Here is a 72,089-nt window from a genome sequence, read left to right on the forward strand (position 1 = left end):
CAATTCTTGATCTGCCTCTCCATGGCACACATTTAGAGGTCAGATGACAGCTTTCGGTAGTCATTTCTTTCACTATGTGTTTTAGAATCTAACTCAGGCTATTAGACTTGCTTAACAAGTACTTTTACCCACTGAGATATCTCATTGGCCTTATATCATTTTATAAACTATCACTGAATTTCACTTGGCTGCTATGGGGTTTAGTGCTGTGAACTTATAGAATTTTGTAGCACTTAAGAGACAAATATCTAGGGAAATCTGTGAGGGAGTATCTAAATTAGGTAAATTACAGTGGTAAGGCTGATCTTCATTTTATGGGCTGGATTCATAACTTAAAGAAAATGGAGAAAGAGCCTGGCAGTGGTGGTACATGCTTCTAATTCCCAGTACTTGGAAGGCTGAGGTAGGTGAATCTCTGTGAGTTCGAGGTCTGCCTAGGCTACAGAGTGAGTTCCAGGAAAGGCACAAAGCTACACAGAGAAACCCTGTCTCAAAAAAAAAAATAAGAAAAGAAAAAGAAATAAAGAAAATGGAAAAAAGTAAACAGTGGACTAGAATTCATTTCTCTGCCTCTTGAATGCAGATACAATGAGACCAGTGGCCTCCTGCTCCTGATGCCATGTTGTCCCCAGTATGATGTACTGAATCTTCAAACTGTAGGCCAAAATTAACCCCTACTTCCTGCCTTTTTTGTTCCTTAAGTCAGGGATTTTGTTCCCAGTAATAAGAAAGTAACAGATACAGAAAAGGGGTACTTAGAAATGTGACCATTGGCCATTGTTGTGATGAACCTGTGATTCTTAAGAATTTGGAAATACTTTGTCAAAGGAATGTGGAAGTCTTTGAAATTTGGGTTTTGAAATTACCTGGAGTCCTCCAAGAAGAATTTAATGGGCTACTCTGATGGGAGTCTGGTAGTTCAAATGGTGTGAGAAATGCAGACAGTGGAAGCTTGATTCACGAGATTTGAGAAAGAATCAAGATGATACTTATTCTGAGAATGAATCTGGTTGCATTGGGAGAGCCAATATTTAGTACATATTTATTTGTAATTATAACATCTCATTCCTAGATTAGTCCTTTATTAATATGTATTGTCTATCTTTATCTATTATAACTAAATTTTGTTTGAGTTCTAGTCCAGCAGTTAATCAAAATGATTAAGTTTGCTTATTTCAGGCTTCTGTTTGTTTAGTAAATTTACTATTCTTTTTATTCTTAGTTCAAATTCCCTTGTCAGCAATGTGTGTTCCTTGGAGACAGCAGATAGATCATATTTCTAATCAAACAGCTTGTCCTTCTGTGCCTTATAATTGTTACATTTAGGATTGATAATGGGTTTTGTTCCTTCTTGATATTTGGTTTGGTTTAGTGTGGTTTGGGACATTGATTTTTCTTTTCTTTATCCTTTATTAATAATGGAGATTTCTGGATTGTTATGGGGGAGAGTGTAGTCCTCCATATATCTCTTTTGTTAATCTCTTCTTATAGTGACTATTCTTTTATTTTTTTTTTCTTTTGGTTTTTGGAGACAGGGTTTCTCTGTGTAGTTTTGGTGCTTGACCTGGATCTTGCTCTGTAGGCCGGGCTGGCCTCAAACTCACAGAAATCTGTGTAGCTCTGCTTCCCAAGTGCTGAGATTGAAGGCATGGACCACTGCTACCTGGCCAGTGTTTATTCTTTTATGTGCCCTCTTAATAGAGACTTTCTTCCTCATCATTATATAATTTTAATGCTGAAGAAGGGTAACTAACTGATCTCTTAAATTTATCTGTCTCCTAATTAAATTTATGTATATTAAGTTACATTATACTCAATTCTTGATTATTTTAAACCAGGGAAGAATGTTTTGTAATGGGAATTTAATAGGTATATAATTATGGAACCAAATATTCTGGTATTGTTATGAGAAGAGATTATTAAATACCTCATTTATAAAGATCACACAATTAATTGGCTAGAATGAGGTCACTGTTCATGCATTTCTCCGGCAAACACTTTGGCTGATAACAAGGCCAAATGGCAGTAAGTTATTAGGCTATGAGGTGGTAGTGGGGGGATCAAATAGTACAAAAGAAATTCCTTAAGAGATGAGAAATTCCTAGGGGAGCAGGAGATCCCAGCTGGATCAAGAACAGAAAGGGAGAACAAGGAATAACAGACCATGATAAATGATGACCACATGAGAACAGGAATAGGCAGAGTGCTGGAGAGGCCCCCAGAAATCCACAATAATACATCCTCTGTAGACTGCTGGCAATGGTCGAGAGAAAGCCTGATCTGACCTAGGCTGGTGATCAGATGGCCATACACCCTAATGGTCGTGCTGGAACTCTCATCCAATAACTGATGGAAGTGGAGGCAGAGATCCTCAGCCAGGCCCCAGGTGGAGCTCCAGGAGTCCAATTGTCGAGAAAGAGGAGGGACTGTAAGAGTATGAATTATTGAGACCAAGATTGGAGAAGCACAAGGACAAATAGCCAAATGAATGGAAGCACATGAATTATGAACCAAAGGCTGTGGAGTCCCCAGCTGGATCAGGCCCTCTGGATAAGTGAGACAATTGAATAGCTTGAACTATTTGGGAGGCATCCAGGCTGAGGGACCAGGACCTGTCCTTAGTGCATAAGCTGGCTTTTGGAACCTTGGGCTTACACAGGGAGACTTAGCTCAGCCTGGAAAGAGGGGACTGGACCTGCCTGTACTGAATCCATCAGGTTTAAATGAATCCCCAGGGGAGTGTTGGCCCTGGAGAAGATGGGAATGGAGGGGAGGGGATGGGGGGAAGGTGGGGGGGGGGGTGAGAGGGAGGAGGACAGGGGAACCCATGGCTGATGTGTAAAATTAAAACACAAATATAATAAAAAAATATATTAAATAAATCAAAAAATTTCACCTAAAAAAAAAAAAGATGAGAAATTGTGGTATACCTTTTTTCATCCCTTCATTTTTGTATCTATTTGTAGTTTTTTTGTTTGTTTTTAACTCTTTGGGGACCTGCCACCCAGCTCCCAAATAAGTACATGGCAACTTATTCTTAGATATAAATTCCCTGCTTATTTATTTACTTACTGATTCTTACTTACTCAGCTTAGCTTGTGTCTATCCAGATTTCTAACTTAAATTACCCCATTTCTCTTTAACTATGTTTTGCCTCTGGGTTTTTACATTTCTTTATTCTGTATATCTTTCTTTCCTTCTTACTCCATGACTGACTGGGTGGCTGACCCCTGGCATCCTACTTTCTTCTTCGTTTCTCTCTCCTTGTTTTCTTCCCTAGATTTCTCCTCCTATTTATTCTTGCTGCATGCCAGCCCTGTCTATTTATCTTTTGTGCCTAGCTATTGACCATTCAGGTTTTTATTAGACCAATCAGGTGTTCTAGACAGACAAAGTAACACAGCTTCACAGAATTAAACAAATGCAACATAAAAGAAGGCAACACATCTTTTCATCATTAAACAAATGTTCCACAGCATAAACAAATGTAGCACATCTGAAAATAATATTCCACAACATCTGTGTCTGTTCTCTGCGACATTAAAACAATGGAACAAGGGTGGAATGAGACTTGTTTTCTTTTAAAGACCCTGGTTTTGATTTACTGAGGAAGAAATTTATGCATATAATTTTAATGGTGTTTCTTACAGTATACACTAAAATAATAATGAAACAAATGAAGTATTTCTCTAAAATAGCAATCTCTGATCACAAACACCTGAGTTCACATCTTGGTTCTTCCCTTAGAAGCTGTGTGAAAATAGAAACCATATCTCCCTCTTTGCTCTTCCATATTTCATCTGTGAACATGTTGATATAATTGTCACAATTTAGAGTTTTGAGAGTTAGATATGTATAAAGCATACATATATATATATATATATATATACACACACACATAGCTTATTGTTACCACTTACCATTCTATATCATTTTTATCTTGTTGCAAGACTAATCCAAGGTAAACTGTGCTTTATATATTTTATGTACGGTTTTGTGCATTGCTCAATATCTCAGATTCATAGTGAAAATGCCATTATCTGGAATAAATGTCAAGAGTCCCAGACATCTTTGTTTGTGAGCACTCCTAGTTCTATTCTAGGACTTTAAGTATAATCTACTTTCCATGGATAATTTGCATAAGTGAACTTCAGAAGAATCCCTGATAAGAAATGAAAGGGCCCTAATAATGATCACAAGGACAACTTTTAAGTGAGTATAACACAGCACAGGTGTAATACTTTGAAAATTTTTTTTATTTGTTTCTATATTTTGTTTTCTACACATAGAATATACTTCTGATGGCATTCTTAAGAAATTGATTATCCATCCTGCTTCAATTTTGCAATTTTTCCCAGTATTTGAATTAAAAAAAAGACAAATAAACAAACAAACACTCCTTTTTCCTTCATTAATCAAGTAGGTGCCATATGTATGATGGAGAGCAGAGTCTTTCTTGTATATATTCAGTTAGTTAGTATTTCTTTGTCAGCAGTTATTTTGAAGTTGTTTCAAGTGTGACTAATTATATTCTAAAATTCTTTGACAGATTGGAAATAAGATGTGGAAGTCAAAATGTTATAACATTTATCAACAGTTCCAGTTAATAGTCTATGCATATCAGTAAAATCAAAGTATGGAAAACTTCAGTTTGGAAAACTTTGATGTTATAGGCTGAAATTTACCTATTTGAAAAAAAGATAAAATGTCTTATACAACTTCATTTCACTGATAATATTTATCTGCACAGGCAAAGTGTCATCCAGTTTAAAAATAGTCATGTATATAATAAAATTATAACACAGATAATTCCATTAAAATTGGGCATGCCATGTATTCTTCATTTCAAAACTCACATGGTTTTCTTTATCAGTTAGAAAAAAAAAAGACAAAGTCCTTACTTAAAGTCCTTATATGACTATAAAGAGTTTCTAAGGAATCCTACAATTGAAGTTATCTGTTTGCTGATAGATAACATCTATTTTGTGTTTAAGGTTTTTTTTTTTTTTCCAAGATGTGAAATCTCAGTATGTAATTAAGGCTGGCCTTGAACTCAGCTTCCTGGGCTCTACAATTCCATCCTTGCATCACAATTCTCTGCATCTCTTTAGTAGCATCTCAGAATATCCTCCCCAGGATTTTTCCTTTCAGTTATACTTCCTTCCTTCTTATTCATTCAACATTTCTAAAAACTACTGCTCTTGTGCCTACTCTACTGCTAGAAATCTCTCAATAAATACATGACTCATTTCCCTCCCCTTACTGAGCTTGAACTTCTTTTCCCTGTGATTTGTTTATAAGAAGTGTATGGTAAGCCCTTACAATCATCAACCCTCTTTGGGGGCTTGATTACATTTTCTGTGTTTATCCCTCCCCAACATTATAATCTCTTGGATCTAAGGGGGATTGCTCTAGGAATCTCATGGTCTCCAAAGTATATGAAAGTTCTAATTATTTGCATAAAATAATGTCTATTTAACCATTAAAAGACATTTGAAAATATATCAATATTCTCCTTAACACTAATAACATTAGAGTAGGCTAAAAGAAAATTAAGGAATGTCTGTACAAGTAAAGAGACATCTTTATCTGAGAAACACATTTTATTTGATACAGTAATACCCATTCACATTCAGGTTTTTTAGAAAGATCTGTATTTTCTTCAAGTATTTTATTAGATTTCACTATTTAACTATAAACTTTTAGTGAAATAAATATATAAATGAATTTTTGTATTGTTCCTAATTGCAGTTGTTTACTAGTTTTTGTCAGTAAAAATATTTGAGAAATATAATTCAGTGCCTTTATTCACTTTAGAATTCATTGTTATTTGAGCCTGTATCAATATTTGATTTCAGTAATGTCAGAATCTAATCTGGGAGGAAATGATACAAACAAAATAAAATCAAAACATAAATAAGAGATGATTCCTATCATGTTATAATTCAAATTTGGCATTTTAACAATGCATGTCAAATTAAAATATTTTCCAAATTTGTCTCTAAGGATTATGTTTATAAGAGAGGTGAATAAATTGACTCAAGTATATATAAATTTCAACTATATAATTTGTTATTTTTCTGCTATTGTAGTTTTGGCTTTTTGGGTTTCTTTTTTGTTGTTGTTTGTTTGTTTATTGTTTTTTATTTCTTAGAGTTTCCTGTAGACCAGGCTGGTCTCAAACTTACTATGTAGCTGAGGTTGTTCTCAAATTCCTGACTTTCTTGCACCACCTAATTTATAGTATTATAGGCCTGCCTACACAAGTATTGTAACTGTTTTACAAATCTGAGATCATTGCCTTGTCCTTTTGACTTTAAAGGTTCATTACCATTTTCTGAAAGAATGGCCTGAAAACATTCTATGTTTCAAAGTCATGATGAATGAGCTTTGATTAAAAGTAGTTTAAAAGAATAAAAGCCCCTAATGTGCTTTATACAGTCACTGATCAGTTACTGACATGCAATATTTCATTTTCATTAGAACATTAAGAGATGTATATACATAAGAACAACAGTCTGACTGATAATACAGCTATCATTATATGCACCATAAAAGCAAGGAGGACAGAAATTTGTTTATACCTTTTAAAGTCTAATTATTTGTAAAATCATCACTTGGCACTTTAATAGATTGATATGATATACTTAATTATTGACACTCAACACTTTAAAAACTGCCATTGTATTTTTGTTTCCTGGGTTCCTAATCCTTAGCTAAAGTTTAGTGATATTGGTGACTTCATATGGAAGACACTAGCTTTTATTTTCTACGTGAAATGTTAGTACTATCACTACTAATATTCATGGCATGTGTTTGTGCAACTCAGTAAAAATTAAAAACAATATTTAAAGTTCATGCTTAATGCATTATGAAACTTCATAATAATGCAGTTTTATGAAAATGACTTATGAACAATGATCTAGGATGTTATTATGGAATATAAAATGCTCAAGGAAGAGAGCTCACTATGAAATATTAGGAAATGGATATTTTCATACATTGAGTTCATTTTGAGAAAAGAATATTTTTTATATATGATAATAGTGACTCTAAAATCAAAATAGGCAAAGCATCTGCAAATAATTGGTTTATATGAAGAAGGGATCTCATCTTGCCACATTAATTTACTGGGTTGGGGAGTTCCAAACTTCTTTGAAAATTTAGTGTTGGTACAATTGATCAAAAAATACAAAATCATGGTTGGGGATTTAGCTCATTGGTAGAGCACTTGCCTAACAAGCACAAGGTCCTGGGTTCAGTCCTCAGCTCTGGCAAAAAAAAAAAAAAAAAAAAAAAAAAAAAGAAAAAGAAATTCATGCAAATAACCTTTAACTTAAGTCTACTTAATTACATATAGGAGACAAATTTCCTGAAATTTACCATGTCTTAGCAGAAATCAAGTGTATTATCACTATTTACAAATAGTAGACGATCTCAGAACTTTAGGTTTCTCTCAATAGACTAAGGGGTTTAGTTTCAAGTGTGAGAGAGGTTTATGTTTTCCCAGATTAAGATTTACCTAGAATGATAGTCATATAAAGAATAATGGAATTGTTCTCATAATCAATATGCTTAATGGTAGTAGCCACAAATTGAGTTCATGATAACATTCAAGTTTCTTGCTTACTAGTTGTGAGCTTATGATCATGGTACTCACTGTTTATATATCTTTCTTTATGTATAAAATTATAGTGGAAGTACTAGCTTTATACAATTATTGAATGGATTATGTGTTACTACAGTTAAGGAACACAATAAATGTTAGCCCCTTTTTTGTGTTCTAAGGCCAATGCCAATTTGCTAATAGTACTTCCTCATAAAACTATTAGAAAAAGATAAAAAAAAGTAGGAAAATTTATGAAATTAAAGAAAAGTATATATTGTTGCATGAAAGGTTAATTTTGGTAAAAAAAACAGTAGAAAATATCACTCCTTTTTAAGATTTAGAAAGGTATTCAATTACTGGTGATTTTAGTTTGCCTTCATAAAAATGGGTATTGATTTTCTGCCTATTGAGTGATATGGTATAGGTATCTTGCAAACAGAACTGCTGCTGGAAAGTAGTTTGGAAAATTCACTTTCAAGTCTTTTAAGTATCTCCTAATTCTTTCTTACAAAGGTTTTATTTAAAAAGTAATAGTACAACTAGAAATTTCCATCAGTCAATTCACAACAGTCAAGTAATAATATACTTATTTCACTTTGTACTGACTGACACTTTACGCTAATATTTCAGTTCTTCAAAATTTGGTTAGCTTTTAAATTTAATCTCCTCCAGGTATGTATTAAAACTTAGTGTTTTTGCTACCTGCTCAGATTAAAATGTACAATTATAGTTAGAAGGACTTGCCTTAGGCTGTGGATATCTATACATTACTGGAGAGCAAGGTCAATGAAGGTTTTGGAAGTATCATCTCTGGACTGTACAAAGATCAAGGTCAGGAGCATTCATTATATCTGCTCCAGGTGTGTAGATCAGGACTTCTAGTCTGTAAGTTTAATGTATGATTCTAAGAACTTGATGCCTATACTAGCTGGCTAGATCCTGACCATTGCTATTCTTCTTTCACACTTACTTGACTTATATCTCTTCTATTTAGAGGATCTCAAGTGAAAATTATAGCTCTTACAGCTCAATCCTATGAAATAATTAATGGCTAGCTGGACTTAAAAACCATGTTGCATCTTTGCTGCAAACTAACTTAAAGATAACTACAGACAGAAGACAGAAGACACTATATTGTTTCTCAATAGGTTTTTAAAATATTTTCTTTTTTATAGAACCATTCATAAAAAAGCTATTAATTATGCATCATTATAAACAAACTCTTAAACATCTACTATTATAGATATGGGCCAAGATTAAATAAACAAAGGCCATTTACTTTCCTAACTGCTATCATGCCAAGTGTCTCTCATCAGTCACCAATAATCTCTTATCAGTCAGCTGATGACCTCAGTGTCATAGGAACACCTTCGAAATCACATTGAATTACTGTCAAATAATCCATTGGGAACAAGAATTTCTCATAGTATATTCCTTCACATTGATATGACAAAATTTCTTGCCAAATGTTTTCTGATGGTGGAACAGCTCTGAGGTGGAGGAATTGTGCAGCCAGGACACAGGCATCAAAGTATTCAAATAGGGAAACAGGCTATGAACCTCTAAATGTTAGGCACTAGTGATCTATTACTCTAAGATAGTTCCTATTTGGGGAAGAACCCACAATCTTCCTTAATATTACCACCAGTGTAGCACTAAGTGTCCAAACACTGAGTCTGTTGGGGACATTTCAGACTTTAGCCATAACACATGAATTGAAAAAAAAAAAAAAATCACAACAGAGTGGTTCAAAGAATTACTTTTTTCCCTGCTTATTTAGAGCAGCTGAGAATTTAAAAACCACTTTAGATGAAAGGACTTGGATTATATGCTCAAAGAGTAACAAGTATCCAGAAAATTAGTGGATGACTAGGAAAATGTTAGAAAACAGGAAATAGAATAGTTTCATATGACTGAAATAAAATGAATATGTAAGGGTGGATATTAGCTAGAATTTTAAGTTATTAATTTACTCCAGAAAATATAAATCATATATATAGTCTTTGGTAAACTGGAGGGAATTTTAGCTCCTCTCTGGAAATCTCTCTTTTAAACTACATGAGGAGCAAAATCTTGAACTCTCAAAAACAAAGAAACATTCATAAATTTTTTGATCTGTGTAAAGAAATCACCATAAGATTTTGCTTTGTTTTTGCCTAGTATGAGATCACTTAATTAGACAGTTTTGATGAAAATAACATGGATAATCTTAATAAAAGGGACATAAATCTAAATATTGTCTTTGGAGAAATTATCAATTAAAGAACCATAAATTGAATATGAAATGTTATACTTTACTTAACTAATAGCAAGAGAAAAGCTATATATTGTTTTACACACAAAAAATGCCTCAAGTTTTCAGAATCAGAATTGCTAACAGCAGGTGATAGGAAGGGCCTTAAAAATGAGTTATTATTAATTTCTCTAGGTATTTCTGATAATGAACTGTGTTTGAGGATATGGTAGCATCATAAGCCCTCCCAAGTGCTGGGACTAAAGGCATATACTACCACCCAACATGGCTAACTTTTGACACAAGAAAAGCAAACTCCATATGGAATTTTAATGCTCATCATCCTCTTTGAAGTAATTGGTGCCACCAGGAACAGATGCCTCTCATGTCTAGAAAAGTTTAATTTATTAAAACATTTTAAATGCCATGTAGGTCTTTGAAGTGTTTGAAGATTGCCTATCTATCTGACCTATATCTCTATATTAGCTTGAAAACATAATTAACATGACTATAAGTTTGCTACTATAGATGAATATTAATCTATATTTTTAAATTATATATTATATTTTTTAAGTGAGTTGCATAAAAATAATACTCTAAACAAGAGTAGAAACATATATACAGCATGACAGAAGTAACTTTAAACTTGTATCAATAAATTAAAATTCATACCAGTGTAAAATACTTTGAGATTAACAGTTGTGTTTTAGATAAAAGTAGATGCAAATCTACTCTTTTCCACCATAATTCCCATATCATATCTTCCTTTTTTCTTTTAGAAAGAGATACCTGAATTTAGCTCCTCTTTTGTTTAGCCTTTTATTGACTACAACCAATAGCAATTTGTAACCAACCCCCTTAAATAATAATAAGCACTTATAACCAATATTTTTGAAATGTGGATGTAGTTCTCTAGACTACTTCCTGTTGATTGGGGGTGCTGGTAATCTTTGAGGAACCCTAAAAAAATTAGGATTATGGACAAGTCCTGACTGGAGTATTTTTTTGAGGCTGGATCACCTCAGTCAGCAGCTTGGACACTCTTCCGGATGCTGGATCACCTGGGCATCAGTTCCCACTGAATATTTTTCAGAGCGTCTTGCTCTATCAAACCTGATTTTTCTTAACTAATAATCAACCCACAGCCTCTCATTTCCTGTGGAAACTGAAGCACAACCTCTCCCCCAAAGTAAAATATCTTTTGACTTAAAATTTGAAGTGAAGGTAATTTTAAAATATATAGGTTGGCTTAACATAGCAATTTTCATAATCCAAGGTCTCTTAGCAGTCAAACATTTTAAAGACGACACAATAATGTACATAATCCAGACTCTATGTATTTCCCATTTTTATATGGCTTCTTATATGTTTTTATCACTCTATCTCATTTGTAAGGACTTTTTCTACCCTTTTTCTTTTCTCTCCCAAGGCTACATGTATTTTAACACTAGATGTTTTTTCATTTAATTCTTTCTTACTTCTTATCTCTACCTTTTTCTGAACACATGAGCCTATAAACCGTTAAGAGGCATGGCTAGGACCAAAGTGGTGGCTTTGGTGGTTGGCTCTGTCCCAATCATTTGTTTCCTGAGTGCCTAATCTCATGGTGGTGGTACTGGTTGGAGCCATGTTTACCACCCCAACACTGGGGAGTTTCTGAGTCCATACTGCCACTAAGTAGCATGCCACCTGATGCTCATAACCCCATTTAAAAGTTTGGTAGCAGGGCCTCTTAAAAGAGCAGCATAGTTTTAGCTGATAGTACTGAGTGAGGAAGCTATCTCTTAAAGGAGTCATGCCTCTGCTTGCTTTTTGCAAACAGAGCCTGCCTAAGAAAAAGTGGCTACCAAGAAGCTGAGTTTCACTCCATTTTTGTGTGTTTTTACAATCCCTTTTAAAGCTTTTTCAGACTTTATGTTGAAATTTTGTTAAGTGTTGATATTTTGATTGTTTTCTGACAACTAAATCTTGCTCAGAGTTAAAGAGCAGAGCTAGCCACTAGGGGACCATAGATGTTTGGAGGAATGTAGAGCGAGGAAACAGGAAGTGGTAAAGTGGGGCTGAGAGAGATCCTTGGCCCTTTTGGACAGAGGAATGGAAAACGTAGGAAGCAACTGCTGGCTGCTCCTAGTTCCCTGATCTTTCAGGTTCTTATCCCAGTATTTGACTCCAGATTTTTTATTGACATAGATTAACTATATAAACAATTCATGAAATTAAAATGATTTTTGTTTTGCCATTGTTGTTGTAAAACCGAACTGGCATCAAGACAAGGTCTGTTTTAGATCACCTCATAATGTTTTCTTTTATTGTTTTATCAATTAAAAAAATAATCAGGAGTCAGATATTGGGTAAAACCTGATAGATCTAGAGAGCCTTGGAGAAAACAATTGCTGACTTCTACTCTCCATGCTTTTCTGCTCAGAAAAGGGGCCTGTCCATCACTTTTGGGCCCTAGTATTCCTCTTGCGTGTCTTTCTATCTCCAGTGAGTCGGCCAGATAATTCTATGTTTCATTCCTGCCAACTGAATATGGACCCTGCTCTCCAAACCAAGGACTGACTCTATGGCAGTTTGGGAGCAACAACACAAACAAATCTACTCCAATACCATTTCTTTGTCTTTTCTTTTCTTTTTTCTTTTTTTCTCCTTTTTTATTTATTATATTTGTGTTTTAATTTTACACATCAGCCATGGGTTCCCCTGTCCTCCCCCCTCCCGTCCCCAACCCCACCCTCCCCCCAACCCCTCCCCCCCATTTCCATCTCCTCCAGGACCAAGACTCCCCTGGGGATTCATTTAAACCTGGTGGATTCAGTACAGGCAAGTCCAGTCCCCTCCTTCCAGGCTGAACAAAGTGTCCCTGTGTAAGCCCAAGGTTTCAAACAGCCAGCTCATGCACTAAGGACAGGTCCTGGTCCCACTGCCTGGATGCCTCCCAAACAGATCTAGCTATTCAGTTGTCTCACTTATCCAGAGGGCCTGATCCACTTGGGGGCTCCACAGCCTTTGGTTCATAATACATGTGTTTCCATTAGTTTGGCTATTTGTCCCTGTGCTTTTCCAATCTTGGTCTCAACAATTCACACTCTTACAGTCCCTCTTCTTTCTCGACAATTGGACTCCTGGAGCTCCACCTGGGGCCTGGCTGCTATTTCTTTATATATAGAGACCAGATGGAATGAATGCCCTACAGTATGCACGATCTTATTATATTATCATATCCAAATAGTCAACAGAGTATTTGGAGTATAAAAAGTAAAGACAGACAAGGACTATTTCAAAAGAGTATGACTTATATCACATTTCCCAAACTGTTTGATATACTATTAATTTTATATATGCCTGTATTTCAACACCTTCTTTTAATTTATAATTTATAATTGAATTTATAATAAAATGGTTACAATTTTTGGAAAAACCTAACAGCTCTTTTTAACAGGTGCTCCACAAAAATGAAGCCATGGACAGCAGGATTGCCAAGATGATGAAACTCAACAGTAAGAAGCTGTACAAGTTGAGTGTGGCATCTTTCAGATGCTGCTTGAACTGGAGATGAACTCAGACCCTCAGGTACACCTGTGGGAACTCTATACAGCTGCAAGCCAAGACATCTGTAATGCCAGTCAGAAAAACTAACATAATTTTTGTGCCAATTCTTCAGCTGAAACCTTTTATGAAGGTTCAAGGAAGGCCAAGTGTATGAAGTAGAGAAATGTTAAGTTGGAAGCATGTAGTCCTTCATTCACAGGAGGATTCCACCTAAGCCAGCTTTGGAAAGCCTATAGGGAGAAAAAAAAAAAAAAAAAAAAAAAAAAAACAAAAAACAAAAAACTAAAGCACCCTGAGCTGGCACCCTGGCTGCTGAGCAGGACAGCATCCTTTGAGGACTTGTTCTTCCCAAGTAAAACTGTGTGTGACATCATTCCTGTGAGACTGGATGACAGTTGGGTCATAAAGGTTAATTTAGAGGAAGCACAGCAGAACTAGTTATGGTATGCACAAAATGCTCACAAGCAAGGATGTTAATTTTGAATTCTCAGAGTTTCAGTTGTAAAGAGAAATGGCTAAATAAAGTGTGATTCATAGGAAAAATAACAAAAAAACAATTGTACTTTGACAGTAAATTGATATATTAAACTAATATAATACATTTTAAATTATCACATCTTTGACAAAGACATAATATGTGTTTTAGATTGACAGAAGAAAAGAATCATTCATGTTTTATATATAATTATTATTTTTATAATGAATCCAGCCTATCTTATTTTTAACTGCATATTTGTCTAGCTTTCTAACAACAATGTTGCTTTATATATTATGTATTTAATTCAATAATTTATGCTTTAAATATTTCCTGGTAGAGTGAAATTATCAATTTTATTAGAAAATCATATATAAATCAGTTAGCATTTAAGTTAAATCCAATTTAAAATTGAAGAGTTTTGACATGGCAAGATTATGGTAAAAACTTACTTGAGATGCACTGATTCTGTTTCAACAAACTCCACAGCTTTTGTTGTTGCTTTTGTCATTGTTTGCCTTTGATATATTAAGGGGCTCCTACCTTTCCATGAATGTAGAGGCTTATACCACAGGAAAAGTTGTGAGTAGGGATAACTTTCTGAAGTGAAGTTATAATAAGACAGCATTACACATGATAAAATTGACTCACTTGGAACTTAATATGTAGCACAAGTTCACCTCAAACTCATAGAAATCCTCCTGCCTCAGCCTCCTGCATGCTAGAATTAGATGTATACTTGGCTAAGAGATGTGAACTTTTACAGAAATGATTCTCATCTCAACCCAACATTTGCTTTGAAAGAAAATTAGAAAGAATTTTTAAGATAATCATAAAAGTAAAAACTATGTTGTATTTATTTTAGAAAGCCTTCTCTAAACACACAAGTTATGAATTTTTTTTTTAGAATTTGTGCTGTTGTATTCAAAATATATAAGCTAGTTTCTGTGTTGAACATTTTTGTTACTTTTATATTTGACAATTTCATACATGTTTGTTGTAGTTGGAATCTTAAAAGTTCTTATTAATGAAACCAAACCCGAGGCCAGTTATTGGGGTGATTGCTGGAAGATCAGAGACACAGAACAAGCCACAGTTTTCTCACCTCACCAGTTCCTCAGCTGGTCTTGTTTCCTCAGACTGCAAGCTTCTGAATCCTTATCCCAATGGCTCTCAGCTGAACTGTGTTCGAAAGCCTGAATGCTTAACCAGCCGAATGCTTTACTCACTACATGCTTTTTTCTCCCTTAATTCCTGGTCCTCACGCCTTATATACTTTTCTCTTTCTGCCCCCACTCCCTGGGATTAAAGGTTGTGTTTCTGGGATTAAAGATGTGGGTCACCATGCTTAGCTGTTTCTAAAGTGGCCTTGAACTCAGAGATCCAGCTAGCTCTGCCTCCCAAGTGCTAGGGTTAAAGGTGTGTACCACCACCACCCAACTTCTGCTATGGCTTACTCTTCCCATTTTTTAGCCACCACTTTTGGCTTTGTTCTGGTGGCTGTCTGCTCTCTGACCCCAGATATGTTTATTTCAGGGAACACAATACCACCACAGTTTGTAATAATTCATGCCCTAAATATTGTCATCTTTCTCCCATCCCTGCTAGCACTTCTTCTTTCTTTGTGATCTCTTTCCTATATTCATGACTTTGTGTGTGTGTGTGTGTGTGTGTGTGTGTGTGTGTGTGTGTGTGTGTGTGCATCTTGCTGAGTTTAATAAGGGCCAGCTGTGTAAGCATGAGTTTGCAGTTGTACATTGGAGCCTAGTAGGCTCAATAATGTCTACACAACTGGATAATATGCCTACCCCTCTCCAGAATCTGTCAGTTGCTGATAGTTTAACAGTATTTGTTAGGGGACTGACCATATGCTTCTCTCACATTCATAACTGATGACCAGGCCAATTTTTGTAAGCTCGATGCCAGCAAATAAATGTTATAAGGAGTTCATGAGTACCATGGTTGTGTTGTGTGTAGAACAATTGTTCTCAACCTGTGGGATGCAACTACCATCACATATCAGATATCCTGCATATCAGATATTTACATTATTAGTAGAAACAGTAGCAAAGTTATGGTTATAAAGTAGCAACAAAATAATTTTATGATTGATGTCACAACAATTCGGAAACTATAGTAAAGGGGCACAACATTAGCGAGTTGAGAGCCACTGTTGTAGAAGATGGCATTTCACATCATTTTCACTATATTTCTGTTGGCAGATGCTGGTAGTCATTTGGGTTAACTTGAGAAAATCAAGATAATTGTTAGATCTTGGCTGGAATTGTTTGTGAGGCTGGATGATCTCAGTCAGCAGGCTTGAAGCTGTTCTAAATGCTGGCTCACCTGGGCCATCCATTTTTACTGGTGTCTGGTCCCCTTGTTCTGAAAATACATATACTTTTAAAGGTAACATACATATCTGCATTAATCCCATTATAGACTGTGCATTGTATACAAGTCAGTCAAAGATATGTTTTTGTTATGTGTTTGAACAGATAAAATATACATCACATGTATTGTATTTCTTTTAGTTTTTTTTTTATGTCTGTAGTTGGGAATTCTGGGAGTGTTCCTTGATCAAACCTAATCATCTTTAACTTTGAATGAATCCACAGCATCTCATTCTCTGTGGAAATAAAAACATAACCTCATCCCCAAAGTAAAATGTCTTTGAGCTAAATTTGAAGTCAAGATATTTTTTAAAATATATAGGTTAGATTAATCTATTACCCTTTATAATCCAGTGTCTCTTAGCAGGAAAAAATATAAAGAAAACACAATAACATATAGGATCCAGACTCTGTGTATTTTTCATCATTACATAGCTCATTTTTAAAAAAATATTTCTCTATTTCCCACTTTAAGGATCTCTCTCTCTCTCTCTCTCTCTCTCTCTCTCTCTCTCTCTCTCTCTCTCCATATATATATATGGCTATCTATCCCTCTTTTCTTTTTGCTCCCAAGCCTTTGTACATTTTAAAACAAACTGTAATCCATTTACAGATTTTTTGTTTGCATCTGCCCTTACTATATATTATAACCTTTTCTGTCTGCATGAACAAAACCCCAAACCTCCCATGCATCATCCTGGCAGCTTGAGCTGGCCCATGTGAGACATTGTGGGAACCCACAATTCAGTGTAGCTTATGGTGTGCTGGAATGTTTCAAGAGATGCTCTGTGTTGTGGCTGGTATGAGAGGCATGAGACTAGGAAGCTGTGCTTGGGTTCATTTTTGTGTGTGTTGAGAATCCTTTTTAAGATTTCTCAGGTCTTATCTGGAAATTCTGGCCACATGTTGGAATGTCATATGTAGGTTGACTTTTCCTATCCCACAAGCTGCTCCCCAGTAACCACTCAAAGGCTTATATTAATTATAAATGCTCAGTCAATAGCTCAGGCTTTTTATTAGCTAGCACAAATATTTTAATTTAACCCATATTTCTTATCTATGCTTTCCCATGTGTCTTGTGGCTTTACCTGTCCTCCAGCATTTTTTGTTCCCTCTACCTCTCCTGGTGGCTCCTCTGACTCCACTCATCATTCTGTTTGGCTCTCCTGACTAACTTTATTCCGTTCAGCTATTGGGCAGTCAGCTTCTTTATTGAACCAATTACAGTGAAAAACCTGCACAGTATACAAAAAGATTATACTACAGCATATTTCTGCTTTTAAAGTCATTGTGCATCCTTTTTTAGTTTCACTTGTTTGTGTCATCTCTTCTGGCACATCTTCTCTCTAGTTATAAATATGTTTTGTCTAGTAGTCAGTGTAGTTATTCTATAAATAACACTTATGATAAGCATGTAACTATCAGTATTTTTGACCATCTAGATTAGGATATTCATAGAAAGTGGCAAATTTTTTCTGGCTTTGTTCTGTCTTGAATATTCTGCATACTATGAAACTTATGGCATCTCTCCTGCTAACACAACACATTTTATAAAGATAAAAGACCATTGCAAATTTAAGATTCTAGTTTTAGGAAGGATAAATTCTAGAGCCCTTTGATAAATGTGAACCAATGTTATCAAAAAACATTTACAAATGCATATAATTGATAGAGATAAAAATATTGATATTAGTTGTAAAGCAGTTTCCTCTTTGATTAAAATCTTCCATTGGAAGGGAGCTCACTAATACATGTGGTGTTTACAGGAAGATGAAACAATAGTGTGTTTTAAGGGGAGGTAAAGCATTCTTTCCTTCAGGGAAGTGCATTAAGCTCAGAAAATTTAAAAAAAAAATGCAATGGCTTCATGAGGTCCCTGATAATGAGCAGATTCAGTAGGTTCCCTCATTCCCTGAACATAAAACAGTAAGGACAATTGAGAGATGCTCTCAGACAAGCTAAACATCTGAAAGAAGTAGAGACTAATCAAGAAGAGGCTCTGACCCACTGAACTACCTAAAAAAGACTCGAACTTGTTGAGTTTCCTCCAGGCTTTGCAGTGCACTCTAAGTTTTCAGCCTTTGTAAGCTGTCACCCCTGCTGGAGTGGGTGTTTTGTGATGTGGCTATCTGTGAGTCTTTCTGTTCCTGTAAGAAACTACATATTCTTATAAGTAATTCCAACAAAACCCTGGTTCACCAAGTGGGATTTTTCTGGTATCTTTAGCTTGGTCTGTCATTGTTTCCTATCTGGATTAAGTAGTTTGTTCACATAGTGCCAAGAATAGTGTCACAAATTAGTATAGGCCTCAATTATTAAATAACATATTGTAATTTGATTTTTCAAAGCATTTTAAAGCTACTTTACAACTCAAATCATATAAGTCCTTATTTTTTCTCTAACAGTGATAATTCATCAAACAAATAGCTGATATGCTTAATGAAATGAATTGGTAATATAGTAGTTTTATGATTGAGTAGTCATAAAGCTTAAAGTTCTTTCACAATCTTCTGATTTCCTTGTTCCAGATGTATCTGGTAAGTATAAATCAGCAAAATGAACTACAAATTCAAATCATATTATTCCAGGGAAATACAGAACAATATTTTAAATTCCTGTAAGATGTTTCCAGGTGCCAGTTTTCTGGAACAAACTATGTCTCATAGATATATATTTATTCTGTGTCATTCTCAATCAAGTGGTAGACCTGATTTCATGTTCACACCTTACTCTAAAAATCCTGTATAAGAAAACTGAAATATTCATAGCTTATACTTGCAAGCTAGTACTTGTAGACTACAGACCAAAACAATTTAAGATAATATTAACCATGTCCACTATCACTTTCTTATAGCCAGTTCTTTTTTTATTTACAGGAAGTGAAGTCAGGAAAAAAGTCTTTTCAATGATTGTTTAAGTAAGGCATATTAATCTTGTTATTAAGAATCTACTTTTAAAATAGATACACTGATACCAGCAACATTTTTGCTGTAAAACCTTCTCCCAAATATACTATTATGAGTTCAAATATCAGAGAAGGCTGCTACTGGCTAACCTACAAATAAGAAGCAATTATTTGATAAAAATCTAAAAATCACATTTTTTTCTCAATCATTTTTTCTTTAAATAAGAAGTAATATATCTCATGTCTCTTCTTCCCTATGTATCAAAAAAGTCTTTGTTATACTTTCAATTCAAAATTGCTCTGTATCAGTTATTGTTTTCACTTTCTATTATTCTATACCAAAGCACATCTTATCTCCACATTCAAGTGAATTTTAGTAATTTTCAAAAGATATATAGTAAACACTTGCTTTGTCAGAAAACTAAAACTTTGCCTTGAATTATAGAGTTATTACTGAGCATAAAAATTCGTAGTAGAAAAATAGTAACAAATAACATGTATATACTAACTAAATTTTATAATCACTTTATAAAGCAGGTTCATAATACTTTGTTGAATTATTAAAAGTGATTTTTAGATTTGTATCTAATAATTGTTTTACATTTTTAAGTTGGTATACTTCTTCTGATACCTGGATTTGGAATAGTGTATTTGAGGCAACATTATGAAGGATATAGCACAACTATTCTTGTTATTGTCTTGGCAAACCCAATAAACATGTTCTACCCTCATAGAAAATAATTTTATCAACATCTTTTCTAGATCATTCAGAGAATATGACATTTTTATTTTTATATAATATCTAATATTATATAACACTTGTTAGAGACTGAATATTGTCTGAAGTAGTTTTCACATAAACCTATAATACCCTCCAAATAACAAGAGAGATTTATTACTAATACTTTTCAGATGAAGAGAATTGAAGCATGGGCAGTTTAAATAATTTATTCATATTCTCAGAGCTAGTCAGTGGAAAAACCTTAGATTGAAACATAGCAAGCTGGCTGCAATGTTCATTTTCATTTAACCACAGTGGATAAAGAAACCATGTTACAATAAAGTCAAATGATGTCATAATAATCATGTTAAAGACTTCAGATTAATCCCAATCCATTATTTCATGATGTCTATAAATTTGTGTCTCTCTCTCTTATCTAAATAATGCTGTTACCTTCAGGAATGGGGTATTTGGAATATCCCAGAACTGGAATGACTTTATAGTATCTATAGATACAAGAGCTAAGAAAGTGTTTTGGTGAGGGGACTGAAGAAACTTTGAGAAATTAGAACTTGTAACATATGCCCAGTGGCACAATAGCACCATGAATTGTTATGAGGATAATCAACAACTTTCTGAATGCATTCTAGGTTCATTCTTTAGACGTATAGTAGTAAACCTGGACAAGAAATAATGACTGGGGAGGTCATTAATCTTAGAGGAGAATCTGCTGTTTTTATTTTAAAATGTGAATTCTTATTAAACTTCCTTATACATATATATTCTTATAACTATACACTAGTCCCATTATCAAATCTTATCAGAGAACCTTCTTTTTACAGTGGATGACAATTAATAAAGAGATTTATAGCTGTTAACATGCAACTAATAAATGTTGCCAGGCGGTGGTGGCGCACACCTTTAATCCCAACACTTGGGAGGCAGAGGCAGGCAGATCTCTATGAGTTCAAGGCCAGCCTGGGCTACCAAGTGAGTCCCAGGAAAGGCGCAAAGCTACACAGAGATAATAAATAAATAAATAAATAAATAAATAAATAAATAAATAAATAAAATAAAAAATAAATGTCTGTGGAGTGCTCAGCTCCAGATGGGATATCCATGTCACATGCCCTTCCCTCAAATCTCAAGAAATTATCATGGTAAAGGAAGTGGAAAGGTGGCAAGAGCCAGAAGCCAAAATGGATTGTTCTAAAAATACTGTCTTCAGGATATAATATTATTGCATTCATGAACTCAAAGTAACTGTGGTTGTCTACACAAGACCTGTGCAAAATCAAGCCAGGAAAAAACTCCAGCATGACTGGGAGATAAGCCTCCCAGACACCACTACTGTCTGAGGCAGTATTGGTAATTAATGAGGAAGAAAGTATCAGTGTTTTTCAGAGTTGTGTCCCCTAGGAACCAACAAATGGACCAACATGCATACATGTATTGACAGCACTAACTGAACTCAGTGTTTTAGCTAAAACCATTCACATGGGAGGAAGACATGTGTGGGTGAGTCAAGCAAGAGTTATATGGGGATAGAGGGAGTTGGATATTATCAGAATGTATTATATACATGTATGGTATTCTCAAATAATACATATATATGAAGTTTAAGTAGAGGTCCCTACATGGGTAGATAATTCATATACCAGAACCCAATGGTGTACAATGAAAAAAATCCAAAGGCTACTGTAGGATATTTCCTTATGAGCTGCTTATCAAAAAGGCTCCATAGGCTCTCCAAAATAGCATTCACTGTTGCCATTGCTCATGGTTGCCCACAATACCTATATTATACAATGCTATTGCTAAAGATACTATATACTTTGTATATAAGACATAGAGAAATTGTGCTAGAACTTCACTAGTTATTTAATCTCTAATTCTTAGCTTTCAGAGTTCCCAAAGGTGCTTTGCAAGCAAATGAGGAAAAAAAACCAAACAAACACATCCTTGGCCTTAACCGACATGTTTCAATGTTGACCTGGCAGGGGAAATGTGCTCATAGGTGATTTTGTGACAGAATGTAACACAATTGCTAAACAGTATTATTAATTAAAAAAAAAAACCCTGGAGCCAGATATTAGGGTGAAAGCTGAAAGATCAAAGGGTTAGAACAATCCAGCCACAAGTTCCTACCATTAGGAAATGTTCAGCCCAGGAGAGAGCTGCTTCCTGTACACTCATGGCTTATATACATACACCTTTCAGTGCCCTGCCATCTTATTTCCTCTCTCTGCCCAGATACACCAACTTCCTCTTTCTGCCCAGCTCTGTCACTTCCTGTTTGTCTGTACAGACCTCCAGACCTCTATGTTTAACTGGTGCTGGGATTAAAGGCATTTGTCACCACTCCTGTTTCTGTTCCCAGTGTGGCCTTGAACTCCAAGAGTTCTGGATTAATCTGCCTCCTGAATGGTAGGATTAAAGGTGTGTGCTACCACTGCCTAGGTTCTGTGTCTAATATAGTGGCTGGCTGTTTCTTCTGATCCCGAGGCAAGTTTTACTTGTTAGAGCACAAATAAAACATCACCACATTAGAGGTAACAACTTTCTTTCTGATTGGATTTTAAGTCTACTCCACAAAAAGGGAATCCATGTCTGGGACTCTAAACCTGGCCAGAAGTCGATGTCTGTGAGGGTCAAAGGCTCCAGGGGACCTCTTGATATTATGATTTGACTTGATGGACAGCTTTCTATGTATTTATGTTTATACCCACAAACAACTGCAGATATCAGGTTTGACTAGATATGCTTCCATTTTGCAGTAGAATAGTTAATGTAGACTCATGGCTAATCAAAATGCTGAGAAAAAGTAACTTCTGAGTAGAGAGCAGTAAATGACAGATCTGTGTCATCTCTTTCAAGGCTCAGGAAATATCACAGAAGATGAAACAGAGAAAATGTAAGAGCTGGATGATGAGGAGAAGGACTGTTAATTGCTGTCTTCTGGGCATGATATTGTCCTTGCAATCATAAACTCACAACAGTGCTGGTTGCCTACAATGGGCCTGCACCTAAATGAGCCTCTCAAAATCCAGTCATGGATGGTTGATTGTATTGTGGTGACCTGCCCCACACAGGGAAACTATTGGCTGTTGAAGAACAACACCAGGGGAGACAGTTATTGTCTTCACTGATCTAGCTATTGGTGAGTCATACATGTTCCACTGGATGACCCACACTCATGTTCATGCTCAAGGCTTGTTAAACTTACTGATTTTAAAAACGAAAATAAAATGAAGCTAGAGACAGTAAAATTGAAAACAGACTTGTAGAAAGAAAAGAAGATGGGCAAGAATGGGGGGAACAGCACATATGAATATGTTTAGAGTCCATTATATGTATGCATAACCTAGACAAAGAATGAATTCATTTTTAAAAAGAAAATAATGATTTTTTTGTAAAAGTAGCATAATATTTTCTCATAAAAGTTAAAGCACACGAAATCAGCACCTTCTTTCTGTGATGGGGCTAGACAGTCAGAGGTTCTTCCATGTTGTAGTCTTGCTGAGAACATTTCACATTTAACTAGAATGTGATCTCTTTGATAGAGAATCCCACCAGCAATTATCCAATCACATTCTAGGAACCAAAGGCCAGGATTTCTTAGCTAAATTATCTTAGCTTCTGTTAAACTGCCTGTTTGTGTGCAACCCCCTACAACTAACTGCATATCTTAGCTTCTGTTAAATTGCTTACTTCTGGAAGCTCTACTACAGCTTTATATTTCTAATCTCAATCAATAATGAAACAACTTTCTGATTACCTGTGAACTTTATGCAATAGTCATCCCATTTAAATAGTTTTCTTTGTTCCTATATATCTACATATTAATATCAACTTACTTTTGTGCCCTCTTAGAAATGAAAAATAACAATTGATTATTAGCAGTAGATTACTGTAGAAATGGACAGGATAATTTGTGAATCAGTTGCTGTTGCATGTAACAACAGCTTGTAAAAAGAGTTATGAATAAACTCAATAACCTTCAGATAGATAGTAGAAGACTGAAGAAAAAAAGGTGTTTTCTACAGTCTTAGAAGTCCATTTTAAATTCTAAATTGTTGTAGCATAACTTTCCCTGTAATATAGGCAGTATAACTAAAAAATTCAGAAGATCTATTTTATGTCTAAAATTTTAAAAAATGTATAGCAAAAATTCTTAATCAAAATTTTAATATCTTGTTATTCATACTACTAACTAGATTTATTTTGAAACTTAGAAAATAGTTATCTTTTCTCTGTAGCCTAATGAGAACAAGCTAAGGTTCAGAATTAAAGAAACATGCTGGACACTGATGGGAGGAATTTTCTATCAGATTATTTGAAAGAGGAAAGTCTAAGGCACTATAGGTGGCACCATACTCTGGGAAAGTGGTTTTGCACTGTATAAGAAATCATGCTAATCATGAATTTGTGAGTAAACTAGCAAGCAGCCCAACTCTATGGTATGTGCTTCAAGTTCCTACTTGAATTCCTGCCCCAATTATCATCAGTAATGGATTGAGATCTGAAAGTATAAGCTAAAATAAAGGATTTCTTTCTCTAAGTTGATTTTGGTTAGGATGTTTTATATCAGTCACAGAAAGGAAATAAGAACAAATATCATTCAACATAGTGCATTGGCTAGAAAATCCAACTCTGTCTCTTTTTTTAAGAAAAGAAAAATGTGCTTGCATTTTTAGTATTTGAGTTTGGTGCTAGAGAAATGCTTTGGGATTAAAACTACTCGCTGCTTTTGTAGAGGACCCAGGATTGGTACTAAGCAAACACAATATAATTCATAACCATTCTTAACTCCATTCCCAGAGAATCCAACATTCTTTTCTGACCTCTCTGGGCATCAAGTGTGTGTGTGTGTGTGTGTGTGTGTGTGTGTGTGTGTGTGTGTGTGTGTAAATGAATGTAGTGATATTTTGTTTGTGTTCCTGAAGATCAGAGTGCAGAGCTAGCCACAAGAGGCCAAGCAGTGGTGGCACACATCTTTAATCCCAAAAATTTGGGAGAAGGAAACAGGAAGTGATATGGCTGGGCAAAGAGAGGAAGTGATAAGGCAAGGTGGTGACAGGAGCTTGGCCGCTTTCAGGCTGAGGATTCGGTAGAGGTAAGAAGTCTCTCTAGTGGCTGGATCCTTTACTGATATTTCAGCATTTACCCCGATATCTGGCTATGGGATTTTATTATTAAAAGCAATTAGTATCTGTGCTACATATGCAAGTAAAGCTCTCATACATATAAAGTGGAATAAAGCTTTAGAAAATATATGACCAATTTTAGATTCATTTTATATGAATCTAAGTTATGTGTCATAGCAACTTACAATATTTGTGAGTGAGAAGAGTAAATGAAATTAACTTTATAAAATGGAATAATGAGTCAGTATTTGAGCAGGGGGCTGGAGAGTTGGATATATATAAAGGTTATAGCAGTTTTCCTAATCCAACTAGGTGATCCTGTATCCAGTCAAGTTGACTATAAATAGTAACTATCATATTAGTTATTATTCTTTCACATAATAGATAATTTATCCAGTATATGGTTATAAGTCAATGAAAGTTTATTTTGTGTATGGTTCTAAAAGTGGAGAAGACAAATCCTGCGAGGCTGCAAGGGACAAAGCATTTCTGCTGTTCCCAAACATAGCAGGAAGTATCACAAGGAAAATGGGTACTCTTGAGAGAGGCCCAAATGTGAATGAACACTGACAGAACTAACATATTCCTGAGATAACTAACCAATTCACTTAGTAACAAGCTTAGTCCATTCATTAGAGCAGTGATCCCATAGCCTAATTATATTCAACAGACCTTACTACTCAATACTGTAGGGATTTAAACTAAATGCTATGAGTTTGCTGGTAAATTTCAAAGCAATAATAACTAAGAATATTCTTACTGCTGGGCGGTGGTGGTGCACACCTTTAATCCCAGCACTGGGGAGGCAGAGCCAGGCAGATCTCTGTGAGTTTGAGGCCAGTCTGGGTTACCAAATGAGTTCCAGGAAAGGCACAAAGCTACACAGGGAAACCCTGTCTTAAACCCCCCACCCCCCAAAAAGAATATTCTTAATAGAGGAACTGAACATAAACTAAACATAAATTATTGGTACTATATAAGTGTAAATGTCCATGACTGTAAGCTAAACATTTATTAATACTATGTTATGTCTGCTGTTGATGTAATAACATGTTCAATTTTCTTCTAAATACATACATCCTTTATTAAAACTTTGGAAATTTTTTATTTTATGTTTATGTATGTGTTTGGATGTATATATGTGAACTGCTTGCAGCTAGTGTCCATTGAGGTCAGAAAAGGGTATTAGATGCCCTAGAACTAGAGTCACAGAGAGTTGTGAGCCATCATATAGGTGCTAGGAATTGAACTTGAGTCTTCTGGAAGAGCACCAAATGCTTTTAACTATTCAGTTATCTCTCTAGATATTTTTAAAATAATAATTATGTTGGCTTGTAATATCAATTTTACATGAAAATCCTTTCAGGCTAGATAATTGACAATTCTCATTATACAAAATCCCCCAGAGTACCACACCTAATGAATATAAAAAGGAAATAACTTGAGGAAGAACAAACAACAGTTTTAAATAGTGTAAAAATTAGAAAATAGCATTTTCTGAAAACTCTTTTCTTTAGTGCTGAACTAATATTGTTTAGATTTTGGTGATATACTCTAAGGTGATATACACTATATATTATCAACACATTTTGATGAATGATTGAAACATAAAAAGGAAACATTACAATTGCATCCAATGGGCTTATGGCCATTTTCAAAGTTCATGGTCAATCAAATTAACATGGGCATAACTATCTTGCAAATTTTAGAACATATGTTATAGAAACATGTTATATTTAATGAATATATTTCACATGGATAAATTCTGCCTTCAGCTAAATCTGCCTAACTGCATTTCTACTAGAGTTAGGATGGAATTTTGCCTGCAGAGAATATCATTTTAATGGGGGGAAAACATACATTATTTAAAATGTATAATTCAAGAGTTAAAAAGAAAAGTGTAAGTTATTTTAATTTCTTTTGTATAAACATTGACTGTGTGAACAGTTAGTCACTTTGGCTCAGTTTTCTTATTGCTGTTTGATTTTCACTTTTTTGTTTGTTTGTTTTGTTAACTTTCTCCCATGATAATGGACTGGAAAGAAAATCCTAAAAAAAAATAAAATAGGCACAAAATGAGGAAAAATATCTACCTGTAACCTGATTATATTGAACTGTTAACACAAACAATCCATTTCTATTTACCATTTACCTATATTAAATTGTAAGAGTTACTTTAGAATTGGTTAGTGTGCAGAAATTGGAAAAATATTGAGGGACATGTAAGAATAAGGAACATATATTTAATTAATGATTGCTGGAAGCATATTTGTTTAATATTACATTGATGATGGCTCAGAAGAAAATAAACAGCAAGGAATTAATGGATTGAATATTGGTAGTAATATAGTGCTAACAATTCTTTCTAAAAATCCTGAGATGTAAATGTAGAAAGCTGGTGGAAATGTGATCCCTTTTCCTTAAGCAAATTGGCAGAAAAATTACTTTGCATTATGTTATTAGAAAGAGAATAGTGCTTGTGATTAACTAGTTCGTTTATCCTGATTTCCAAACAATGTGCAGAATGTGAAGTCTTATTTTTACTTCATAATTCTAACAAAATTTGAGAGGTAAAGTAATTATGAAAAGAGCTGTTAGATAATTTCAATAAACAACAACAAAACGTGTTTTATCTCCCAAGAGATTAAAGATACTTTATTCTAGAATAAAATATGAGCAACCATGATGTATGAAAACAATTTCAAATTTCCCCAAATCCATTTTCAACATAATAACAGTTTCATAGTAACAGAACAACAAAAACCATAAATCAACTTCAAATAAATTTGTGTAAATATTCAATAGATGGTTTACAGCAGAGCAGTAAGATAACCCTCAGATGTTGTTTGATGACATCCTTAGCCTTTTGGTGTGTGAAATCTAGTTGTCTGTTCAATGAATACATTCCAAAAGCTTTCACTTTATAATTACAGTGGTATTGGATCACATACAGAGGTAGTCAAGGAATGACTATTAAGAGGGCTAAAGATTGACTAAGATAAATTATAGGGTTCTGGACTGGAGAAGTTCTAACCTTTCTACAACCATTGTAAGTCTGCTTAAGGGGCACCCTGGCAGTGGGATCAGGATCCATCCCTGGTACATGAGCTGGCTTTTAGGAGTCTACTACCTATGTTGGGACAACTCCGCACAGCACAGCCCTGCCAGGGGAAGGGGCTTGGACCAGCCTCTAGTGAATGTAGCAGGCTCTGCTGACTCCTTGAGGGAGGCCTTACCTCCTTGTAGGGGGGAATGGGTGTTGAGCTGAGTGGGAGGCCAGAGAGGCAGAAAGAGGGAAAAGGGGGATTTGTGATTGGTATGTAAAATGAACAAAATATTTCTTAATAAAGAAAGTTCTAATCAGTTCATCTACTTTGTAGTAGCTTCATGGTAAGGTATACTTTCTTTCCATAAATTTTTGTTCACACTGGGTGGTGGTGGTGCACGCCTCTAATCCCAGCACTCAAGAGGCAGAGCCAGGTGGATCTTTGTGAGTTCGAGGCCAGCCTGGGCTACCAAGTGACTTCCAGGAAAGGCACAAAGCTACACAGAGAAACCCTGTCACGAAAAACCAAAAAAATAAAAATAAAAATAAATAAATAAATAAATAAAATAAAATAATTGTTCAAAATAACATCAAGGAAAACCCAAGAAAATGGTTTTGATGATTAATAGATATTAGCCATCAAAGTAAGCTATGCAAACAGAGTTCAATGTAGACAATACTAGATGATATAGTTCAACTTACAATTTTTCAAAGATATGATGGAGTGGAAGGAATGTGCACTTAGACATCATTAATTTTTTTTATTTAACCATTTATAATCTAGCAATGTATGACATGAGATTATCAAGATGGTGAACAGTTGACACCAGCAAATTTTCAGTTAGCCATATGAACATAAGGTAAAAATTATATCCTACAGTGAACTCTCTTGCCAAGCTATAATAATTTGATTGGTAGGTAAGTATATCAAATGTATTTTTAAATGCTGCTTTTTTTAGCTTATTATGCTTTTATGGGGAAATAATCTTATTCTAAACTTTAGGAGCATCTGCACATAGACACATTAACTTTCAGTAAAAAAATTAAAAGATTAAGGTTGTGACATAGGGATGACCTTATGAACAGCACTCACAGTATGAAACAGAGATAAAGTTAATTCAGTGAATTTCCATATATAATTTTGTTGTATAGTAGTGTGGACTTTCTTGATACAATGAAAATTGATCAAAGTTTTTAAGATTCTTTTAACATCAGAAAGAAGCCTGCAATATTGAACTGTAGAGTACAGAAACAGGAAAAAATAAAGGAAGAGCAGTAGACTTTAGGGATTTGGAAGGCAGCAAAACTTTCTAATTGAACTCAGTAAGACATGTGCATTCTTCAACAAAAAGGAGCAGTGGCTTTAAGAACATAATCAGGGATGCAGAGAATAGCAGAAGCTATGGAAAATGTGAGGTTGGGCTCAATGGTAGAGCCTTTGCCTAAAAACACCAACCCTGGGTTTGCTCCCTTGAAAGTAGAAAAACAAAACAAAACAAAACAACAACATCAGAAACATTACAAAGCTAGGGAGAGGTGATTATAGATTCTTTCATTGTCTTCAGAAGCACTATATAACTGCCAACAATTTGATTTCAAAATTTAACATCAACAGCTGTGAGAAACTAATTTTTTTTGGCATAGCAGCACTAACACAAGATGGAAGAGGAGGAAGAGAAAGAAAAAGGACATAAGAAAGATCAATTCTGTATAACATTTCATATTAATATTTTCACTTAACAATGATTTGAGTGGTTAACACACATATAAAAATATAGAATATCTTAATTAGAAATAAGATTATTTATTATTCTCAATTATTTTATTAGAGGCAGTGGTAGATGTATCTCTATGACATCTAGGACAGCCTGGTCTACATACATGGTGAGTTTCAGGCCAGGAAGTCAGGGAACATAGTGAGACCTTGTTTTAAGAAAAAGAGTAAAAAGAAAGAAAACTACAATGTATCTCCTACCTCCCCATTCTTCACTCCTCTTTTTAGTAAATAAATCATTGTTTGTTTACAAAGACTTGTCAGCTTCTCTGTACATCCCTGCTTCCAAACCAAAAAAAAAAAAAAAGGTTTTATAAATGAAAGTAAGTTCATGCAGCTTACTTTTGGTAAGTATACCCTTATTGTAAGGCATCAAGTGTTTGAACTTCCAAAATACAAAAATGAACCTACTTTCTTGTCCCATTTTCCTCTTCCTCATTTCCAAATTGTCTGAGTTCATTATCAATGTCAATGTGCTTAAGACTGAAAAACAAAGGGTATGTGATGAGCTCTTCATAAGTACCAGTGGAAAACATTCAGACAGTTATGGGAACATTCCAAACTCAAGAGTAATAAATAGACAAATATGCCCTAGAGTAGATTCTGTACAGGAGGACTTTTTAAAAATTAAGAGCAATATTAACCATTCAAGGAAGTTGTCCTACAGATACAGTATTATACTACATTAGTATATTGGCATTAGGTTGATTTCTTCTCAATGCTAGCAATAGCAATGGATTATTATTATTATTATTATTATTATTATTATTACCCATTTAGTGTCAGAACTTAATCAAAACTTACATTTTTAACTTCATTGTTGAATTTTTAGAGACTTCCACATTAAAATTTATAAAAATATAACCAATATAACTTTTAAAAGGGTATTAAATTTCCTAAAGTTGTTTACACTAGAGAATATCATCCTTATAAAATGTGTAAAATTGCATGCTGACTTCATGTTGATCCCATGTTCACTCCATGCTCCACCCACATTACCCTATGTTGATGCCAAGCTGACCCCGATGTTGACGCCATATTGATGTGCCCATCACTTTATTACGTTCTCTGTGACCTCACAGAATATTCCTTAGAAGCTATACAGACATTCAAGGCGCGTATTCTACAATAGCGCCAACAACCGGCTGCTGGAGTTATTGGTCCTTCCGGAGAGCTGTGTCTTCTTGCAGTTGTCCTCTCCGCATCACAGCCTCCAAGCAACTACAGAGGATTCTCCAGATCCTGACCCAAAGTCACATGAGTTTTTGAAGATCTTCAGGTACAGTTGAGGAGCTAATACCACTAGCCCTTGGTTCTGTCTGCCTCATCCATCTCTGAATTATGTCTTAATAACTTGACCTAACCCTCAGCCTAATCATATATCATCTTCTCCTCTCTCCCTATACTCTAGGTTCAGTAGAGCCATCTACCTACCAGTTGCCACACACAGTGAAGGAGATGTTTCGATCTAGTTTGGAGGCAATGGCCCTTAAACGAATCCAGAAGGAATTCCTTGCCATGTCTCATGATCCGCCAGCCCAGTGTTCTGCAGGTCCAGTGGCAGAAAACATGTTTCAATGGCAAGCTACCATAATGGGACCTGACGACAGCCCCTACCAGGGTGGGGTATTTTTCTTGACCATTCTCTTTCCAACCAATTATCCCTTCAAGCCCCCCAAAATTTCATTTATCACTAAAATCTACCATCCAAATATTAGCAAAAATGGAAGCATCTGTCTAGATATATTGGATTCTCAGTGGTCACCTGCACTTACAATTTCCAAAGTTCTTCTTTCTATCTGTTCTCTATTGTGCGATCCAAACCCAGATGATCCTCTAGTTCCGGAAATTGCGAGGGTCTACCGCAAGGATTTTAGGGAGTATGATAAATTAGCTCGAGAGTGGACGAAAAGATATGCCATATAATTTCAACTTGTATTCTGTGGTCATGATAATAAACCTATCAGTCATGTTTTATTACTTTGAGCAAAGTGATCCTTCTCTAATCTTTTCTAGACAAATATTGTACAATTTTCAAACTAAGATAACTATGAGTGAGGGTTGGGGGTAGGAGAGAAGGGAAAATGGACAGGATACAGAGGAGGTGGGGAGTGAAAGTGAGGAGGGTAAATGGATTGGGTATGGGGAGGTGGGAGGCAAGAGAAGGGCATATGGCTGGGACAGGGGTGGTGAGAGTAAGGGGAAGGGAAGATGGATGGGGTATGGGGAGAGGTGAGAAATGTAGACTGAGTGTGGGGGACTTGGGAAGTGAGAAAAGGACAGATGGATATGTGGTTGGGGAATGGGAGTGAGGACAGGTGAATGGGATGTGGGTAAGGTACAGGGTGAGAGTGAGAGGGGGTTGCTGGAAGTTGCAGGAGAGTAGGAGAATTGAGGTCCTAGAAAGAATGTAAAACTAGTTGCATTTTAGATTTTCCTAAACAGTTATTTTTATTGAATTAGGTTTGGAAAACAAAGCAAGAAAAAGTTGTGTGGGCTTTAGAATCCAATGCCAAGCAGTATAACCAACCAGCAATAGCAGAACATTTTTTTGACAAAGAATTTACATGTAATTAATGCTGTCTTCAACTTCATTCAGTAGTCTATGATGGCCGGAATTTCAGACCCTTCTGTCCCAATGTTTCCCTTATATTGTCATTGCAGGCCTGAGAGTAAAGCTTCCCTTATTTTCTCAGGGGGGACTTTGCTATGTGTAGTTTTGACACTGTACTTTGAAATTCACATTTACCTCACTAAAATTGAGTAGATTAGGAATTGTTATAAGTAACATGTTTAGTGCCTATCACTATACCTGTCATTTTATTTGGATGCTGGAGGTCCAAACATAGTTCTTTATGTTTCCACAGCAAGCACCTTACTAAGTCATCTCTCCAGCCCTGGGTAGATTTTTTTTTTATCTTTCAGTTTCAGTGGTTTCTGTAAATATCTACTGCCTCTATTGCTTCTAAGCTTGGCGAGGTAATGCATTCTGACCAAAGGATGTACTGTAGACAGATAAGAAGGGTTTAGGTGATAAAAAGCCAGCTCATGCACCAAGGACAGGTCTTGGTCCTACTGCCTGGGGGCCTCCTAAACAGCTTAAGTTCATAAACTGTCTCACTTATCCAGAGGGCCTGATCCAGTTGGGGGCTCCTCAGCTATTGGTTCACAGCCTTGGTGCAGGGAGGATGGGACTGGACCTGCCTCAACTGAATCTACTAGACTGGGCTGAATCCCCAGGCAAGACCTTACCTTGGAGGATGTGGGAATAGGGGTGGATTAAGGGGGGTAATGCTGGGGGGGGGGAAGATGGAGGACAGAGGAATCTGGGGCTGATATGTAAAATTAAATTAATTAAAAAATAAAAATATTTATTAAAAAAGGAAGAGTCTGGGAACAACATATATATTTCTAAGGGACACTATCTGTAAACAAGTTCCTCTAATCACACTCTATTTCCTAATTTTCATTACTTCCTAATTATGACACCAAATGATAAGGCCTTCAAGTCATTAACTTTTTTTTTCCTTTCTTTTTTTTTTTGGAGCTGAGGATTGAACCCTGAGCCTTGTGCTTGCCAGGGAAGCGCTCTACCACTGAGCTAAGTCCCTAACCCCCCAAGTCATTAACTTTTAAAGCCAGATCTCTCATGATCTTATCACTTCCCTAAAGCCTTCTCATGAGAAAACAAAAACAACATCCTGAAATTATGAGACAAAGTACCTCAAAGGATGTATTATGTTGTGTTCATTTTCAGTTGGCCATCTACTACTGAGCAGACAGCCTATTCTTAAGAGTAGCTTGATTCCCTAATCAAACTCCCTTGGAGAAAATTAAATTTTCATTTCCATGTGGTTATCAATAGGAGACAACTTCTGAGTTAGAGAATTTTTATGTGTTCACTTCTCCTTTCAACTGATACAGAACTATGCAGGCCCTGGGCATGCTGCCCCAGTCTCTGAGATCATATGTGCATTGGTTATTGTGTTTAGAAAGCCTTGTTTCTTTGCTGCCCTTCATCCCCCCTGGCTCTTAGACTCTTCTATCTCCTCTTTTGAAGGGTTTCCAGAAGTCTGAAGGGAAGGATTTGATGGAGATGTCCCATCACACTTAATGCTGAGTGTTCCAAATATATATATATATATATATATATATGTCTCTGTGTTCTCATCTTCTGTAGGAAGAAGCTTCTCTAATGTTGGCTGAGAAAGGCACTGATCTATGAGTATAAGATATTATTAGGAGTCATTTTATTCCTACATTCCTTTTTACATACATTCCTTTTTACATACATTCCTTTTTACCTACATTCCTTTAACAGGAAAGTAGCATAGGGTTTTCCCTTAGATCCCTGGGCTATCTAGTCTCAGGTACTTGGCAATCCAAACTATATCAGATATGGGTTCCATCTCATGGAGTGGGCCTTAAATTGTACCAGATACTGATCGGTTACTCCCACAAAGTTTGTGCCAGCTTTGCACTAGCATTTCTTGCAGGCATGACATTATAGTAAGTGAAAGGGGTTGTACCTGGGCTGATGTTTCTGCTTTGGTAGGTTGCAGAATAACTTCTGTTACCACGAACACTAGTTTGTATGGGTAAAGGCTCTTTGGAAGTACTAGCTTGATTTCTCTATGCTTAATCAGTTGTGGAAGTGCTATATTCAGCAATAGAGCCTTGTAAGTTTGTGGAGAGCAACCTGTAATTGTTGGCAACAGCCTGGGTTTTGGAGGGTTCCCTTTGGGGAATAATTCAATTATATATAACCCAATTCCATCACTGAAAGTTTCATTTGGTTTAAAATAGATTTCCAGTTGGAGCCTTGTCATAATTTGGTGATTTCATTTAGATTGCTTTAATATATGTATATGTTTTATGAAGCTTCTACTATATTAGGTTTTCATATTAACCCTCAAATGGCCCTAAATTTTAGCTGTCTCTTCTTACATTCCCTCCATTGTCCACTTGTTTGGCTTATATTTGCTGTGATGAAAGACCATGACCAATGCAATTTTGAGAGGAAAGAATTTATTTAGCTTATGCTTCATCATCAGTGTTCATCGCCAAAGGAAGTCAGGACAGAAACTCAAACACAGCAGGCACCTGGAGGCAGGAACTGATGCAGAGGACATGGAAAAATGCTGGTTACTGGCTTGCACTTTATGGCCTGCTCATCTTGCCTTCTTACAGAACCCAGGATCACCTTTGCAGGAATGACACCACTCATAACGGGCTGGGTCCTCCAACATCAATCACTAAAGAAATGTCCTACAAGCCTTCATACAGTCCAATCTTATGGAAGCATTTTCTCAATTGAGGTTCCTCCACTCTGATGACTAGCATTTGTCAAGTTTACATAAAATTAGCCAGCATACTCTCTCTGCTTGATGCCCCCATTCCAGTCACCCCACCCTAATCCATCCTTACCTATTCTATTTCTCTTTCCTAGGAAAATCTGTTTGTCCCCTCTTGTCCCTTACTCTGTACATAACCTCTGTTTTTTTTTATGGATTGTAGCTTACTTATCATTAACAATAGTTAATATCCACATATAAGCAAATACATACTGTATTTGTCTTAAGTGACACACTGATTTTAGTTATGGTTGCTTGAATGGGGTGTGGCTTACTGGAATATGGGCTAGCTACTACTTTTCAGTTACTACACCACAGAAGAAAATGACATGTTTCTACACTTGTAATGATTAATTACCAATAGTCTCCGTCCACAAGGAGCTCATGAGTCATTCCCCATCCAGGAACTGAGTATTTTTAATTAATTTATATTTTTTGTGGACTATATAAATGCTCCTCTAAGTAAAGTAAAGAATACAAATATCACACTATTTTTTTCTCATGTGTGGAACATTGTACTCCACAAATAACATAAATATACTGGAAGCAAACTATTTGGGGATAAAAGTAAAGGGGGCTCTGAGATAAGAGAAGGTAATCAGAGAGTGGATATAATTGAGGTATGAGATCTGCTGTGGGTAGGGCTAACAGAATTATTCTCATACAGAGGAAAAGTAATTTATAGTCATTATGCAATATCCCTAATGACTCTGAAAAAACTATAGGTCTCTCATCTCAAGAGATTTTACTAGCAAAAAAATGGGTAAGACTTTTGTTGCTTAATAAATCAATGTTGGCACTAGTTTCTTTATAATGTTATGCTACCAATAAATTACTCCCAAATGTCATGTAACTGTCCTTGAATTTCTTCTATTTTTTCAGTTATTCATTGAGAACAATTTTGATTTACTAAGACACACTGTGTGAGTAAAATACTAACATCATTAAAACATGACTCTTTGTTGTAGCATGAATCTTAAAGAGTCTCATGTAGCAGGAATCTTAAAGTGTCTTATTAATGAAATTAAACCTGGAGTCAGGTATTGGGGTGAATGCTGGGAGATCAGAGAGGCAGAACAAGCCACAGCTACCTCACCTTTCCAGTTCCTCAGCTGATCCTGTTTCCTCAGACTGGAAGCTTCTGAGTCCTCATTCGAATGAATATCAGCTGAACTGTGCTGTTCCAAAGCCTAAAGGCTGAACCAGTCAAATGCTTCTAGTTTCTGGTCCTCATGCCTTATATACCTTTCTGTTTTCTACCATCACTTCCTGGGATTAAAGGCTCACTTTCTGGGATTAAAGTTGTGAGTCACCATGCCTGGCTGTTTCCAATGTGGCCATGAACTCAAAGAGATCCAGAAGGATTTCTGTCTCTGAAATGCTAGTATTAAAGGCATGAGTGCCACCATTTTCTAGCCTCTGTATCTAGTGGCTGTCTGTTTTATGACCTCAGATAAATTTATTAGGGTGAGCAATATTTTGGGAAACACAATACCACATTTCCTCCTTTCTTTTCATAAAATTAAAAAAAGCTTATAGCTAATACAAGAAAAACTATCCAGTAAGTATATACAGTATATACATGAACGATGTCTAGTCCATTAACATTTGACAGATTCAGATAAAAAACTCCATTATATATATTTTGACATTGTCAAGTCCAGTAACATTTGATAAACTCAAACAATTTTTTTAATTATCCTATGTAAAATAAGTAGTTCCATTTAAAAAGTATTTTTTCTTTTCATAATAGATTCAGTAACCTACCTTTTGTCATTTTTATATCTTCCCCTTTTTCTTTCTACAGTAGATTCAGTGATGTACCCATTTATTCTATTATTCTTTATTTTTTTCCTCAGAGTAGATTCATCTATACTTCATATCTATATTCTCTTTTTTCCTTTTTTTCTAAACAAAGACTCTGAATCTAATACCCTTGCTCAGCTTTTTTCCTGACCATTAACAATTAACAACTTGTAACCAATCATAATAAACAATAACAATTATCTATAAGCCATTGAACGACCAAAACACACCCAAACCACCGCTTGGGAATATGGGCATTATTTTCTTAAAATTACCTCCTGCTTTCTCGGGGTGAAGACATCTTTAGGGGATCCTGAAAAGAAAATTTTGGGGTTGTCAAGTCCTGTATCATTTGTCCAGTCGCTACATAATGAGAAAGTGCAGGGCTTGTTTCAAGTCCTTATTCAAGTAGTCTGCCATGCTGGATCATCTCAGCTAGCCTTCTCAAAATTGTCCTAAGCAGTTTGTGATACAAAGTCGATCATTTGGTGGTGTTAATCAGCTTAATGGCTTTAGCATAGTCCACGTGGAATCATCATTGTGGGATTCTGTCATCTTTTTGAATATTTCAAAGTCACTGTTAGGCACGGTCATGGTTCCCTGCAGACATTTTTTTTTTTTGCCTCCTCTGTGGTTTGGAGTAATCACAATCTAATAAATATCTGTCTTTCGGGACCATGAACATTCTTCCCTAGAAGAGAAAATCTTCACAGCAATTTCTCCCCACCATTTGTCTTGCCAAACTTTTCCAAACTGACCTTTGACAATGATTTCTTAAAACACAATGTTCCTGGCAATTCTCTGAACCAAAAGCAGTAAACCCTTTGTCCCAGGTAGCGGCATCACCACAGTCACCAACATGATGAGAAAGAGCCAGCAACTCAGAGCAGCAGCCGCTGCCTCCATGGTCCCCCTGCCACCTTTTGTGTCTGGGCCCTGGCCAAAGCTTCTCCTTAGCAAGCCTCCTAGGCTGCCAGCCTCAACCTGGATTCCTCCTGCCTCTGCCTTCTTCAGTAAATCCAGCCGGTGATGGCCAACACAACTGGCCGAGTATAACTCAGGCCTGAGCTGGGGCCTGCAAGGCCACAGGCAAGAGGGTTTTTCATGAATTCGTACCATGAATGTTGGGCGCCAGATGTAGCAGGAACCTTAACAGGTCTATTTAATAAAATCAAACCTTGCCAGTTCTTCAGCTCAACTGCTGCTCCAAAGCCTAAAAGCTGAACCAGCCAAATGCTTCTAGTTTCTGACCTTCATGCCTTACATATCTTTCTGTTTTCTGCCATTACTCCAGGGGTTAAAGGCTCACTTCTTGGGATTAAAGGCGTGTGTCACCATGCCTGACTGTTTCCAATGTGGCCTTGAACTCACAGAGATCCAGAGGGATTTCTGCCTCTGGAATGCTAGGATTAAAGGCATGTGCTACCACTGCCTATCCTCTGTGTTTAATATTGTGGCTGTTCTGTCTCTGACTCCAGATATGTTTATTTGGGTGAACAATATTTTGGGGAACACAATACCATCACACTTTGCGACAATGTGAAGTAAAGTTATTGCCTTGAAGATGATAAAAAGTGTCATAGCTGGATATCCCCAGGTTTTTCCTGCATTCATAAGGATTTTGAAGATCAATAATTGAGATAAACCAAATAGAGGCAATGAAAATGGATTAAGGAATAGTTGAAACTTTTGTTACTTGAATTGTCTTTGAGTATATATGTCTCCTTTGCACAAGTGGATGTTGAAGATTCGTAATTATGTAGACTCACAATAAATTCTGTGGGAAAGCAAATAAAACAAATATAGCATTTCCAAGCTTATGAAATTCATTAAACTATAGTATGTTCATGAAATTTTCTTATGTGTTGAAAATTATCTCATGTCTTACTAAAAAAAAGGAAAATATATTTTAGACATATTTCTTTAATTTTTTAAGTCATTAGTGTTTTCTTCAGTTTAATCACTCAAAGTCATTGAATTTCAAACTTCATTGCCCATGACCTCAAGTAAGAAACAAATGTTTATCACAATCCATTGTGTACTCACATTCACACATATGTATAAATGAGCTAAACAAATATTATAAACAGTGTATACTCCTATTAAGGGTAGCCTACCAAAGATAACCATTCAGATACAGTTTACAGCTAATTTAAAGCTTTTAATCCCACTAGCTGGGATGACAGCCAGGTATTCAGGGACAAAGGTGTGGCCCTAGTTATCCAAAACATGGTGTTTTTGAAGGCAAACTATGTCCTGGCATCTTGCTCAGCAGCAAAAATATTGTGAGGGTAGTGAGCATAACAGAAGCAAGCAGTTTAATGGAATCTAAGAATGGTTAACTCTAGAAGATTCTTTACAAAGAGCCTAAGATAAGTTAGTAATGACTGAGAAAAAATTCTCCATGAAGTTTTAACTTCTAGGGGCATAATTTTGAACTATCTTTTCAATTACAATCACATAACAGAAGTTCATGTAATACTCAATTTGTTTCTTGGTGGCTAGAATAAAGATTTATATCATGACAAGGATAATAATGATAATATTTTCCTCCAGAGCAAATATCAGATAAGTTTAAGAATGGAGATATTTCAAAATTCACTATTTCTAGGCTATAACACAAATCCACTGTTTATTCAGGTTTTATAAAGTCTTTGCTTCTTCCTCATGGACTTTGGTGGCCAAAGGAACTGTGGTAAAATTGGAGTTCATGCTGCCTACTGTACAATAAGAAATAACACTATTTGATTCTAATTCAGATATTTTGTGATGTTCTGCATAATTCTATGATTCTGTCATAAGTAAAAATGTCTTCTTGTAATTAAGACAATATCTGAGGTTATTTACATGTCATGGCTGGATAATATGGATCAGATCTAATAATTAAACAAACCTCCATAGGATTGTGACTGTAGGTGATTCTTGATTGTTTCCTGCACAAATTTACGCACAGATTGTTATTAGGTTCTGTCAACTTTCCTAATTAAGATAACAACAATTCAATAGACGTATTTCAGAAAATGAACAATGATAGAAGAAAATTGGATTTTAAATTCCTCTTAAACAGAGAAATGTTCATTTTGGTAAAAGGTTTGGATGCATACACTAAGAGTTTCTTAAAGAGTTCTTAAGTTTAAACACCTATAAAGTTACTGATTGTAATTTATTCTTGGCTATAAAGCAAAGCATGTGAATATATACTGTATAGTCATCTGCAGTATTTCAAAGTAATAGATAAGATTACATATAGAATTGTAGATGTATTTTTAAAACACTACTAATGTATAAGTTATATATCAGTATATTAGGAAATTTAAATAAATCATTCCTCCCAAATTGATCTGTATTAACATACTATTCATGAGCATTTTCAAATAATGGTGTTTCATTTCTAAGAGTACCAGAGAGGACTGAATTTAAACTGTATAAACTACTTACATAGAGAGGGGAGAAGTACTCACATGTGAATCTGGGGTATATGAAAGTAGACACTGGCATGAAGAGTTCAGTCAAACATATGAAACAATACATAAGGTGGTGGTAAAGTGTGTGTTTTATATAATTTTGCTTGCTATCCTGGTTAGACCAATATACACAGCCACAGATTTGTTCAAACCTGAGTCTATATGACTTTGTTAAAGTACTTTACAGATGAGAATAAAACTTCAAACATAGAGTAAACATATGGTATACTTCATTTATTAACTTGAAGAATTTAGGATTAAAAAATCCCCATAATCTCCTAAATAAGAGGGAATTATACCACCAGACTGAGCTAAAATATCAATATTAATTGTACCAAGAACAATGTAGAGAGAGAAACGGATAAACTGAGGGAATCAGTTGTCTAGTTTAAGAGCTATATAAATCACTTGAAAGTTTCTAGGGCTTTCCCTTGTCATGGTGTCATCCTAAAATGACTCTATAAGATAGTGCTTTGAATGCTTACTTTCTAGGGCATGATAATTGGGGAGCCCCTTAGTGCATGAGCTGGCTGTTTGGAACCTGGGGCCTATGCAGGGACACTTTGCTCAGCCTTGGAGGAGGGGACTGGACCTGACTCAATGGAATCTACCAGGTTGAGCTGAATCCCCAGGGGAGTCCTTGCCATAGAGGAGATGGGAATGGGGGTGGGCTGCGGAGAGGGTGGGGAGTGGGAGGAGGGAGGATAGGGGAATCTGTGGCTGATATGTAAAATTAAATTAAATTATAAAATAAAAAAACAATAATAAAAAAGAAAGGAAAAAAAAGAATTATAAAACTGGGACCCATATAATAAAAAGGTAGAACAAAATATTTGGGGAGCCGGTAGAACTTTCAGCATGTACACTCTAACTGGCAGACAAAGTAATGGTAGGATTTTGAAGATTCCTGACTAGCTGTTGGTTTCTGGTTACTATTCTATCTGATCCACTACAGTGTGAGGAGTCTCTGTCACAGACGTTTTCCACCATGAACTTTCCCAAAAATGGTGGACTGAGCCTTTCTGAAACCATAAGCTAAAATAAAGCCTTTCATAAATTTTTCTGTCAGATATTTTTCATAGTGTCCTAAAATGAATTAATGCATCTTGAATGATACTTTCACTCTGGCTACCTTTGGAGATGAAATGGCCTAAGATCAAACCCATCATATCAAACTATGAAGAGCTTGAATGTCACATACTGCTAAAGTGAAAACACTAAACTTTAAGAAAATAATGTTAAAGTTTTCTTCTTACTTTAATTGGGAAGATTCTATCATGGTAGAGCACAAGAAATTCTGAAATTCACCTTTGGTAGTGGAAGTGCTTCATCCCTAAAAGAATAGATTAAAGTTCTTGCCTGAGGAAATTGCAATTATTTATCTAGAAAATTCAAAGATTTGTCTATAAAATATTTTGAAAAGATTTAAATTACCCTAAGATTCACTCTTACCACACACTTTTGTCATTTGAGATTAACGAAGAATTATGATACAGAATATTCTTAAATATAAGGTATGAAGATATTCATAAAATAGTATGCAATGTTTCAAAGTATTACACTTTTCCCTCAACATATATGGGTAGAAATCACAGGATATATGTAATAGTGTACAAACTCTGTGAAGTAATAGAAAGTACAACAAATTAAGTTTATTGAGTTAGGCTTCCTAAGATGAAATTCAGATGTAAATTCATAGCTCTTCAAAATGAAGATGAAAAGGTTGTCTCTATTAAATTTGAGCATATACATTCCTTTATAAACTGTTCATGAAGGAACTTTAAGGTTTATGAAGAAGAAATGTTGAACTGAATTGTCAGTTAAGATCTTTCCACACTGAGAAAATTCTGTAATATATAACTTTTATAATTAAGTTATATGAACTTGTAAGTTTAGATCCAGGATCTTTTTTAATCTCCATGATAACTATATTCTATAGGTCAAAATACACATGTTAAAGAGGACACTACCACCAATGAAGCTGAGTACCTGAATTATATGGGTCAAATGAAGGCATTTAGATGCCAGAGATAAGTATACAAGCTTACTAGAATAGACATCAAATCAAAGCAGAGTTTGTCTGATTATGAGACCCATGTCATTGGCTTACTAATAATGGCATTTTTAATATAAAATAAAAGAAATCCACTAATAATTATTGATATACCCTTATAAACAGGATAACTGTAGGTAAAAAAAATACTAATTTCTGTCATAAAACAGAATAACACAAATACTTCTAAAAGTCAAACTAGATTACAGTACAACATCAATGAAGAAGATGATGCATTGTTTTCTAAAGGTATGATGCTAGTGTGTTTACCACCAATTTATTAATGGTACTTTGTCTGAGTCATCCCCACAGCATATGCTAATAGTAAAACTTTAAGAGAGATTTGTCCCGACTGGGCCAGGCAGGAAAACTCTAACTACAAATGGCGCCCAACGTGGGGCAAGAATTTCCACCTAAAACCTGACAAAAAAAGATTCTAAAATAGAGCTAAAAAGAACTTCCTAGTTGTCTCTCTCAAGTTAGCCGCAGCCTGCCAGTTTGAGCTACTATGGCTGGTTTCTGGCGTGTGCATCTGACCTGCAGTATGGCGGGAATGAGGAATCTACAAGCGACACTTTACTCTGCTGCATGGTAGATTTAGCCTTTGCTAGTTAAAAAAAAAAAAAAAAAAAAGAAGAAAGAAAAAAAAAAGAAAGTTTCTGGGCTATGCACTGCTTTGATAGAACTGCTTCTGATAGTTGATGGTACACATGGCTCCAGACCCAGAGCTGGCGTTAAACTGTAACACCGCCATGTTGGGAAGCAGAGGTGGGCAGAGCCAGCAGCCACAGCAGCGTTTCAGTCTTACAAAGATGGATATTACACAGAGAATCTGGTTTGTCTTGTCTTTGGGACTTTTAACTGCAGAAAAAGATTTGATCGTAAAAGCTGTTGAGTTAAATAAATATGTAAATTTTAAAGGTAACTTGACTTCAAAATTTGGATATAAGGATATATTGCTTTGGAAAAGAGTCTCTGCTTTTGTTTCCACAGAAAGCCAGAGGCTGTGGATTTGTTCCAGATTAAGATACATCAGGTTTGATCAGCCAAGACCACCTGAAAGGTCTCCAATGACACCATGGCCTAGATGATCCAACATCCAGAATGGTTTCAAGGCAACTGGCTCAGAGGTTTACCCTAATGGACTACTCCATAATCCTAAAATTTTCTTTATGTCCCCATAAGATACAGCGGCCCCCTCCAACAGGAATTAGTAAGAGAAACTACGCTCACATTCCCAAAATTATCAAGCTGGCTTTGGAGATGGAATTGGCTCACTCCTTCTCTAAACCCAGACATATTGCTAAAAGAAAAGGTTAAGAGATTTTTATGTCCTAAATCAGAAGAGCCCTCTGGTGTGGGACAGAAAAAAAAACAATATTTTATTTAAAACAGGTTGATTATAAATGCAATCTCTTTCTAAAGAAGAAAAGGGGATACAATATAGATATAATAGGATGAAAGGGTAGATTAAGGAAGGAACTTGCTTCTAAAGAGCAACAACTTGTTTAAAATGTTTTACATTGGTATAGATTTTAGTCTATTGATACAAAATTAAAGTTAATTTTGTTATACTATGTATATATTTCTACTCATGTTTAAGGTATTATGTTTGTACAGCTCATTTAAAATTGTAATGAATAATTAAATTGTAATAAATAATTAATAATTAATCATCTGTGATAAGCATACTCATAGCCATGTTAGTTAAGTCTTCTAGGTATACATAGAGATATTTCAGATAGATAGGTAATCTTCAAATACTTCAAAACCTACAGAATATGACATTTAAAATATTTTTAAAATTTAGACTTTCTGGACAGTGAGACATGTCTGCTCCTGGCAGCACCGATTTACTTCAGAGAGGAGGATGGGCATTGAAGACACTTCACATGGAGTTTATCTTCACCTTGGCAAAAATAGCCATTTGGGCAAGAAACTGTTCTTGCCTGGACTGCTTGATCGACTAGACATGCAGGACCCATAGAAAGGTGACCACTAAACTTTGCTTGACAAAATGGTCCTTCAGGTTCCTGCTTCGCAGAGGAAACTGCCAGACATTCTACAGGACACTGAGAGAAGTGACCGAGAGACTCTAGCCCTGTGGGCTGAAGAGAAATGCCCCAACTTTACAAAGGAACATTAGGTGACTGTCCAGGCTGCCAGCTGTCTCTGTCTACTCTTGCAAGACTCCCGAAAGTTGCTTGCATCCTTCTCCCGGTTCTCAGGTAATATTATATCCTTCTGAGGTCTTTGATGTGGTTAAAGACTAGATAGTTATAATTTTGCACAGTTATGATACAAGATAAGTTAGATATAAAACCTTAGACTCACCAATATAAGATAGAATATCTTCTTTAATAATGTAACTATAATTCTTGCTTGATAATTGTTTTGTTATATGTAATTTTACTATGTAAAAGTTAAAACCTTCCTTTAAAAAAAAAAGAAAAGGGGAAGTGCTGTAGATATCGCTCTGTACAAATAAAGTTCTGTTTGTCCAGTGGCTAGGCAGGAAGTATAGGTGGGACAAGAGAGAAGAGGATTCTGGGAAGTAGAAGGCTGGAGAGAGACACCGCCAGCCGCCGCCATGAAAAGCAACATGTAAAGACACTGGTAAGCCACAAGCCATGTGGTAAAGTATAGACTAACAGAAATGGGTTAATTTAAGATAGAAGAAACAGATAACAAGAAGCCTGCCACGGTCATACAGTTTGTAAACAATGTAAGTTTCTGTGTGCTTTCTTGGTTGGGTCTGAGTGACTGTGGGACTGGCGGGTAAGAGAGATTTGTCCTGACTGGGCCAGGCAGGAAAACTCTAACTACAAAACTTTTTATTAATGTAACTGTGTGCATTATTCAATATCCTCTGAGATGGGGTGGACAGAGGGAAAAAAGGGGAGAGAATTGATTGCACACCTCAATTCAGAAGGTAGATATTCCACCTACTAGGATAATGTCAGTCTTTTACTTTTTCAGTACTTCAAATGTTCTATAACAATTGTCTACATGATGAAGAATAATATAGCTTCCTTAAAGTAAATTAATATAAATGTTAATTTGAAAAATATAGTTGAAAAGATGGAGGTTAACAGGAATGTGAGAGGGCTAAGATGAAGTAAAGGAGGGGGTGACTATGATCATAATACATTGTGTACGTAGATGAAATTATCAAAAATAAAAGGAAAAGTAGTGGCATTGAGATTATTTGAAGAATTATCTGGTTAATATGGCTTTTGTGGAAAACTATCTCCAGCCACCACATGTCTATTGCTCTTTTGAACTCCCTGAAGTTGTGACTACGCTAGCAGAAGTGGAAAGATTGAACTCAATATTATTCAATCACATAAGAATGGCCCGTGAGTGCTGAACACCCCTCTGGAGCTATAGGTAGTTAGTGATCACATGGGTTGAGTTAGGTAAGGGCTCCCTTTCCTCGAGGAATTATAGACAGTTAACTGTTGATTGCAGAATGTCACATGTATTGCCCCTCCCCAAGAATTTGTAGGGTATTAACTGCTGCGAGTCAGAGGTGTCCACAAATGTAACAATATATTCCCAAAGATTTATGAACAGTTCACTTACTACTGGGTTGGAGGTGTTCCTGAGGCACTATACTATCAAAAAGATACATAGACAAAAGTTGTCCAGAAAAAAATACAGAGGAATGCCCACATTCCTGTTATTATCTTTCACCCACACTCCTTTAAATAACCCCAATTAACACTTTGGCTCACCAAGCTGGACTTAAGAAGAATAGATTAATAAGTTTGTTATTATTTATTTATCAGGGGTAAGTGGAGGTTAACTTATAGGCCTACCCAAAGTGACAATTGCAATTTACCAGTTCAAATGTAACCATTACCAAATGAGCACACGGTCACATCTACTGAATCCATGTGTGCTTTCCAAATAAAGACAATAAAGTGATCAAATTGTTCTTTAGAAACCCAGAAAAGAAATCCAAATCTTGCCCAAGAAGATGCGGCATTATTGTCATTATTCTTGATAAAATCTAAGAAAATGCTGGGATTTAAAGTTAATAACATTTCTATAAAAAGTCAGTGTATTTATATTCTTTAGTAAGAAGATAAAAAATGTCAAGGCAAACACATAGCTAAAAATTAACTTATTATGGAGGCAAATACGAGTGACCACAACCTGGTAGCACAGATTTATGTTTCTCCAAGTTCATGTTCCAATGTCGAAACAGTTCTATAAAGTTCTTTTTTTAACAGTAACAGAACAAAGGAAGCTATAATTAAGATGCTTGTAAGGTACATTGATAGAATCAAGTTTGTAGTTACAACAAAGCAGGGATACCCTGGCTACAGGCTTTAGATACTATGTGATGACACCTTTATTCTTTGATTGATTAAAAATTAGTGTTTGTTAATACATTTCAAAAGCTTTTTTCCCTAAAATCTGCTAGAATGTTAGGGCTGGTTTTATCTATCTATGATAGGATGTAGGGTCCAACACAGAGAAAAGGAAAGAAAGACTGTTCAGTGGGCTAAAGATAAATTAACATAAATTTCAATTAGGCTTTGGACCTGCAACATTTCATTCTCCAGACATCATTGAAATTCTAATCAATCAATAAATCAATCAGCCTTTGCAAACATAGCTTTATCCCAGGAATTCTCCTTCACAAAGATAAAAGAAACAATTACAGATAGGTAAATTTATAAAAGTACGTACATATAGGGATATATTCCTAACACAAGAATACATACTATGATAAACCCAGTCATTTCTGTGACAGGTCTTATACTGTAAACACAGTTTCGTTTTATACCTATTATTTATTCCCTTTAACAGTGGGTACATTAATTGACTCTAGTAATTTGCCTTGTATTTTAGCTAAAACAGCATGCCTAGCAGATTTGGGTCATTAGTAGTCTTGTGTTGACTGGTTTTAGTTTTTCATTGAATTTATTGACAGAACATGGTAATACTAAGAAACACCATGAGGTTTTCTCTGAACTACAGACATAGTCTTCTTTATAGCTACTGTGGTACTGCACTTAAATTTCTCCTTAGGTGCCAGGATCAATAACTCCAGTCAGTAAAATAACTCCTAGTTTTTTGAGAACACAAATATCTTTCAATATTTATTTCAAAGCATGAGGAGTATAAATAGTCAGGCTATCAGCATTAACATCTAATAGAATGAAATAATTGCTGTGGCTCCTGTTGGAATAATTTCTGCTTTTATGGGTAAGACTTTTTAGGTACTCAGAGAATGGAGTAAAACAGACAGAAAACAGCTTTTACTACTGAGTCACTATGGAGAGCAGCGTCATCAGTCACTTTTCCAGATATTGAGTCCTATTTCGTTAATCATGACTATGAGAAAAAACAATTTCTGAAATTAGAAGCTGGTGTGTGTAATACACAGCCTCTTGGAGAACTTTGCTCCCACCCTAAAAGTTATGACCACTCACCAGGCTTTACTACTAACACTTTAAAGAGGCCATGCACAATCCCATCAGTTCTGCTGTTTCTGGATGATGCGAAACATAGTATGATCATTAAATTCCACTGTCACACTTCATGTGCTGTATAAGTGAGCCTCTTAATTTGAAGCAATGCTATCTTGAATAACATTATGGTTTATGAAGCATTCTGTAATATATGGATGGTAGTTACAGCAGAATCATCAGCAGACAGAAAACTAAATCCACATCCAGAAAGCTTATGGAAGTAACAGTAAAAAATTGCCTATATCATGCTGAAAGTAGGAATACATGGTCAAATGGTCATTGTGAGAAATGTTGTCATATCAAATATACAGTGATGATCTCTTTTGCAGCTATATATGACACTCCAATGTGACCAACCTATATTGTTTTGATTAGTTGAAGTCTACAATACAGAGAGTATAAATCAACTTGTTAATTGTTGCTTGACATCCTTTCTTAGTCTGTCAATTACTAAATATCAAAGGTTGATGTGAGGAAAAGTTGAATGGTTGCATAAAATATGTTATTATATTCAACATATCAGTAAAAACCTGTTCTGCTTAGGAATTCCTTTGGTGACCATTCATGTTGAACACAAAATATCTTCTTTTTTTTTATCAATTTAGATCATCTCATTATCTTTAATTTCCTAATATGTGTGTGTGTGTGTGTGTGTGTGTGTGTGTGTGTGTGTGTGTGTGTGTGTGTGTGTATTGTCCCTGATAATTAAATCAACTCATTGGCTTCAGCCCATAATAAATTGATGATGCTTACCTCTTTCCATTTACCCCACAATTCAAATGAACAGCTAAGTGCATTAATCAAAGCCCTTTCTACTGAGAGGCTCCTTGAAGAACATCATTTCATGACTCTCCCAGATATGGTATTTAAAGCTGCTTAAGCCTACTTCCATGAATAGCCAGTATATCACACAGAGATATTCTCATAATACATGTCAGAAATTTTACTACCTCTGTCAAATGATTTTAGCGACTTCTCACTTCTCATGAGACAATGGGTGCAAGATGAAAGAAAAAAAAAAGTAATGTCATAGGAGTGGAAATCATGAGAACTCATGCTCAATTTCATATAACTTTTATATTCTTCAAGGCTTTCTTGAACCAGATTTTATACATACTTACACATATATGATATGTATATTTCAACTTGATGTTTACTATTGTTCATGAAGTAATGTACAGGTTAGTGGGTGTGCTATTCTGTTTTATACCACTACAGAAGAGTAACTCACATTGAACATATCTAATGCAAATTCTTCTCACTGTTGTAGACAGGGGGAATGCCACAATATGGTAGATACTATCTGGCCATAGTATTTCTTACTGCCTCATTCAGAAAGTGGAATGATAACAGAGAGTAAGAATGAATCTAATCATCATTTAGGATCAGCATTATTTATATGGTGCTGATCTCATAATTGAAGATGGAGACCCTCCCATTATGTTCGCAACCCCCACTCCTTGTCCTCTGCCACGCACCCCCCCACACCCAGTCTGCTCATGTAGATCTCATCCACTTCTCCTTCACAGGGTCATCAATGTTTCCCTCCTAGGGTCTTTTTCTGTCAGCTAGCTTCTCTAGTTGTGGGTTGCAATCTGGCCATCCCTTATATCATATCTGGTATCCACATATGAGTGAGTAGATTCTATGTTTGTCCTTCTGAGTCTGGGTTACCTCACTCAAGATGATATTTTCTAGTTCCACCCATTTGCCTGCAAATTTCATGATATCATTGATTTTACTGCTAAGTAGTACTCCATTGTGTATATGTGCCACATTTTCTTTATCCATTCTTCAGTTGAGGGGCATCTAGGTTGATTCCAGGTTCTGGCTATTACAAATAATGCTGATATGAACACAATTGAGAATGTGTCCTTGTGGTAAGATTGATCATTTCTTGGTTATATGCCCACCAGTGGTATAACTGGGTCTTCAGGAAGACTTATACCCAATTATCTGAGAAACCGCCATACTGATATCCAGAGTGACTGTACAAGTTTGCATTGCCACCAACAGTGGAGGAGTGTTCCCCTTGCTCCACATCCTCTCCAACATAAGCTGTCTTCACTGTTTTTGATCTTAGCCATTCTGACAGGTGTAAAATAGTATATCAGAGTTGTTTTAATTTGATTTTCCCTGATGACTAAGGATGTTGTGCAATTCCTTAAATGCCTGTCAGCCATTTGAGCTTCTTCTGTTGAGAATTCTTTGTTAAGCTCTGTAGCCCATTTTTTAAAATTGGATTGTTCAGTATTTTTTAATTTATTTTATTATTATTATGTGTTTTAATTTTATACATCAGCCATGGGTTCCCCTGTCCTCCCCCATCCAGCCCCCACCCCCACCTTCCACCCAGCCCCTCCCCTCCATTACCATGTCCTCCAGGACCAAGACACCACTGGGGATTCATTTAAACCTGGTAGATTCAGTACTGGCAGGTCCTGTCCCCTCCTTCCAGACTGAGCATGTGTCCCTCTGTAAGCCCAAGGTTCTGAACATCCAGCTCATGCACTAAGGGCAGGTCCTGGTCCCACAGCCTGGGTGCCTCCCAAACAGATCAAGCTATTCAATTGTCTCACTTATCTAGAGGGCCTGATCTAGCTGGGGGCTCCTCAGCCATTGGTTCATAATTCATGTGCTTCCATTCGATTGGCTATTTGTACCTGTGCTTTTTGCAATCTTGGATTCAACAATTCATGCTCTTGCAGTCCCTCCTCTTTCTCGACAGTTGGACACCTGGAGCTCCACCTGGGGCCTGGCTGAGGATCTCTACATCCACTTCCATCAGTTATTGGATGAGAGTTCCAAGATGGTACATATACACAATGGAGTACTACTCAGCAGAGAAAAACCAATGACATCATGAGGTTTGCAGGCAAATGGATGGATCTAGAAAAAATCATCCTGAGTGAGGTAACCCAGACTCAGAAGGACAAACATGGTTTGTACTCACTCATAGGAAGATACTAGATGTAAAACAAAGATGACTAGACTGCTATACAACTCCAGGGAGGCTACCTAGAAAATGGGACCCTAGGAAAGACACAGGGATCACCCAATGACAGAGAAATGGATGAGATCTACATGAACAACCTGGGTGACAGTGGGAGTAATGAAGAGCAAGATTTGAGGGAAAGAAAGCTTAGGGGAGCAGGAGATGCCTGTTGGATCAAGAACAGAAAGGGGAATGAGGAATAACAGACCATGATAAATGAAGACCACATGAGAACAGGAATAGTCAGAGTGCTGGAGAGGTCCCCAGAAATCCACAATGATATATCCTCTATAGACTGCTGGCAATGGTCGAGAGAAAGCCTGATCTGACCTAGTCTGGTGATCAGATGACTAAACACCCTAACAGTTGTCTTGTAACTCTCATCCAATAACTGATATTCAGTATTTTTAAGTCTAGCTTTTTGAGTTCTTTATATATTTTGGAGATCAGCACTCTGTCAGATATGGAGTTGGTGAAGAACTTTTCCCATTGTGTATGCTGTCGTTTGGTCTTATTGACAGTGTCCTTTGCTCTACAAAAGCTTCTCAGTTTCAGAAGATCCCATTTATTAATTGTCACTCTCAGTGTCTGTGCTACCGGTGTTATATTTAGGAAGTGATCTCCTGTGCCAATGCATTCTAGACTACTTCCTACTTTCTCTTCTATCAAGTTCAGTGTAACTAGATTTATGTTGAAGTCTTTGATCCACTTGGACTTGAGTTTTGTGCATGGAGACAGATATGGATCTATTTGCTATCTTCTGCATGTTGACATCCAGTTATGCCAGCACCATTTGATGAAGATGCTTTCTTTTTTCCATGGCATAGTTTTGGCTTCTTTGTTGAAAATCATATGTTCATAGGTATGTGTATTAATGCCAGGGTCTTCAATTTGATCCATTGGTCCACATGATAGATGAGGACATTATGGGAATAGGAAGAAGCAGGGTGCTGGGGAGGCTCTCAGGAAACCACAAGGCTGACCACACCTTGGTCTGCTGGCAGTGGTCCAGAGGGTGCCTGGACTGGTCTACTCTGGTGACCAGTCTAGCAAATAACCTTGCTGTCAGCATAGAGCCTTTGCCTAGTGACTGATGGAGGCTGATGCAGAGATCCATGGCCAGGTACCAGGCTGAGCTCCCGGAATCCAATTGATGAGAGAAAGGAGGGATTCTGCAGGTGAGGGATGTTGAGATCATGATGAGAGGACATGCAAAGATGGCCAGGCACACTTGTAGAAGCCCATGAACTGTGGACTGGTGGCTGTGGAGCCCCAATAGGACTGGACTAGGCCCTCTGGATACGGAACATGGTTGTTTGGCTTGAACTGTTTGGGGGGAACCCAGGCAGGGGGATCTGGATCTGTCCCTGGTCTAAGGGCAGGCATCTGGGAATCCACTGCCTGTGGTGTGATGCCTTGCACAGCCTTGGTGCAGTGGGAAGGAGCTTGGGCCTGTCTAGGCTCATTGTGCTGTGCTATGCTGACTCCCCATGAGAGACCTCGATTTGGAGGATGTGGGGATGCAGGGTGGCTTGGGAAAGAGGGATAGGAGTTGGGAGGAGGCAGGGAGGAATCTGTGGATGGTGTGGAGTGAGTAGAAAATTTCTTAATAAAGAAAAATGAAAAAAAAAAAAGAAGATGGAGACATCACCTTTTGTTACTGTTACAAATGTTAACATGAGTTTAGAAGAAGACAAATATTAAAACCATAACTGGGAGCAGGTCAGGCAACAGCCAATGTATGATGTACATATAGTTGAGGATATGTGGTCATTTGATGTTTTATAGTCAAGTATTCTGTCTTTTTTAAAGCTAAATTAGTAAGTGAAAGCTTTTATTTTTCATCAAAACTACAGCTATTCACCTATGCTCTAGATTTTTGTGATTAGACTATTTAGCATGCTGCTTTATCTTATCTATCACAATGCTCAAACCTTTGTAACTTTTGGAGGCTGGGTGCTACAGCTTGGTTCCTGCAAACTAAAAATCTAGCTGCCATTTGCATTAATTTTGTTGGAAATGGGCTGACCAGAACTGGCTATGAGGCCTATGATGATCTTGAACTTTGCATTCTTCTGTCTCCAACTCTCAAGTGCTAGGATTATAAGCATTTGATATTATGCCAAGCTCCTTACTCCTACCAACCATGCACTATAATTTCCTACATAACCAGACGAAAAACCATGGGAGTTTTCTGGGATAATGGTATCTCCTAAAGGTTTTTCTTTTGAGATGGGATCCTGCTTTGTAGGCCTGGATGACCTAGAACTCAGGCTGGCCTAACATACACAGAGAGTGCCCTCTGCCTCCTGAGTACTGGGATTAAAACTGTTGTCTGTCATGCTGTCTTGGAAATTTATTTATATCAGTAGTAGATAAATGTCTCCCTTTGATTTTGCCTGAGTATATGATAAGACAAGAGTGAAAATTTTGTCATGACATTTCTTGCTTTTAGACCTTGAAACCTATTCCCTTAACACATACCAAAACAGATAAACATTTCAACATAATTTTGTGTATCCCATTATTTAGTCCATGTTGTAGCCAGTAGATCAATAAAAACTGTTAGAATCTTCCTACCATATAACATATATTAAATCCAAGAACTCTGAAGAATCTGACTACAAGCCAAAAACCTATTTGTGAATTTTAATATGGCAGTACATGATTACAAAGTTTTAATCTAGCAAGCCTTACAGGAAAACCTGTTACCAATATGTCAGATTTACTGCAGAGCTAGTGAATTACCGTCTCTGAAGGGAGTTGTAGTCAAGGTCTCAGGCCTCTTCAAAGGTTATGCTCTACACATATTCATATTCATAACTGTGGCCATTTTCATCTGATTCTCTTTCCTCAGATATTTAAGATAGTTAGCATAGAAGTCTTTTATTGACTTGGATAAGTTTACTCCTAAATAATTTTTTTCTTTTATGCTATTGTCAATAGAGGTGTGTCCAAGATCTCTTTCTCACCATGTTTGCTGTTGGTATATAGAAAGGATGTTTTATCTTTTTTTCTTTTGTATTTGATTTTGTTGTTTAAATTTATTATTGAAATATGTGCATTTATTGAGTTCATCATAGGGTTAATTTTATGAAATTTTCTCATTGATTTTTGTGCTTAATGATTATGGTTCATATCTCCTACCATAGTCCCTCTGATATGCTCATTCCTCTCTTCACAAAAATATTACTTCCTGTATTTTCTTTAGGCTTTATTTTTTAGATATGAAAGTTTTTAGGAAGTTTACATTATGGAAAGTGCTTTTCTCTTTCAAACATGGCAAATAGTTTTTCTGGGTATGTAATTTTAAGTTAGCTATTTTAGGTTTTTGGGACTTTGTTTGTTGTTGTTTTGTTTTTTTGCTTTTTTGTTTTTCGAAGTAAAGGTTTCTCTGTGTAGTTTTGGTGCCTGTCCTGGATCTCACTCTGTTGACTTTGAATTGCTCCAGGCTATTCCGGCTTCCAAAGTTTCCTTTAAGAAATCAGCTCTTATTTTCATGGGTTTTCAATATACATGACTTGTGATTTTTATCTTGCAGCTTTCAATACTCTTTCTTTGTCATGCATACTTAGTGTTTTAACTATGATATACCACAGAGATTTTCTCTTCTGGTCTTTTATATTTAATATTCTGTGTGATTCTTGAATGGGTGTGTTTTTTCTAACTTTGGGGAAGTTTTCTTCTATGATATTGTTGAAAATATGATGCATTTCACTGACTTGGAATTATTTTCCCTCATCTATGCCCATTTGATGTTTTCATAGTGTCACACATACCCTGTATGTTCTTTCACTATTATTTTTAAAGTATTTTTAAAAAAAATATTCCTTACTTAATTGGTTTAGATCTTCTACTCTGTCTTTGAAACCTGATATCCTGATTTTTACTTGATTCATTCTACTTGTAAGGCTTTTGTTCAAGTTTTCAAGTTAGCATATTGGGTTTTTCAATTCTATCATTCTTTTAGATTGAGTCTTCTTCAATGTTTCTACTTCCTGGTTGAATTTCATTCTGAAATCTTAGATTGTCTTTATTTCCATCAGCCATATGTTTTGTTTTTTTGTTTTTTTTTGTGTGTGTGTGTGTGTGTGTGTGGGTATCACTCAGGCATTTAGCCTCCTAAAAACTATTAGTGTTCTATTTCATTGATCTGTTTCTTGGTGTCTTCTTTAAATTATGTTCCTTGAATTCTTAGAGGAGATTCATGATCATTCTTTTATGTTTTGTATCTTTGAGTTTATCTAGGTTATCTAGGTTATTCTCATTGGCAAGCAGTTCTAAAGGACTAATAGATTTTGAAGAGAAGATACTGACATGATACTTCATATTGTTGTTATTCCTATGATAAGTTCTGGGTGCTGGAGGCCAGCTTGCGATGAGGGTAGTGTCTTAGTGGGTGAATGCAGGAGTGGCAACAAAGAAACCCAGACACAGAACACTTCTTAGTTTCACTTTATGGGAGATGGTCAGAGAGGAAGTATGTCTCAGTATGGCTTGACCTCCTCTGACAAGCAGCATTTCTGACAGGCTTTATTTACACATGAAATCATTTCCTCATATACTTTAATAACTGATTACAAAGACTTTTCATGGTACATGATTTTTCTAAAGACTTCCTTGATTGTATAAGCATAACCAAGTAAAGGAGGAAAATGAGCAAACAAATTTCATGAGAAATAAAATCTAACATTATGATAAAATCAATTCTTTTAACTCAATGTCTTTTTCCTTAAAGTTGGTGATGTAAAGCCTTGTGGTTACAGAAATACTAGAGAGGATGTCTCTAAGTTTGACTCTGTTAATAGATCAGAAGTTATTTTTCTACTACCTGTTACATGAAGCTTGTCCTGCATTATTTTATTAATCTACTATATTGAATATCTGATGTTTCTATGTAAATTTAGTTCCTCAGTCCTTTGTTTAAATTTTTTATTTATAGCTGACATAAGACCACTATCTTTTTTCTTTGATATTTGTAGTACTATGCTCTGCTCCATATTCTTTCTATAGTATCAGAAAAGTTCTGATCTGGCAAGTCTACTTAGGAAGGCAGGAGTTTACTGAGACAGAATGTTTCTCTTTGTGTCTCTGTCATAAACCCTTGTTTCAATATGGTCCATAACTTTATTATAATCCTGCAAAAGGTAAAAGAACATCAAGATTCCTAAAACTACTTACTTTCCCTTCAGGAGGGTACCAAGGCTTGTCATTAATTTTATAATGAAAATCTTTTCCTGCCCATGCTAGTTCCATATTTCTGAGGCATAACGTGAAAACCTAATGATTCAGTTAAAATGCCAGTTTCTAAAATTTCCCTAAGTTTTTCTTCTTTGATTATTTCCAGAACCTCTGTCTCATGCTTACTAATATCACTTAGGCAATATGTTCTACAGAAGACTCAACTTTTTGCATAGCTGATTCTCCTAAGGAACTATCATACATTTTATTCTTTTTAACATCAACTTCTATAGGAATTGTTATATTAGGCCAGCTCTAGACTTCAACAAGAGGTCCTTAACATCAAGGGATTCAAATATTAAACAATCAAAGACACAGTCAAGCATTGTGCAGCAAACTTCACCAAGGGCAGTAAATGGTCAGTCCAACTCTTCCAAGAACTGGAGTTTTATAAAGCAATACTTCAAGAAGCTTGGCATTGCCATCAGGGAATATAGAATTCCTTTGTTCTCAGTTTGTTGTGGATAAAACAGCTTTGGAGAATAAGAGAAGAAGTGGAGATGCATTGAATTTCAAGGTTGAGAATGTCCTTGGTGAAATGAATTCAGGTGGACAGAGAGGACTGAACTAGTATGCAGGAGGTGCTTCCTAGTCTGAGATGGATTGCAAGGGTAGATATACCTGAGTGGAAATGTTTCATATGATGTGAGTGAGACCTGTGTTTTCTTGGACAGATAGGGAAGATCATGGCTCAAAACTAAAGCTCCAATACAGTTAGGACTGGGGAGGCCAAACTAGGCAGGTTAACTGGTTATGAGACCCAGGATAAATCTGGTGGTTTGAGGAAGATGCATGGATGAGGAGGTCATCCTCTAGACCCTGGAGGTAGATCTGAGAAGTCTTCATATGAAATGGAGTGGTGAAGGCAGCATAATTTGGGCTATGATTGGATACAGGAAGGGGAGTTTCTTCCTTAGGGTTTCTATAGCTGTGAAGAAACAGAATGACCATAGTAACTCTTACAAAGGAAAACATTTAATTGTGGCTGGCTTATAGATTCAGAGGTTTAGTTCATTATATTCATGGTAGGAAGCATGCAGGCTGCCATTGTACTGGAGAAGGAGGCAAGAATTCGACATCTGGATAGGCTGGCAGGGGAAGAGTGTCGCGCCCGCCTCGACCAGCAAGGATGACCCAACAACGGGGCTCTTCTTTAAACAGTTTATTCAGGACCTTTGTTAGTAGCGATGTCTCTCTCTGGGGCAAGCCTCTCCCAGCCCCTAAGTAGGTCTGGGCTACCAACCCCAGACAGCCATGTGGGCACTATCCACAGGTCCATGCATATGCCAGCGGCACACGATTCCAGCCATAGCCAAATAAGGAGCTGTTTACCACAAAGAGTGCTTGCCATCGGGAAGGCAGAGGGTGGAAGCCAGTGCCATCTTTAGGGTGCGGCTACATGCAGCTCTCTACAGTTCCCCCTTTTTGTTTTACAGAGCAACAGGCAAGAGTAGAGGTCTGATCTCTGCTAAAATGGAACATGTACTAATGTTTGTCCAGGCGTCGTCCACCCAGAGAACACTAGACCCGTCCGATACCCTTTACACAGAGGTGGGAGTTAGGGTACCAACCCACATGCAATCAGACTTGCTCTTCTTGAGGTCAGCGTATCTTAGCCTCAAGTGCAGTGTGCAGGCCTCACATCCTGTGCCTAAATATCTTTTAAAGTAGCCAACCAGGCTTGGGGGGACTGTCCTGCATCAATGGCCATAAAGGCTTGGATAATCATGGCCACATGGCGACGCTGTGAGATCCTAATGCGACAAATGCACCACAAGCATACTAGGGAGGTGAGCACCAGTAAGCCTACTAGGGCTCCTATTCCCACCCACTCCTTCATGTGATCCATGGCTGTAGCAATCCAGGAAGATAAACCCTCTGCCAGTCTGGTATCCACTCGGGTCGAATTCACCATGACAATAGCCACCCTCAGCTGGTCCATCAGGTTATCAAACTCTCCGGTCCAATTGCCTAAAAGATAACTAGACAACCTTTTAGATAAATCCGCAGCATGGGTAAAATTATTATATGGGACACTAGTCACACATAACCCTTCATACTTCCATTGGCAGCCGAGTTGGGCAATCTGCCAGAGGGTATCAATTTGCTCTTGAACCAGGTCAATTCTCTGGTTGACCACCATCAATCCTCCTTGTATTTGAGCATTGACGCCCTTTTGCACATCCAGAACATGTGCCACATTGGCAGAAAGATTATTCAAGTTCTGTGCCGTCTGTACAGTATGACTCATGGCAATGGCGGCTGTAGCGGCTCCAACAGCAGCCAAGGAAATAGCTGTAACAATGGCGGCAGTAATGCCAAAATCTCTTTTTTTGTCTAAATAGGGTCATAGCATTAGGAGCATCAACTGGCATAGGCACCCAGCGAGGCATACAGGTAATTATGGCATAATCGTATTTAGAAGCATTCCGGCATTGAGTATAAAAACAGGTATTATTATGGCAAGATACAGGCCTCTCTTTGCTCACTATAAACAAGAATGGAGGATACACACAAACTGGAGTAGGATTATAAGTAATATTAGCCAGTGGCTCAACTCCGTCATACACACAGCCTGTATCAGTTTTGGCAGTGATGCCTATGCATAACGGGCCAGGCTCAGAATCTCAGGAGCCCCAAGGCTTGGAGCTACTCCATGAAAACTGACTAATCCCATGTACTCCTCCAGCAATCATAACTAGGGGCTCTAAATTCATGCAACTTCCATTAATGCCACACAATAGCCAATTATCAAAAGGATTAGAAATATACAACTGAGAGGGATTTTGCTCACTATAATTACTACTTGCAAAAGTCTGATTAAAGTCTGTGCTTATTCCAGGAGAAAAGGTGAAACTCTTTCCTTGATTGGCCCAGATCACAATACGAGACTGACAACCTGTCCAGGGCCAGACGTTCCCTCTATCTTGACCCCAACAAAATGGGGCCCAATTTGGTTGACCAGGTGTATCATTTCCCAACGCTTTAGCAGGCCACCATCCAGACACCCAAGAGGCATTGGCTGAAAAACAAGGACCTGGTCCAGGCAAATCAAACCATCCAGCCGTCTGGTTATAATCAAGACACATGGGGAAACATTTGATCTGTTTCTGACAATTTGGAAACAAAGAATTCCGTTTAAATCAGAAGACCTATTTTCTCCTATAGGAGCTTCCTCTGGGTCCATAGGGAGGTATGGAACATCCATACTTTTATTACTACCGAATACCAGTGGGAATAATATTGCATCATGACGGACTGGCATTGGTCTCAGGAACACTGACAGTATCCCCCATCTTAGGTCCGTCATTCCCAGCTGAATCATCATTAGCGCGAACAGGGAGATCACTGTCTTCGCAGACATGTTCTTCCTGGCACTGGACTCTTCTCACGAGGCGCTCAGGAACCCACACCGGGTCTTGCTGATCCTGTGGGAAAATGCAAACAGAACCTCGTGCCCATGTCAGCACGGGATCAGGTCCGTGCCAAACACCTGGCAAGGCATCTTTCCATTTCACCATTCCTTTAGAAGAACTGTGCTGACAATGATGCCTGTCTGCAGCAGAACAATTGGAAGCATCCAAATTCAAAAAATTCAGGGTAAATAATGCAAGAGAGAGTCTGTCCTTAGGGGTACGGCCATAGCCTATTCCCCCTTTTTGTTTTTGAAGCAACTCCTTCAAGGAGCGATGAGCACGCTCCACAATACCTTGACCTTGTGGATTATATGGTAGGCCATGTACAAGTTGCACATTCATCTGTTGACAGAAGGAAGCGAACTTCTGTCCGGTATATGCAGGACCATTGTCTGTTTTTAACTGTTGAGGCTTACCCCATGCTGCCCAAGCTTCTAAGCAATGAGCAATAACATGAGAGGCTTTCTCTCCTGCCATTGGGGTGGCATGAATGATTCCAGAGCAGGTGTCAACAGATACATGCACATATTTGACACGTCCAAATTCAGAGATGTGTGTAACATCCATTTGCCATATTTTTAGGGTGAGCAGACCACAAGGGTTAACTCCTAATCTAGAAGGATGATGAAAAATGACACATTGGGGACAATCTAGTACCACCTTTCGTGCATCTGCACGTGAGATAGAAAACTTTTGTTGTAATGTCCTTGCATTAACATGAAATTCTTTGTGGAAAGCATGTGCTCATTGTATGGCAGAAGCCACAAACATCCATTCCTGTTGAGTACACTGGTCCACTATATCATTGCCTTTAGCCAGTGGACCTGGCAGACTGGTATGTGCGTGGATGTGTTGCACAAAAAAAGGGATTTTTACATTGCCAGATCAGTTTCTGTAATTGGCCAAACAATGAGCTAACAGGGCTAGAAGATTTGATGGGCCCTGCACATTCAAGGCTTTTCAAGGCATTAACAACATAACTAGAATCTGACACTAAATTAAATGCAAATGGACAAGCCTTGAAAACTTCAGGAACTATTGAAAGCTCCACCTGTTGGGGTGCACCTGGCAAGAATTGATGCCTTACAGGTTCAGTAGAATCCACCATATAAGCACCACAGCCTGTCGTAGACCTATCTGTAAATATAACACTTGCTCCTGGAATGGGCTGGGAAGCAGTTACCTTAGGGAAAACTACAGGATGTTCTTTAAAGAAAGTTAATAGTGGATGTTTAGGATAATGGCAATCTATGTGTCCTGGATAGGTACAAGGCAGTATTGCCCAATCATCTATGGCAGCACATAATACCTTGACTTGAGTAGAATCATAAGGAACAACTAGCGTTTGGGGTGATGTTCCAAAATATTGTAAACATTGCTGAATACGCTGTTGCGCAAGTAATGCTACAGCAGTAGGATAATACTCAATTGATTTTGCAGGTGAGATTTTAGTATAAATCCATAACAAGGGTCCTTTTTGCCATAAAATCCCTGTAGGTTGCAACTGGGTAGGCAGAATGCACAGGGTAATATCATCATTATTTTGCACTCTTTGAAGAAAAGCCCTTTGTAGCCTATCCTCTAATTTTGTTAAGGCTTCTCGGGCTGCATTGGTTAGTTGCCTCGGTGAATCCAAGGCTGCATCTCCAATTAGAATATCATATAATGGTTTTAATTCATAATTGGCCATTCCTAAACTTCCTCTTATCCAATTTATATCTCCTAATAATTTCTGAAAATCATTCAATGTGCAAAGATGATCCTTCCTTAACTCTACCTTTTGTAGCATGATATGATGATTAGTTATTTTAGAGCCAAGATAATTGACAACTTTGCTCTGTTGCACCTTCTCAGGGGCGATACAGAGTCCCTTTTGCTTTAGCAGTTCTACAAGTGAGCTATATGCTTCTTGAAGAATGCTCTCCTCTTTAGCTGCTAACAGTATATCATCCATATAATGGAGGCATCTCAAGCCAGGAAAACGTGCTCTCAAGGGTTCTAAAGCAGTAGCTACAAACAATTGACACATAGTAGGACTGTTGGCCATGCCTTGTGGCAATACAACCCATTGATATCTTTTATCATGTTCCTCATGATTAGTGGACGGTAAAGTGAAAGCGAATCTCTCACTGTCTTTGCTATTCAGCGGAATGGAAAAGAAGCAGTCCTTAATATCTACCACAATAATAGGCCAATTTTCAGGCAAGGCTGACAGCAATGGAAGACCACGTTGTACGGGTCCCATAATTCTTATTTGCTCATTTATAGCTCTAAGATCATGTAACAATCTCCATTTTCCTGATTTCTTCTTGATGACAAATATGGGTGTATTCCAGGGAGAAAGGGAGGGTTTAATGTGCCCATCCTCCAATTGCTCTTTCACTAATTGATATGCAGCATGTAATTTCTCAGAGGAGAGTGGCCACTGAGGAACCCACACTGGCTCCTCCATTATCCAGGATATGGGAATGCCCTCCTCAGCGGCCCCTAGGAAAAACCCAACCCTTGTTTGGGTTTCCTAGGTACTGTTTGTATTGGCTCCTTTCTGCCTTGTAAAAATTTTCCCAGGCCAAAATCAGGATGACACCCCATGTTTTTCATAATATTTTTAGATTCTTTGGAATATTCATTACTCAACTGAAAGCCCATGGATTTCATAAGATCCCTCCCCCAGAGGGACACTGGAAGTTCAAGAACATAGGGTTGCATAATGCCAGAGTGACCTTCTGAATCTTGCCAATTCAACAAATTGGCACTAATATTAGGAACACTGGCATAACCCAATCCCTGCAATGTTTGTGAGGAAGCCTGTATAGGCCAACCTCGAGGCCAATCTTTGCTAGCTATGATACTGTGATCTGCTCCAGTATCCAAAAGTCCCATTATCTTGGTGCCATTAATGGTTAACTGTAATGTGGGTCTCTGATCTAAATCTAAAGATAAAAATGTTAAATCTGTGCCTGAGGAGCCGAATCCGTTACTTCCTCTTTCTTTGTCATAGGCTGGGTGAGAATCATGTAAGCTGGGTAACAGGATAAGTTGTGCAATTCTGTCTCCCGGGGCAATGGCAGTGATTCCTTTTGGTGACTCAACCATGATTTTAACTATACCTGTATAATCTGAGTCAATTATCCCAGGATGGACTCATAATCCCCTTAATGTAGTAGATGATCTCCCTATTAACAATCCCACTGTCCCAGGGTCAAGGGGGCCTTGAAAATCAGACTCCACTACTTGCACCCCCATTTGTGGGGTTAATATGAGTCTGGTGGTGGCACGGAGGTCCAATCCTGCTGAACCTGCAGTGGCTCGCAGCGGTGTTTGGGATGTCTGAGGGTTGGCCACTGCTCTTGATCCCCTTCCTGTCTCTGATCCTCCATTGCCCCATATATTTGCGGGCCCTGAGGCTGGGGGCCCTGCTGTCCATTTTTTGGAGGAGTATTATTCCTCAAAGGCTGTCCATTAATGTCCTTGACTGACCTGCATTCACTCGCCCAATGTTTTCCTTTCTTACACTTAGGACACAGTCCCGGGACCAGGCGTTGGGCACTCTTTGGTCTCTGGTTACTTCCCCCTTGATTACTTCCTCCTTGGGGGCAGTTGTGTCTCATATGCCCCATTTTACCACATCGGAAGCAAGTCCCAGTGCCACCTGCCCTCTTTTGGCTAATTTGTAAAACTGCAGCAGCCAGCCCAGCATTGGTTAGTGGTCCCCCTAATTCCCTGCATAATTTCATCCAAACCTCCAATGCTTTAGTTTTGTAAGGTGTAATAGCAGCTCTACATTCCTTAGCGCACTGCTCATAAACCAACTGCTTAACTAATGGCATGGCTGTATCAGGATCACCAAATATCTTTCCAGCTGCATCCACTATGCGAGCTACGAAATCTGAGAAGGGTTCCATAGGTCCTTGGACAATTTTAGTGAGATTACCACTAACTTCTCCTCTATTGGGCAATGCCTTCCAAGCTCTGATAGCAATGTTGTTAATTTGCTCATAAACCTGGATAGGAAACCCATTTTGCTGATTTGCAAATCTACCTTGTCCAAGTAACATATCCATATCCCAAGCAGCTTGGCCTCCACCAGCAGCCCTGTTAGCTGCAGCCTGTTTACTAGCGAACTCTATCAGAAAGGCTTTCCAATCTAAATACTGACCAGAACTTAAACAGGCTAGTGCAAGGTTCGTCCAGTCTGATGGAGTCATAGCATGCCTATGCAGAGCTTCCAACTGAGCTACTGTAAAGGAAGCTGTAATACCATATGTCCGGACAGACTCTGCTAATGATTTTACAATCTTGAAATCTAGAGGTTCATGCTATCTCTGATTCTGAGGATTCTGAAATACTGGGAATGTTGCATTCCCGTTCTGACTTTTCTCCATACTCTAGGATTAAAAGACATTCCGCCCTCTGCCCCCATTGCTCCAGGATACGGAGGGGGAGCAGAAGGGACCATGCTCTCATGGCCCTTTTCTAACTGTTTGGATCCTCTTCTCTCTTTTCCTTTCTTTCTAACCTTCACTCATTGCAATAACTCACAAACGGATTCCACATCCTCATCATCCAAGACAGAATCGGAGAGCTCGGAAGCACACAAGTCTTCCAACTCAGAAAGGCTAGGATATAAATTTGTATATTTTTTCTCAGCTTTTGTCTCCTTTTTAATTTGCCCTGTCTTTCCAGATACTGCTTTCTCTGAGGCTGCCTTGTCAGATCTTTCTTCCTGCAGTATTTCCAAAGCAGTTTGACCATTCTCAACCGCCTCACTGCATCTCTGATCTTCTAAACATCCTCTTATTAGTTTCCAGACTGGTCTAACCCCATGCTTAAGTGTGCCCTGCTCTGCGGCAAAATCTAGGTCTCTTCCCAGTTTCTCCCAGGAAGGCACTGTGAGGCTTCCTGAAATTGCAAACCAAGGAGCAACTACATCACACTCTTCCAGGAACCGTGCTAGAGTGCTTTTTTTTATTTTCAATTTCTTAGAGAGAAGCAGCTCATTAAGAGCCAGAAAAATTGGGTGCGAGGAGGAAGCGCCCATCTTAGTATATCTTTTCTTCCTCAATTTGAGAAGTTTCTTGGAGGTTTCTCGGAGCCTTTATGGAACAGCCCCAGCCCTCCGGTTTCACTTGCTTGTTTTGTTATTCTAATTACCAGTCCGCTTTGGTCGCAGCTCTACTGTCCCGCTCCCCCTTTGTCTACAGGTAAGCGTAAAAACCCGCTTTTGTCGCGGATCCTCAATTTTTCCTGAGGACTTACCGGTATACCGCCAAATGAATGGAAGCACATGAATTATGAACCAAAGGCTGTGGAGCCCCCAGCTGGAGCAGGCCTTCTCGATAAGTGAGACACTTGAATAGCTTGAACTGTTTGGGAGGCATCCAGGCTGTGGGATCAGGACCTGTCCTTAGTGCATGAGCTGGCTGTTTGGGACCTTGGGCTTACACAGGGACACTTTGTTCAGCCTGGAAGGACGGGACTGGACCTGCCTGTACTAAATCTACCAGGTTTAAATGAATCCCCAGGGGAGTCTTGGCCCTGGAGGAGATGGGAATATAGGGGAGGGAATGGGGGGAAGGTGAGGGTGGGGGCGGGAGTGGGGAGGACAGGGGAACTCATGGCTGATGTGGAAAATTATAACACAAATATAATAATAAAAAATGCCAAAAAATAAAATAAATTAAAGCATTTCTTCATTTTTTTCTCCATTTTAGGTGATGTTAACTATGTGATCATCATACTATGTTCTGATGTGTTCTATCTAGTCCTACTCTAAGACATTTATCTTGAAAGTATGTCAACTTTTGTCAAATGCCTTTTCTGCATTTGTTGAGGTAATAATTAGATTTTGTATTTAAGTTCATTTATATGATTTATTACATTTACAAAGTTGCATAGGTTGAATCATCCCTGCATTCCCTGGGATAAAGTTAGATTGTTCACAGTAGATAATCTTTTTGATATGTGCTTATAGTCACCTTGTAAGTATTTTACTGAGGATTTTTTGTATCTATGTACAAGCTCAATACTGGCACACATCAAAAACATTAGTAAATGTAATGAATCATATAAAGTGACTTAAATACAAATATCACAATCTAAGGTGGCTCCTATTTTTTACATTAAGATGAGTTTCTTGTAAACAATAGAGAGAAGAATTTTACTTTTTAATCCATTCAACTAACCTGTGTTCTTTGGAGGAGCTGAGGTCACTGATATTAAGCTATTGAAAGTTGTGTATTGATCACATTCTTTTTTTTTTTTTTGAGACAGGGTTTCTCTGTGTAGCTTTGTGCCTTTCCTGGAACTCACTTGGTACCCCAGGCTGGCCTTGAATGCACAAACATTCACCTGCCTCTGCCTCCCGAGTGCTGGGATTAAAGGCCTGTACCACCACCGCCTGGCTTTTTTGTTTCTTTACTTATAGTTTTTGTTTCAGTAATTTTAGCTTCATGTTTTTCTTCAGTTTCTTGCCTATTCTAATTCTTTTATATAAACTGAAATATTGCTTGCTACTCTCTGTAAGGCTGATTTTGTGTACAATGTGAACAGAGCCAGGGGAAGCTGGTGCATGAGATGTTTGATTGGACCTCAACCAAATGAAGCTAGTTCACAAGTCTCACATATCTTGAGGCTTTCAGACATGTACATGATATGGGAACAGATGGACATGCAGGGTGGGATGGGATGATAGACTCAACAGGAAAAGAAGCTTGGTTAGCTACCTTTCTTCAGCTAGGCCTTCAGGTATGGAGATAGTGGCAGAGGTAGATATAGTTGTAGAGAAGAACTCATCATGTAAATCCATTCACTAGCCCTGTGTCTGGAGATAGGCCTGCAAGTATAGAGGTTACTTCAAAAGGTCAGATGGGAGTAGGCAATTTTATGTTTCCTAACAGCTGAATAATATTTCACTATATAAATGTACCATATTTTTTATTATATATTCCCCTGCTGATGAATATGTAGGCTGTTTCCATTTCCTGGCTCTTATGAATAGAACAACAGTAAGCATGGATGAGCAAGTGTCTCTGTAGTAGACACAGACTCTATCTGGTATATGAACAAGTTATATAGCTGGATCCTGTGGCAATGTATTTCTAGCTTTTTGAGAAATCTTCCCACTGATTTCCATAGTGACTGCATGAATTTGCACTGCCACCAACAGTGAATAAATGTTTCTCTTTCTCCTTATCTTGGTCAGCACTTTTTCTTTTTTTTCCCCCTCCCTCGGCCATTCTCACTCATGTATGATGGAACCTCAAGATATTTTAAAATAGCTTTTCCTGGCTAGCTACAGATATCGATCAATTTCTTAAAATATTGCTCATCCATTTGTATCTTTACATCTTTTGTGAACTGTCTGTTTAGTTCAATGTCTTGGTGATACTATTTCTCTGTCATATCTGTAGCTGGTTGAGTGATATTCACACTCTCTAAGATGGCTCTTCACTGGAATGATTGTGTTCTTTGCTTTTTAGTTCTATGTGGTTTCATTTGTCAATTGTTGATCAAGAAGCAGATGGCTAAGATTGGAAAAAGCACAGAGACAAATAGCCAAACTAATGGAAATGCATGAACGATGAACCAAAAGCTGAGGAGCCCCCAACTGGATCAGGCCCTCTGGATAAGTGAGACAATTGAATAGCTTGAACTGTTTGGGAGGCACCCAGGCTGTGGGACCTGTACCTATCCTTAGTGCATGAGCTGGCTGTTTGGAACCTTGGGCTTACCCAGGGACACTTTGCTCAGCCTGGAAGGAGGGGACTCGACCTGCCTGGACTGAATCCACCAGGTTGAACTGAATCCCCAGGGGAGTTTTTGCCCTGGAGGAGATGGGAATAGGGGGTGGGCTGGGGTGAAGGTGGGGGCGGGAGAGGGGAGGACAGGGGAACTCATGGCTGATGTGTAAAATTAAATTAAATTTAAAAAAAAGCAGCAGATGGTTGTAAAAAGGTGGGTTATTATATGTGGGTCTTCAGTTCAAGTGCATCCATTAATATATCTGTTATTGTGGAAGTATTATGCTATTTTATTACAGTGGGTTCCTCCCAGCAGTTTTTGTGTTATTTTGTTTTGTGCTTTATTGTTCAGAGTTGTTTTGAATCTATTGTGTTTGCAAATGAAATGCAAGATTACTTTCCAGTGTATGTAAAGAATTTCATCAGCATGCAGATTACATTAAAATTGTAAATTACTTTTGATAAGGTAGCATTTTCACAACAGAATTTATGTTGTGAAATGAGCACTGGGAAATCTTTTCATCTTCTGGCCCCCTTTTCAATTACTTCTTTTTAGTTAGATTCATTAAAAAATATTCTAATATTTTTGAGGTTTGTGAATGTTAATATTCACATGATTCTTTTTCAGTATTTTTGCAATTGGTATATAGGAAGGATATTAATTTTTATTGTTTTTTTTTATCCTCCTACTTAGATTAATGTATTTATCACCTGGAAGAGATTTCTGGAGTATTTGTTATGATCTTTTATGTATAGAATCAATTCATCTTCAAATCAGGATACTTTGATCTTTTATATTTAATTTATCTTGTCTTATTGTAAATATAAAAGAAAAAAGACAATATTTATGGGTATTTTAATCCGAATCATATAAAGCAGACCCCCTTAAAATTATTTTCATTATATTTATTTGTATATTGCATGTAGAGAAATATGTACACCATGGCCTTCCTGTTGAGGTCAGAGGACAACATGTGGGAGTCAATTATCTCCTTCCACTATTTAGGACCCCCCACTAAATTTACATTTGTCTGGGTTGACGACAAGTGCTTTTATGCAGTGAAGATATAATGGCCCTAGAGCTAATTTCCTTAATTTTAAAAAGTTCAATTTAATTTTGGGGGGTGGTGGTTGGGGGAATAATTAAAATTACCATTTAATAATGATTTTTAATTTTATACAGATTATATGTCCACAATTTTATATGATGGAAAAAAAGACAAGTTTTGATTTCATATTTGTTTATATAGGATATATTGTAAAAAGAAAAATGCATCCAATAGTTAGCTTTTTCCTGTAGTGGGCACTGTTGAAGTGATTGGGATAGTTATGGGTAGCCCACCAGAGATATCCACACAGATACAGTTCTTTTTTTGTTGTTTTTTTTTTTTGTTTTTTTGTTTTTTTTTGTTTTTTTTTTTTTTTTTTTGGTTTTTTGAGACAGGATTTCTCTATGTAGCTTTGGAGGCTGTCCTAGATCTTGCTCTGTAGTCTAGGCCTGGTTCTGCCTCCCAAGTGCTGGGATTAAAGGCATGTGCCACCACTGCTCAGCTACAGATACAGTTTATAGTGCATTAAAATCTTTTTGAGGACCCAAGTGTGGCCTTGAGTGTCCGGAACATGGGATGTTTAAAGGCAGAAACATCCTTCCATCTCTCTTAGCAGCCACAGGGGGCTTTACAAAAGCAAACAGTTTGAGATGCTCTTGTATCCAGCCCCCAATGTTTTGTGGCATCCTTGTCTTGTGAGTGCACCTCCAGGGTGTCTCGTGGCATCCTGGTCCTATAGAGCATGATGTCCAGCAGTATGAGGTTGTTTCTCCATAGAAAGGGGACCCTGGGACATACTTAGTTGAAAGGTTTCTGTACAAATATGCGGTTTAACAGAAGCTAAGGTGCATTAACCAGCAAATCCTGACCTTTGGTTCCTAGAATATTTTTGAGTAATTTTCCATGGGATTCTCTATCAAGGAGATAAAATTTTAGTTAAACCTGAAATGGCCTCTGCAAGAATAGAAAATGGGGGAACTTTTGCTCTGTCTTGCTATATCACATTCCTTACTGGGTCTATGGGCATGAGTGAAATTGTTGACTCATCCTGTTCTAGGATGGTGTAGTTGGTCCTAGGGACTGTTAACTTAGTTGGTTACTCAGTTGAGGCTGCTGGGTCCTACCATTAGCAGGATCAGAATGAGAATCAAGAGTCTAAATAATGTAGACAGTAATATGTTAAGGCATGGGGACCAGGTAAACAGATTGATACCAATTATATGCTCTATGTCTTCTTTCTCTCATTTTCTTCTACTTTTCTCTTTCACAGTCTTTGTTTTGCTTCATCTCAACCATTCTTTTCTTCTTTTCTTGAATTTTTTTTCTCTTGCTCACTACTTCCTTTGTACTTACTACTGTTCCCCTCTCTTTCTCCATCCATCTCCTTTCACTTACCATTCCTCATTACTCTTTTTTCTTTCTTTTTTTTAGAGCATTTTCTCATGCAAGCACTCTAGGACACTAGCAACCAGCTCCCACAAGCTCTTCCTCATTGTCCCCTCTTACCTTAAAGCAACAGGATGCAGAATACCCAAGAAGCCAGCTGAAAGCTAGATTTGGCCCAGGTATTGGCCCAGCCACCTCATTTCCCATGCATAGGAGATAAATGGCTACTGTAGAAAGATACAGAGCCCTGTATAGTCACCCACTAGGGGCCCCACAGCTTGCATCTCTTCTGTTAATAAAACTGGACAGGGGCATACACATAAAAAGTAATTTGAAATATATTAACTTTCTGCTTCTTCAATTCAGGTCATAAAGCCTGGGACCATCACCAATAATGCAGACTAAAGTGCCTATGTCTGTAGCACTGGGCATTCCTACCTTTATTTTGATCAGGGACAAAATTGGGATCTGTTTGACTTTAATTAGCTCAATATGAGCTCTCCTTTCTACATTACTTGATTTATTAGCCCCTTCCCCTCTCCTAGACCTATATTTTTATCACCCCTAGATGGTACATAGAGGGAGAGGGCAGAGGTCCACCCAAAACATAAATCTTCCAGCTTCCCATCTCCCGTTTTTCTTTCTTTCTTTCTTCTTCTTCTTCTTCTTCTTCTTCTTCTTCTTCTTCTTCTTCTTCTTCTTCTTCTTCTTCTTCTTCTCCTTCTCCTTCTTCTTCTTCTTCTTCTTTTTTTTTCTAAATTCCCTTGTGTAGATTTGGGGCTGATGAGGATTTTGTATCCCAAATGAATAACCTCTAGTCAGTCTTATCTAAAAGGGATCCAAAGTACAAGTGACACTCCATCTGTTGTCATCCTCAGTAGCCTTTTTTCCCCCAAGGGATAGATCCATTTTCTTTGACAACAGTTACTGTGGTGAGGATGACTGATGAGGATACCTTAAGTATTTAATCAGGCTTTCCAAATTTGGAACATAATATCTGAGTCTGAGGACTTTAGTTTACCTGGCACCAAGGTGAGTGGCTAGGTGAAGATCCTTAACCAGTTTCTTTTTCCAGACTCAAGGGAAGGATAGGTATGTCCTCAGGCGCCATTCACCATCCTTTTGTATCTTTTTTTTATAATTTAATTTAATTTTGCATATCAGCCATAGATTCCGCTGTCCTCTCCCCTCCTGCCCCCACCACCGCCTCCCCCCCAGGCCTCCCCATTCTCATCTCCTCCATGGCCAAGACTCCCCTGGGGATTCAGCTTAACCTGGTAGATTCATTCCAGGCAGGTCCAGTCCCCTCCATCTAGGCTGAGCAAAGTGTCCCTGCATATGGACAAGTTCCAAACAGCCGGCTTATGCACTAAGGACAGGTCCGGGTGCCACTGCCTAGGTGCCTCCCAAACAATTCAAGCTATTCAGTTGTCTGACTTATCCAGAGGACCTGGTCTAGTTGGGGGCTCCTCAGCTTTTGGAGCATAGTTCATGTGTTTCCATTAATTTGGCTTTTTGTCACGGTGCTTTATCCAATCGTGGTCACAACAATTCTCGTCCATACAATCCCTCCTCTTTCTCGCCAATTGGACTCCTGGAGCTCCACCTGGGGCCTGGCCAAGGATCTCTGCATCCACTTCCATCAGTTATTGGATGAATGTTCTAGCATGCCAGTTAGGGTGTTTGGCAAACCAATCACCAGAATAGGTCAGTTTGGGCTTTCTCTCAACCATTGCCAGTAGTTTATAGTGGAGGTATCTTTGTGGAATTTCTGGGGACCTCTCTAATACTTTGCTTCTTCCTATTATCATGTGGTCTTCATTTATCAAGGTCTATTATTCCTTGTTCTCCCTCTCTGTTTTTGATCCAGCTTGGATCTCCTGCTCACCTAAGCTCTCTTTCCCTCGAAACTTGCCCTTCATTACCCCCACTGATGTCCAGGTTGTTCATGTAGATCTCATCCATTTCTCTGTCATTGGGTGATCCCTGGGTCTTTCTTAGAATCCTGTTTTGCAGTTAGCCTCCCTGGAGTTGTGAGTAGCAGTCTAGTCATATTTGTTTTACGTCTAGTATCCTCCTTTGAGTGAGTCCATACCATGTTTGTCTTTCTGAGTCTGGGTTACCTCACTCAGGATGATTTTTTTCTAGATCCATCCATTTGGATGCAAACCTCATGATGTCATTGTTTTTCTCTGCTGAGTAGTACTCCATTGTGCATATGTACCATATTTTCTTTATCCAT

General features: G+C 37.3%; 1 protein-coding gene across 1 annotated transcript; it reads left to right on the forward strand.

The window, feature by feature from the left end:
• Nucleotides 1–31,313: 31,313 nt before the first annotated feature.
• Nucleotides 31,314–31,781, forward strand: LOC118574574 (ubiquitin-conjugating enzyme E2 D4-like). The gene has a single exon (XM_036175541.1). It carries the CDS (start codon nt 31,314–31,316, stop codon nt 31,779–31,781), a length of 468 nt encoding a protein of 155 aa, XP_036031434.1.
• Nucleotides 31,782–72,089: the final 40,308 nt, after the last annotated feature.

This window comes from Onychomys torridus, chromosome X (assembly GCF_903995425.1).
Source record: "Onychomys torridus chromosome X, mOncTor1.1, whole genome shotgun sequence".
Lineage (NCBI taxonomy): Eukaryota > Metazoa > Chordata > Mammalia > Rodentia > Cricetidae > Onychomys > Onychomys torridus.

Excerpts from the sequence above, each read along its gene's own strand:
- LOC118574574 (XM_036175541.1), top strand. The coding sequence starts at position 31,314 with ATGTTTCGATCTAGTTTGGAGGCAATGGCCCTTAAACGAATCCAGAAG.